We start from the raw sequence: 58,529 nt of genomic DNA on the forward strand, positions 1-58,529 counted from the left end.
ATCCTAAGCTACCCTGCTGCGTGCCACCATTCGCGGAACCCGCTAGTACAACTGGCGGACACCATTTAGCCACAGTGTCAACAACTAGGCCCATAAGGTCCATCCAATATGCATAGTCCACCGATGGCGGCCGATTTGACAGCACCGCCAGACAATCAATCTTACCTCTTTCCATGCCCGTTGACAGACGGGAACGGTCAAGATTAACGCGTACGTGTAAAGCACCAGCCACAACTGATGGACCATCCAGCTACTGAACGTATCGTAGTTGACGTCCTCGAGGCGACCCGCGACTAGCACTCGGAAACACTCGTACGCGAAGTAGGTGAGCTCCACCAGAACCATCAGATAGATGACGAGCAACGGGAACGAGAAACAACGGTTGATTTTGTCGACCTGGGCGGCGTAGAGCTCAAAGCGGGCACAAAAATATCGGACGTAGGAATCGAGGTCCTCCGGTTGCTGCTGCCGGGTGTAGAGATCGTGCAACTGTCTCATCCGCACCAGCACTCCATTGACGCACAGATTGTACACGTACACGTACCCCACCATGGTCAGGTATCGCAGCATAACGGACACCGTGAAGACGCTGACAGTGCGATCGGCCAACAGCCACACGTTAAACAGCGACATAAGGACAATCACCGCGCTCAGTAGCTTCACGTAGATGCAGCTACGAGTGCACCGGTTTTCTTCGCTGCCGCCGCCCACCGAACTCTGCAGCGCATCGTCACCGAACAGTTCATTCAGCAGACTTGCGGTGCGCTTCCGGTGGACGAAACCGTTCACCACTATGAACAGCGGGATGGTTGAGTAGGTCACCATTTCCAGCAGGACGATGGCCAGCGTAAACGGTGTCATGTCGGCCAGAAAGTGCTGCTGCCAGAAGAAGTCGTGGTAAAAGTAACCGCCCGATACGCACAGGCCGGCGGCGAGCGTTGCCAGATTGGAACGTCGGACAACGAAACGGTTCGTGGACGCGTCGTACCAGCACGGCAGGTAGTGAAACGTGGCCGCGAGTTGTAACCAAAGCTGATGACGTCTAATGTGGGTGCCCATCGTTGCAGCGGGCCAATGGAACTGAGGGACTAAAGGATCGAACGGGCACCATCGCGATTGAATCGAACCGTCGGCTCATCATCACCAAAAGTGATGGACAAAGACAAACATTGACACTGGACAACCAGGTGCCGCAGGAGCCAATCACTCTACTTACTGCTCCGTCGATGCGTCAATTGTGACACGTCACAAGGGCCCATTGTCCCGTGAAGCACTAATTGCTAATGAAGACTGACGAACAGTGGCAGATAGCAGATAGATTCCGGGTAAAGTGTTTTTGCGGGGAGTACTTTTTCATTACTTCAATATGAAGCAAACTGCAACCGAAAGTCATCATATTTTAATGGATGTTTATGGTGAACTTGCTCTTACTAATGTGATGTGGTGTCGGATGTGGTTTGCACGGTTAAAATTTGGTGTTTTTGGCTTACAAGACCAAGAGCGACCTGAACAGTCAAAAAAGGTTGATGATGAAGAATCGGTAGCAATGCTCGATCTAAATGCATGTCAGATGCAAAAAGAACTCACAGAAATGTTAGGAGTTTACCACATGACAGTTTTCCATACCCTGAGTGCCGTGGGAATGATTAAAAATTGAAAAAAATAGACATTGAAAGAAGAAAAAATATTTGCGAATTTCTCCTTGCGCGGCTGAAAAGAAAGGGATTCTTTTAGCGAATTCTCACTGGTGATGAAAAGGGGAGTTATTACGAGGATCCTAAACGAAAAAGGCCTGGGTACAGTGTTGTAAACCAGGTCCACCGCAATTAAAGCGAAATATTCAATGCACAAAGGTTAAGCCGTTCATATGCTGGGATACGAAAGATGTGGTGCACTATGAGCTTTCAGAACCTAATGAAATTAATGATGGACAATCCCATCGACAACAATTAATGCGTTTGAAGCAAGCTTTGGCCAATAAAAGGACCAGAATGGGATAAAAGACATGATAGGATGATTTTTCAAAATGACAACGCTCGACCGCACATCCCAAAACCGGTCAAAACCTATCCCGAAAATGTCGGATGGGAATTGTTAACCATCCCGCTGTATTCACCAGATGCTGCTCTTTCGGACTAGTATTTGTTTCGTTGCATCAGTAACGATTTGGCAGCACAGCGGTTCACTTCTTATGAATGTATTGAAAAATGGGAATCTCTGAGTGGATCGCTCCTAAAAATAATGAGTTCTATCGACACGGAATCGAGGAATTACCTGAAAGATGGGAGAAAGTAGTAGCTCACGACGGACAATACTTTCATTCAGGTAGTCATATGTTTTGTTGCAGTAGTTACAAATATCAAGAAAAAAACGGCAAGAATTCTTCAACTAAGTTTACGCCCAATACAATAGGAAAAAGGACTCTATCGATGGACGTAAAGATAATGGCACTACGTAGCATCGTAGGAACTTACCTTCCGTTGAAGAGTTTCGCTCACCAGCAGAACGACAACTAGCTTTTTAATGCCATTCAACATCCACGCTGTGCCCAGAACAAGAACCACCAATCCGGCGAGATCGGTTTGTTTTGGGCTTATTGACTCCTCGAGCTGAGGCAGCAGATCGACCAGTGTGATTGCGCAGTGCAAAATCACTGTCGGACAGAACAGTGCTACCGTGGGCCCAAAGTACATGCTCAACCGGTGCAGTATGTCCGGGGAAATGCGATCGTACACCTCGCAGCAACCGCCGAGGGCACTTTCGAGCGCATCTCCTGAATTGCGCGCAATGACGCCTATGTTTTCCTCAACACACCGCAACTGTTCGAGGCTGATCAGCATGATGAGGCCACACAAACTTAGTGTCCATTCGACGCATAAATGGACGTACACCATGATACACGTGCTCAGCTGGGAGAGTAGAAAATCGTCTCTTGCCCACGACGGAATCGTGTAGCCAACGGTGAACAGTAGCGTCAACACGATGCCTTTCCATAGCATAATCGTGGAGAAGCTTTCCGCCAAACGGTAGCACGGTTTGGCGGCTCTGCAGTTTAGAGTGGCCACGGCGCAGAGCGTCAAATCATTCTGCAGGAGAGCGTTCAACGTGCCCACCAGCTGCTGTCGGCGCCAGTAAATCGGTACAGGCGTCACAACACAAATGCAGCAAAACGCCAACAAACTACTGGTGTATATGGCGTAGTCGAACGCGTTCTGTTCGAATCTGTACACAGTTAATTCTGCAGGACAACGGTACATGATGTAGCACGCGCCTAGCAGTGCGAGACTGAACAGGACCGCAAACTGCAGCGCGCCACGTCGACCACACTCGAAGGCTTTCGTAGGGCCATCGTACCGAACCGAAATGAGACCGACTTTGCCCATCCACTGGAGGTGCCTCTGTAAGCACCTCATCACTACCGATCGACGCGACTTTGCGGTTGACACTATCGGACTTTTAATAGCCTTTTAGCCACAACCTCCATATGCTGTGATGCGTCCTTTGAACATGAATGATAACCGAAATGCATCACACGTGACAGGAAGCTTACCACCCTGACCACCATCACTGTGACTTGGCGCGCTTACATCTTTGATGAGCTGCGATGATGGTGCAGTGCGAAATGCAGTCGTGCAATAAGTTGTAAGTGCTTGCATGTGGGCTTTAGGCAAATTACCTGCTCGCTGGCGGTGTGGCAACTGATCGCAATCAGCAGTATCAGCGCAACGTACACAATTTCCAGTAGCTGTCTCACAGCAAAGTTAACCACCTCAGACAGACCCGGCCGACTTTGGGCTATGCTGTACAACTCGTACGACGCGTAGCTTAGCTCCGCCAAAATCAGCAGAAAAATGTTCACTATTGGCGCCGAAAAGCACTCGTTGATGAGCGCCAGCTGCCGGTGGTAGTGCTGGAAGCGATCGAAGAACACGCTCAACCTGCGCTCGATATCGCCGTCCTGTCCGCCATCGGGTACGGTCAGCAACGCTCGCAGCTGCACCATCCGCAGCTTGACCGTACCGACGCAAGCCCGGTACAGCTCGACCATCACGAACAGGCCACAGAATCGCATTAAAACCAGCGTGTTGACCAGGCGCCACAGCGCCGTGGGAAAGGCTACCAAGTAGTAGAAGAAGCTGACGCACGTGGTCACCGCAAGGATGTACAGATTGGCACCACCGCCGTACGGCCGTCCCTCACTCGTGGTGGTGGTCCATTCGAGAATCCATTCGTCCTGCGCAAACAGCACGTTCAGCAGGCGCACGAACCGATCGCGATGGTGGAAAGCATTCAGCGCGAAGCACATCACCGTCGCGGCGTAGGCCGACACAATCAGGCTCACGATGCCCAACAACACCGGCGATATGGCGTTAAACACTGAGCCCACCGAGGAGGTGTCGATCCACAGGCACAGAGCGAAAAATAGGAACGACTGCACGAACGCGGCCCAGTTCCAGTAGGTTATGTGGAACGCATTCTTCCGGTGGCTGTAGCTGCACGGGATCAGGTACAGCACCGAGTCAACCGTGAGAACCCAACGATAGCGATGTACCACCGGTGCCATCCGAATAGCGACTGGTGAATCCACCCAAGAAATGAACAATCAATTAATTGGCCCCGGCCACGCTGACAGCAAATGACAGGTGATTTGTTTAGTTCAAGGATTGAGTGTGGCAAGTGTCGAAGCTGCCGAAGAAGTAAATCGATAAAGGATCATTGGGAGGTGCTGAGAAGTTACCTGCTCGACAGTGGAATGAGCCACCACACTGATGACCGGCACCATCGCGGCGTACACAATTTGCAGCAACTGTCTCATGGCGAGCGTGAGAAGGCTTCCGTTCGCCGGACGGGTTACGTTTTCCGACATGTAGTACAACTCGTAGGCCGTGTAGCTAAGCTCCACCAGAATGAGCAGAAAGATGTTAACCATCGGAGCGGCAAAACACTGGTTCACCAGCGCAATCTGGCGGTGGTAGTGCTGAAAGCGTTCCAAGAAAATACTCAGCTTCCGCTCGAGCTGCTCGCCACCGCCGCCACCGTTGTTTCCCGCTAGCAAGCCCTTCAGCTGGACCATGCGTAACTTGATGGCCCGCAAACAGGCACAGTACAGTGCCACCTGCAGGAACAGGGCACAAAATCGGACACAAATCATGGTGTTAACCTTCCGGTACGCGACCAACGGAAAAGTAAAGACGCTGTAGAACAGGTACAGCATCACAATTGCCGCGAGGACATGGAGCGTGGTTCCATCGCCGAAGGTGGCGCTATCTGCCGACGAGGATGCAGCGCCCCAATCGAGCAGACAGTCCTCGTGCGCGAACAGCACGTTCAGTAGCTCCATGAAGCGGGCTCGATGGTAGAGACCGTTGAAGGCGAAGCAAAGCACCAACGTGGTGTAGGATGCGAGATTCAGACACGCAAGTCCCAGAAACACCGGCGATGAGAGGTCAAAAGTGCTGGCCAAAGCGAGGCCGTCGACCCACAGGCTCCCGAACACGAACAGACACACTTGCGTAAAGGCGGCCAGATTCCAGTGGGACGTTTGGAACTTTTCCGACCGCTTGCTGTAGCTACACGGAACAACGTAAAGGATGGCACCGAGCCGTAGAAGCCAACGATGGCGTTGCACTAGAGGTGACATACTCGTGACAACTGCGGGTTACTAACACGCCTTCCTTCCGCCTTCACCATATTGGCGCCTTCGTCTGGTGTTGTTTACCCTACAGTCATTAGCATAATTGTCGTGCTTTTGAAATATTCATCCAATAATGTTCCACCGTTGTTACCGACGGTTTTTCTTACCATCGCGTTCGATCGTCCGCTGAGCAGGAAAAGAATCGCCAACTTCTTCAGGTCACCCAGCGGCCACAGGACGCGAGTGACGTTGAGCAGAACGTTATCGACGTTATCGAACGAGAACTCCACGGCTTCGACCTCCAGAATGGAAATGGCACACTCGAAGCACACATAGGTGCAGAACGGGGGAATGATCGGTCCAAAGTAGGCACTCAGACCGGCGTTCACTTCGCCCACGATTCGATCGTGCAGCCGGAAGTGAAGTTGTTGCAGCTCCCGGAAACGGTTGCTCTCGGTTCGGCCACTCGTCCCCCGGGGGCGTGTCGTCTCCTCGATGAGCTCGCGAATCCTGCGAAGCTGATTCTGTACGATCAGCATCAGGCAATTGCACAATCCAAGCAAACATTCGGCCGCCAGATCGACGTACATGAAGCAACAGCTGACGGCGTGCTTTGCTAGAAAATCGTCGCGCAACGAAGCATGGTAGGCAAAGTGCAGATGATAAATCACTTGACAAACCAGTCCCTGAGCCAGCAGGGCCATCGCGACGATGGTCACGTTCCGGTAGGAAGTGCCGTAGCCAGAAAATTGTCGCAGTTCCGCTTCGTTCACCCGAAGGATGTTAAGCAGTGCTGCCAGTCGGTGACGCTGTCGGTACGTTTGCCAGGGAAAGATGCATAGCATGCTGGAGAGTGTAAAACTGTACGTGCCGTACACGAACGGCCAAACATTGGAAGTCCCAGCTTTGATGAACGTGTCGTAATTGAAAACGTCCTGGTAGATGCTGTAACCGGAGCCTGCCAGGGCCAACAAGAACAGCAACACGAACTTTTTCCCGGCACGATCGCTACCACGGTAACTCTGTACGCCGCGCACGCCCGTTGAACGCTGCACGGACAGTAACCCGAGCACCCGTAGGCTCCGGAGCAGTGGTTTTACATTATCGTAAATGTCTTCCATACCGGCGCCGAAAGCGTACTGAGCACAGTTTCACTTGCTAGGGTGGTTGGTGGGGCCGGTGTTTTTTTTTAAATTAAATATTTATGCAAATGGTCTGCGCATCCTCGTGTACCATTAGCTTAATTCCATGGAGCGCGATATGGTCCGGGAGATAGAATTTCGGCGCGCTTCAGTCTGATTCGTAAAAAAACCCGTTGAAGAAAAGTTGAAGTCTCGTACGATATTGGGTCCGTATATGTACAAACAGATTTTCAAATACTATTTTATCCCTTGTTCAAGGTCGCGATGGAAGAAATTCAATGTTTATGTGCATGGGTTTGTTATCAAAGAAACATTGAGGACTCTATTAGTAACAGCCATCACCATGCAGTATTTAGTTCGTTATGGTTATGGTTGCTTTGATGGACTTTGATTAATGATGCTGGCTTCGCACCGAAATTCTGCCCACCGGAGCTCTTATACGAGGAGTTAACCAGTGAAAGACCAGGCGTCTCCATCGGCAACGGTGTGAATCTTAAAATCAATTTAAAATATTAGTGAAGGAGCGGGATATGTTTTCGACGCATCGATCAAGTAATCCAAGAGTCAATAAATTCACGGGATTTATTAAAAAAACAACATTAAAAAACAAAAGCATGAACTACGGCGTCTCGTTTTACGTAAATAATGAACTAAGTAACAATCGTCTCACTTTAATTTTTACTTTTAGAATAGCGAATTAGACTTCTTGGAATGGTCTCCGATCAGCAATGATCTGTTTATGATCACCGATAATATGCCCACGGATACACTCTTCTCAACACTAGCCCAGTATCCGTTCCCTGACTCCAGAGAGATAGGTTCGTACCGGTTTGCTATTCGTATCTTGGCAATGTCGTTTAACTTTCCGCCACTCGATCGCGCAGCTAGGGGCGCCGGAAGAGCTGACTTTATTCAGCCCAGCTTGGGTCCGCTGCAGCCCAATCTGGACGATTTGATGGATCTGGATTTGGACTTTCTCACCTTCCCACGACTAGCCCCTGTGCCGGAGGAAGCATCCGACGATCTGCTGAAGGCGATCGATTACAACTACCCGCTCGGTAGGTTTGCACCTAGCGAGCATGGAATTGGCAGAACTCATTTGTCACGCACAGCGTCCCGTTCTCTCTACCTTACAGGCTCCAATCAACTGACCGGGAACACCGGTAGCAGTATACAGGAGGTGACGGACACGGCGGCCGCAACCCAACCGTTAGCGGGAAACGCTTCCGGTGGTGGCATCAGCCTCGGCCAACCACAGTTACCTGCGGCCCTCCAATATTCGGCCAAAATTTTCGCCCAGGCATTGCATTCATCAACCAGCGGCGGCAGCACAGCGTCCGCCACGACCGTGCCACCGGGCGGATTTCCGACCGCTCAGCAGTTGAGCAACGCGCTCGACACCTACCTTTCGTCCCTTGGCCCCACCGTGGTGCAGCAAGTCAGTCAGGCGGCCAGCCAAGCTGCTCAAGCTCAAGTGCAGCAGCAGCCTCAAGGATCAGTCGATCCTCGCGACGAGCTCGCCCGTGGCGGCAAGTCAAAGTTTTCTCGCGCATACACCAAGCACAACTACGACTCAAAGTATCCACCGACGCCGCATCAGACGATGGCTTACAATATGGTCTCACAGCCCCACATGGGGCAGCCGGCAAGCACCGGCAGTGCCATGCTCGGGGCAAACACGGGCTACGCTACCTCTACCGGTGGTTTCCCGAGCTCGGTCCCGACGTCCGGCGGAACCATACACCACCAGCTGGGCCCAACCAATAGCAACGCAGGCGTACAGCAGCAGCAGCAGCATCTTCATTACAACCATTCCGTGCTGCAGGGCGCGACCGCATCGAATCCCGTGAACCTTTCAAACAGTACGGGTGCCAACCTAGCTAACAGCGCCGGAGTCAGTGGAGGGAATGGTTGTAGCGGTGGTCTCAACAGCCCTCCTCAGCAGCAGCAGCAGCAGGCGGTAAATTCGGGGTTACTGATGAATCAAACCATGAGCTCGAAGCTACTGACGCACAGTCAATCGCTGCCGGTGCCACCAATGGCGCAAGCGAAGGCTATCGCACAGCCCCGGTCCACCTCGATGCCCACCGCACCGAACTATGGGCAGATGTTGACCACACAACACTCGCCCCCGGGTAGCTTACACGCTTCGCAATCGGGCAGCAGCTATAAGTCGTACCACGGTCACCAGCCGCAGCCGTACAAGATTCCGTCGCAAACGGTCGGTGCCGGTGGATCGTACGGCAGTGGCGTAAGAGCGATGCGCCATTCTTCCCCTCCCCACGGCACAATGCTCCAACCGACTGTCCTCTCATCCGGTGGCACTCCCGGGGGTTCTGGTGCTGCTGGTCCAGTGGTCGGTCTATCGCGCTCTCTGGAACAGTCGCAGCAACAGCTACAAGATTTGCAACTCCAGCAGCAACACACGATCATTTCCTCATCTTCATCCGCCATTCAACAGCAGCAACAGCAACAGCAACAGCAACAGCAACAGCAACAGCAACAGGCGCAGCAACAGAAACGTCATCCACCGCATCCGACCAAAGAAATGTTTCGCTCAAATAGTCTCCCGATCAATGCGACCTTTCCGCTGCCTCCGAAGGTGGAGGTGGACAACTTTGCCATGCCCCGGTACCAGTCGCAGAAGGTGCAAAACAACGCAAAGCTTCGAACCCGAAGCCATTCGATGATCATGAAGCAACAATCGGGCGGCGGTAGCAGTGGAGCTGCCGTTGCCGGTGGCAGTGGTCCCGGAGGCAACCTCGTCCTAGGAATGGGTGGCATCGGTGCCCCGATTGGCGGTAGTTCGCATCAACTGTCGGCACCGGCGCTTCACACAACCACCAGTGAACCGATGCTCAACGTTACCAGCAGTGCGCTGCTCGCACAACTACTAACAACCAACAGTAGCGACCGTTCCAATAGAAATTTCTCCAGTTCGCATGGGTGCTTCACTGACGCTTTTGTTTGCTTTCTCTTTTTTGCCGCAGACGCAAGTACCTTACTGAGTAAACAGTCCCACAGTACATCATCAAGTGCCATAAGTACCTTAACGCAGCAGACTCACTCGCAGCAGCAGCAGCAACAACAACAGTCAAACCCGTTTCAACCGGTTTCAATGGGCACCGTGTCGCCTTCAGCATCACACCACCAACTGCAGCAGCTGCATCAGCAACAGGCACACCAACAGCATCAACAGATGTCGACGGCCGGTGCGGCATCCGGTTCGATGCGCCTGCAAGCGCAAAGCTCATCGTCGGTCCTAAGCTTTGCCTCCTCGACCGGTATGTCGCTTTCTCAGCAAAGCCTTTCGCCCGAATCGGCGCACGATACCGACGGTCCACTGTCGCCGACCGGCGCTGGTAATGGGGGTGCTGGCAGTTCTTCCGGCGGAGCCGGTAGCAAGTTTGCCCGGAGCGATAATCAGCGGCGCACGGGGCACATTCACGCGGAACAGAAACGTCGCTACAACATCAAGAACGGGTTCGATACGCTTCACTCACTGATACCGCAGTTACAGCAAAACCCGAACGCAAAGGTACGCCATTTTAACAAGACACATCGCCCATCAATTCGATTCACCCAAAAATTTGTTCCTGCAGCTCAGCAAAGCGGCAATGCTACAGAAGGGGGCCGATTACATCAAGCAGCTGCGTACCGAGCGTACGTCGGCCAACGACCAGATGGACTCGCTGCGCAGAGAAATTGAACAACTAAACAACTCGCTGAGGTAACTAACGCTGCGGGGCTTTGGGTGGCTCACAGTAGAATGTTCTTATTCTCATTTGATTTTCTTGTTCGGCCACAAAAACAGCAATCTCCAGACGGCCCTGCCAGCCAGCGGTGCCCCCGTGTCCCGCCAGCGAACTGGTCGCGTGAAGGAACTATACCAACAGTACGTTCGCGAGCGTACGATGGACAATTGGAAGTTTTGGATTGTGCGTATCGCGCCCATTCATAAGCTGGCGGCTCCAGGAATGACCGTATTCATTTCGCTTCCAATTTTTCTCCCACAGTTTGGTCTTATTTTTGAGCCCCTGATGAACTCCTTCAACCAAACGGTCTCCGTCGCCAGTATGGACGAGGTGTGTCGTACCAGCCAGCTGTGGGTTGATCAACACTGCTCGCTGGTAGAACTTCGGCCAGGTATGTATCGGTTGTTGGTTGTCCGATTCGGGTTGAGAGCTTATCGCTTACTCTGTTTCCCGCTTTCCGTGGCTTCCAGCTGTTTCGAACAAATTGCGCCAGCTGTCCACCACCACGGACGTGCTCTCGGATCCTCCCAGTTCGTTGCAGGAGGAGGTACTTAAGGCGATCTCAACGAGCAGCCTCGTGCCGGGAGGCAGCACCGGCGGTGGCCATTGCAGCCGTGGCAGCAGCACCGACACCAGCCCACATCGGTCGTAGAGCGGTGCGGAGATCGGGAAAAATGGGTTTAGTTTTGCCATCGTCGCTCACGGAATGAATTTTATTCGTTTCTAGTTCATGTCACTTCACTTGCATGGTTGCGGTTTAAGCAAAACACTAGAAATGGCAATGCAACAGGGATTGTTTTGAGGTCTCCCGGAAAATGACACACTCGGCAGCTGGCTGCGAGACTACGTGGGACTTTTTTTGTTTATTGTTACGCGATCAGTTCGTAGTTGTTGTTAGGGCCTTTTTTGTTTTCTCTGTATCAACTGTTGTACGATGCATCATATCCGCGGTGTGTCGGAAGTGTGACGGAACGGAACAACGATCCGCTATGTGCCTTCGGAAAGGATCAGGGACGGAGCAGAGTGATGTTGCGCAAGGATGTTACCATAATCTCAAGCTAAACTGCAACATCGATTGTTGAAGAGACAGAGAGAGAGGGAGCGAGAGAGTGGGTTCACTCGCTTTAACCGGAGCGCCCAGAAGAGAAGTCTAATTAGTCTATTCGTTAGCATAATGTGCATAGCTCGGTAAGCACGCGGTACAGTTACCCTACCACACAAATAGCTCGTTTCGTTTTTTTAAAGCATAAGCAAAAAAATGTCGTTTTAACTTACGCGTCGCTATTTACATTTACCGCACTAGGTTTTGCTCCTTTTACGATATTTACGCTAAGCTGACCGGTGGCGCCACGCACGGACGAACCCGGACCCTATGTACAAACCGTTATTTTGTGTGTAGAATTCAGGGCGCGCAGTTTCGTTTCTTCACTTTGCGCCTAATGTTACGTGTTTTGTTGCAAAAAAAAGCCCAATTCGCCTTTAAGTAGAATATTGTGGGGAGGTAAGAGGCGCGTCAGTGACCGTCTCGCAGCAGAGAGTACTTGTTAAGTGTGTAGGTCTAATGTAATGTAATGTGAATTTTTATAATTGTGTCTTTGGAAGGGAGAAACGTAACAGATGGTTTCGCGAGCACATGTTATTAAGTTTCAACACAGTGAAGGAGTGTGGTTGTGTGTGTGTGGCCGGGTCGGGTCTAAAAATTGAGCGTCCTTGTGACATTGTGTTGGTGGAAGCAGCAGTAGCGGCCAATCCGGCCTCCTTAAAGTTTGCTATGTGGATCCGAATGTTGATGCGTGAATGTATGAACGGTTGTAAATGAATGGATTCACTCCTCGAAAGCAACAGTCCGGTTTCGTGTATGATGAGTTTTATTTGAGTCACCAATCCGAACTCCAGAAACGATGAAACACTGTCCTACCGCGCGATCGGATTGGGTACTGTTCTACTGGTTCTCGTTGTCGATTTCCAATTGCCGGAATTGCATCAGTATCACCAGGTACGTTACGATCGAGCTGATCACCTACGATCGGCAGGAAGTAATGTCATATCGCTTGCAAGTCTCTGCAGAGCAGCATTCATTCGCCTACCGTGTAATTTAAACTATTGTCTATCGCAAACATGCCGTAAGCAGTGAAGCGAGTGTCCTGAAATTGACTCTTCACCAGCAGCTTGTCGATCATCTTCTGCAAAGGGCGATTGTTGTCCTGCGCCATTCCGTAGGGGCAGGTATGGTGTATCATTTCGTTAGCCTGTGGCAAAATTTAACAGCCTCTTACATTAATCTCATTGTTTAATAAAAAAAATATTTGAAATATGTCGCGCCAAAAAAAGCGCCTCTCACTGTGTGCGACTTACCTGCTCCGAAATGTACCCTGCCACCATCAGAAGACTTCCCGCAGGGATACATTTCCACACGAACATGATCGAATGAGCCACAGCGTAGTGGGATTCGCTTTGTATTATAAACTTTCCATTCAGTATGAAGTCAAAGTATAAAATGGCGGTGATCGATACAAACCACGACGCACTGACTACCAGAAACAAAACCCCGTATACACGATTTATCAGCCCGATGCAGCGCAACAAATCGTCACGCAGGCGCAAAATTCTGCAGAGTTCCGTAACATTGCCGGCGGCAACGCAATCGCCGATAAGTGTTTTCAAACGCTTAGCACAATGGCCAGCTGTCCACAGCAGGAACACAAGATGGATCACATACCAATCGGTAAGCAGTACTTCCACTCGTAGATGAAACACCACCATCCAGGTTCCGTCGTAGTTGGTTTGAAAAACATAACTGTGAAACAGAATACAGATAGTAACGGCAAGGACCACGCATAGCCAACGGTAGCGTTGTGTGCGGAGATTGCACAGGCTCGTTTCGTGGCACACGGTTTCAACACGCTCCAGAAGGTGGACTAGCGCACGGATGCTTTTCAAATTGAGTGCGTTCGTGATCAAGATCGATAGAATCATGAACGTGTCGACCAGTGTGGCAACCAACCAAATCAGATACGAAAGAGACTGCAAAAAACGGCTCCCCGCAAACATGATCAGAAAGCGTACGTATGTTAACAGCACGATCAGTAGCAGGGCGACGGCTAAGCGCACGAAATACCATCGGTGCGCTGTTTTGAGGCAAGCATTCGACGTTGGCACCGGTACGGCGTAAGGATAGATCGCGCACCAACCAAGAATTGTTAGAAGATACTTTTGCTCTCGAAACACTTCCATCGCGAACGGCTGCTTTGATGCGAATGAATGTAACATCCGCACACTCGGTGAAATGGCAGTTTGAATTATTCAAATATTACCCCATCGCAGACCGCAAACGAACGGAACTGTCACGAGATAAAAAACGGTTGAGTTTTCACGATAACATCAACCCTTCCGTAACGCAGCGAGTTGTATGGTGCTTTCCAAGGAACGAATTTTAAACGAAACGGCATCGCTCTTACATCTTTTATTAGCTTGTTTTCGCTTTCATTTACATCTAATTTCGTTTATCTACCATCATAAAAAAGAAGTTTGAATCACGCACTTTAGTACATCAGTTTTTGACTATACAGCCGAGAGGAGAGGGTGGCTTACTGCACTTCCCGATGAGTAACCGGCAACGGTTAGTTGGCGGTATCACGACCTTCAGTCACCACCCTCAGAACGATGTTCTCTCGGCAGTATGGAAATAATTTAATATAATGCGATAAAGTGTTACACATAACGGACGTCACTTCGTCGGCAAACTAACTAGCTGGGGAGTCAGAAAAAAATTTAGGGTGAAGAAAAGTGGCGCATAATTGTTCCTAGCTCAGTACTAGCATTCGTATCGTGATATAAAAATATCGTATGAAACTAAATGCACGACCACCAAATGGTCCGGTGATCGGTGCTTGCGTCGGCCTGCGTTGCACAGGTGTTTGTCTTGTGGTCAAAGGGTGCTCACACGTCCTTTGTCGTCCTATGCCGCGTGTCACACGTCCAGATCGCTAACTTCCGCTTTAACACCCGCTGACGGGGAACCGAGATCAAACAGGTCGAGCACACCTTCGTCGGCGGTCAACGCCGTGTGGTAGGTACCGAAATTCGGTGGTTCGATGGCCATAAACGGAATCTGTTCGGTCGATTTATCTATCTTCTCCCCAACGCCACCTTTGAACCACCGGTTCGCCTGATATTTACTGTGCTCGTAAGGTTGCTGATCGATTAGCAATCGGGCCAACTGCTCCCGCTGCTGCCGAGTGGTACCGTCCTCATGGTTGGATGTGCCATCACTTTCGCCCCCCATCGTTTCGTCATCTTTCGGCTTCTCATGCTCCCTCTCGTCGGGTTGCTGTTTGATGGGATACAGTGAGTCTTGCGCGTCCGGCAGCTTCACGTACGATTCTGGACCACCACGAACGATGGCGATCCGTCTGCTGGGACGCGTGTAGCAAGCTCCGGCTTGTTCGCGCAGGACGAACATATCCAACGGAGACCTCTCAGCACAAGATTTCACCCAAAGCGATCGAGCAGTACGCCTGTCCGAAATCTTCCACGGATACTTCCCGCACAGTACCAGAACTTTTTGATGCTCAGCATCCATTGCGCCCGTCAGGTCCTCACTGCTCACGTACAAGTACGATCGTAGCGCTTTATCGTTCTGCAACAGCTCGATATTTTTCCGCATGATCTCGATGTGCGCATTGTACCACGCTTCGCGCAGTTCCAACTTCCGCCGTTCCTTCATCTGAATCCCGATCTTGCGGCCCGTACCGCGTGCCGAACCCGATTCGTTCGTTAGTTCCTGTCCTCTGCATTCCATTCCAGTTCCATCAGGACGCACACGGGCGGGGTTGGCATAAGAAAAAGAATAAGATACGCAGAACCATTCATCAATCGCTGGGCTGTGCATCCAAGGCGTGCTAAGGTTTACCGCGGTTGCGCGCGGCTGGTGCAGTTTGACAGCGGCCCGAACTGACAGCAGCTCGAAAAATGCAGTAGCAAAACATTTTACTTACATCCACTTGAAGTGATTTTTGGATTGCTTTTCGATCAACCCAATGCCCTCCAGAACATTCGTGACGTCGTAGATCCGTCGCTTCTGCCGGCAGCACATACTCCGCGACACCTGCAGCCGGGAGTGATTGTATGCGATCATTTACAGGCAAAAATGCTCCTGCAACCACTACCCCCTCCCAATGTACTTACGTCGCCAAGGTATAGGACACCATCCCCCGATTCGCTGATTACTCTCACGACGTCGTGCGTTACCATTGAGAGCGATTTATCATTGCGGGTACAGTGCCTTCCGTGGGTAACTTCATCGCAATTGGTGAACATGTTCTTTGGGCGGCCCAGTTTTACTATTTTCATCTGGGATGTCGCAACCATTTGCTGCACGACATCGATTTCTTCGCCTGTTTCCATTGTTTTCAGTTTTGAGCGCGAACGCGCTTACCTCACACACAGAACTTCTTTCTGTTTAGGATTAGGCGTTTTAATTGGCCATCACTTCGCATCAGTGCACCGTCGAGACAAAGAGCAGACCCCTGCACACCGGAACTGATGCGGGTACACCAATCTAATTCCGGGCGAGGTTCGTTACACCAGTCCGCAGACCATTGGGACCTTAATATCGGCGGGATGTGTGAAAGCGGGAAACAACAACAATCGGGCTCATTGGTGCGGCAGAGGAACGTGCGATTGTGGGTCCGAAGTGAGCATTACTGTATTGCACGTCGTATTTGTTTTTTATCACTACCTGCACCACCAACAGGGGCACAACGCGGACAAAACAATCACAAACTCCAACTCTCTTTCCACAACGGACACTGTTGATGGTTTGGCCAATGATTGACCGAAAATTCCGCCATCTGAGCGCGCGCAGTTTTCTGGGACGTGTTTTTTTGCTCTGCCAGCAAGCTGTCACTCGCGACTCGCGAATGTCAAATGAGTCAAACGAGATCGAAACAGAAAGCACAAAAATCACCGATTACGATAACGACCGAACGAAAAACAGATAGGCGAAAATATGCTCAAACAACTGCTGCGTATTGGTCCCAAGCTGCATGTTTAATTTGGCCGCGCAAAGAACAGGCGTAGTGAAAGACCGCGAGAAACGCTGTGGGATAAGCGGACATATTTGGTTTTAGGGAAGAATCGACGAACTTCTTATTGTGTTTTTGTGTTCTTTGCATGTGTTTTGATTAAATCCAACGTTTTCTTACACGCGCTCAAGTTATTATTGGTCCTCGAAATCATTATTTCATAAAAACTTTTGATACACACTGTATTTACAGCGGCACCCCGTGAGAACCGCTCACTCACCGCTTGACGTTTCGCATTGCTTGCCTGGTCACCGTGTTTACCTACGAAGCACGTTGTCGCGGCATTTTCGACGAGCACCGGTTAATTTCGTGATCATGTCCAGTTCAGAGAGCGAAATAGACGACACATCCGATGTGGAACGGGAACGGCTAGCGAAAGCGGCCACTGAAGCGGGTGATCCCGACGCGAACCACTCCGATGATGACGTAGATAGGCCAATCGAAAAAGAAGCGAGCGTTAGCTGGGAGGAACTGGTAAGCACAGCCAAAGGCATTGGCTTATTTCTTGCTGTAGCCATACTTTACCCGTTGTTTCTGCAGGGCATTATGGACACTTTGTGCCAGGCCTGTCGGGCACTGAAATGGAAGGTCCCCTCGAAGATTCAGCGTGAAGCGATTCCACTCGCTCTGCAAGGAAAGGACATTATCGGTCTGGCGGAAACCGGTTCCGGAAAGACGGCGGCCTTCGCGTTACCGATACTGCAGGCACTGCTCGACAATCCCCAGCGGTACTTTGCCGTCGTTCTGACGCCCACCCGCGAACTGGCGTACCAAATCTCGGAGCAGTTCGAGGCTCTGGGAACAACGATCGGCGTCAAGTGTTGTGTCGTGGTCGGAGGCATGGACTTAGTAGCGCAAGCCCTGCAACTTGCCCGCAAACCGCACATCATCATCGCTACGCCCGGCCGGCTCGTGGACCACCTGGAGAACACGAAGGGCTTCAGCTTGAAAGCCCTCAAGTACCTGGTAATGGACGAAGCGGACCGTATTCTGAACATGGACTTCGAGGTGGAGCTTAACAAGATCCTGAAGGTGATACCACGCGAGCGGCGCACTTTTCTCTTCAGCGCCACAATGACAAAGAAGGTGCGGAAGCTCGAACGCGCGTCCTTGCGCGACCCGGTCAAGGTGGAGGTATCGAGCAAGTATCAGACGGTCGATAAGCTGCTGCAATATTACCTCTTTATACCGGCCAAGTACAAGGACGTCTATCTGGTGCACGTCCTCAATGAGCTGGCTGGCAACAGTTTTATGATTTTCTGCAGCACCTGCAACAACACCGTCCGGACGGCGCTGATGCTGCGTGCGCTCGGATTGGCGGCCGTACCGCTCCACGGTCAGATGACGCAAAACAAACGGTTGGCTGCGCTGAACAAATTTAAATCGCAGACCCGCCAGATACTCATCTCGACCGATGTGGCCTCGCGTGGTCTCGATATCCCGCACGTGGACGTCGTGCTCAACCTGGACATTCCGATGCACAGCAAGGACTACATTCACCGCGTCGGTCGTACGGCTCGCGCGGGTCGTGCAGGGCAAGCCGTTACCTTCGTTACGCAGTACGACGTCGAGCTGTATCAGCGGATCGAGCATTTACTGGGAAAGAAGCTGCCGCAGTACAAGTGCGAAGAGGATGAGGTGATGGCCCTGCAGGAGCGTGTCGCCGAGGCGCAGCGGACGGCACGCATGGAACAGAAGGACATTGAGGAGCGAAAGGCGAGCAAAACTGTAAAAGGCAAACGAGGTGCCACCGCCGGATCCGATGACGACGACACGGAGCAGTTCAATGGCGTGCGCAAACGGTTGAAACCGAACGGCAAAGGTAAGCCGCAATCGAGACGCCGATAGAGTGGAAGAGAATCAACACCACCGTAATAAATCCCGTCTTGGAGCGCAATTTCATGTTTGTTTCCGGTTTTATTGTTTCATCTTCTCTCGCTTGTATCACATCTCCGGATTGAGCTGAAACGGTTTCGTTTAATTTTAATCTATCAATTCCATTTTAAAACGATTGCCGCTTCCAGTAGATACGGAATCGGACCGCTAGGGGCGCGCGCGCAAGGAACATCGGCAACAGCAATCGGTTACCACAAAGCGTCCCAACATTCCCGGCCCTGCTCGAAGTGTCCAGACGGCGTGCGCTTTGTCATTTTTATAAAATGAAATTCAGTTGTCACTCCCGGACTCCGAGGCCTGGTTTGGGGTGGTTTGGAACACGAGATTTAACAATCGTCCGCCTAGAAGCACCTACTATCGCTAATGATTGTGTCTTAAATCGTTAAATCGGGCGCGGTGTGGCTAATTTGGTTTCGCATTTATCCCAAAAAGGCAGCCAACATGTAGAAGCGCTCGTCTCGGAATCAAAAGCGGAACGCAACCACGTCTGACTATCAACGTTCGATTGATTGCTACTGCGTTGCGTTTGTGTGAACTGAGGAGACTGTACGCTTAACTAAATCTACAATAAATTATACGCCCGTTTCGTTCCTCCAAGCCACTGCTGCGCAATCCGCTCTTATAAAATGTAATTTCGTTGTCATTTTGTTCCAGGGTTTGTTCGTCTTGCATTCGGTTATGTTAAATTTACCGGGTGAAATAAATCGTTCCAACTGAACTTTGCCAGTTTTGCATGCGCACCGAACGTTACCACGGCAACTGTTGCGGTGCTTGAGGATTCATGTGCAAAGTAAGCGCCACATCCTTTGGCGTTTCCTCAACGCCAACTTCGAGTACGCTGCTCGTTTTTAATGTGAAGCTTAACAAATGCGCGCACTTTGCAGCCTTCGCTCCATGTCGCTGTCTCTACAATTCTACAATTATCATAACTAGAAGTATTAGAAATTCATTAAGTATCTGCAAATAGTGTGTAGCATCGGATCGGTTATGAACTGTAGTTTGCTGGAAGAAGTTCCGTGATTCTACTCACTCCGCTTGCTGCCGTGGAGTGTTTCTGTACTGAGTGTGAAGAAAAACTGTGATTGCTGCACGCCACAATCTTGCCCGCCCTCTGTCGGCGCAACAGCGCTCCTTCCGGTTCGGTTTTATAGTTTCAAATATTTTCAAGTTTTGCCTATATCGATATTGAGTGAAGACAGGATACATGCTGTGAGTTTAGTAGTAGTAGTGAGCAACAGCAAAAAAGGCACTCTAAGTGAACGAACAGCAGAACGCAGCCTTTTGCTGGAGCCGACTGTTGGTTTGTCCCGTAATACTATGCTTTTTTTAGTTTAATACACAATTCTACTGTAAGTTCTCTAGTGTTGTTTTTCTGTTCTCTGTTCAAATTGCCGAATGTTTGAATATGCTTTTGCTGCTCCTGGTCCGTCCGCAGAACCACAGTTCTCGGAACCGGTTTTTAGAATCGTCCTTACATTTTGCGATGCAAATACCGAAGTCCTTGACAATTTAGAGAAAAAAAAACAATAACAGAAAAAACCTAAACGAAACGTATCGACACAAGAGATAGACGATAATACGCCATAGACGACAACACTACACATATTGTTTCGTTTCCTCATCAGATCTGCGAATGTGACCACACAAACAACTAATAAGAACGCTCAGCTTATAAAACTATTTAGTCGAAGAACGAGTCAAAGTTATCAATCACGGCCAACACAAAGAAAGTATGCAACAAACTGCTCCGTTAGGGCCATCTTCTCACCATAGAACGCTTTCCAGCGCAACGAAAGCGCATCCTTGTGCGCCTGTGCTAATTCAATGATAATAAGTGCACATGATTCCGCCTCTCGGATCCGCGATTGCCAAATGCTTTTCCCAGTGTGTCGACACACAGCTAACCCTCGTCGTCAAAGCCTCCTAAAATCAGTGGGACAATTCCCGACGAAGCAGCATTCTCCAGTGCGCCATGTTTGGAGCAAAACACTCTCCTGCTCCACCAGTCCGTGGTCGGCTTACGGACGAACAGCACTGCGCCCAACACCGCCGTGTCATGCCTCACGAAACACTGTACGGTAGCAGGGGGTTGAAGTTATCGTTCAGTTCCCGCTCGCTGGTGGCATTCCGGTAGCCCCAGCTTTTCATCGCCGCCACACAACTGTCCTGAATAATTTTCACCTGCGGAAGAGAACGAAAAAAAAAAAACGATCGGTAACGGTCGGTGCTACAAGAACCACCGGTCCCAATGGAAGCGATACCCACCTCTTCGAAGGTGAGGTCCTTCGTCCAGTGAAACGGCGCCGATTTGGAGTCGCGGTACGTCGAGCTAACGCCGCCAACGTCCTGCTTGGTGTGCGTATCGAGAAATGCTCGTACCGCCGGATGGAATGGAAGCCCATAGAAGTGCAGAATCTCTTTGGTCATTTGGTACGGGTTCAACGAGAGGTCCTCGTACCGTATCACTCTGCCGAGAAAGGGAAAGCAAAACAGGAATGGTAACACTTGAGCCGAAAACATACAAATACATATTCTGTCTCGTCAAACTTTCTTCGTCAATCTTTACTTCAACGGTGGAACATCCCTTACTAGCACCGTTATTATCCGACGTGGAAAAAAGCTCATTATTTCCTGCATTCCTTTTGACGCGTACCAGCCAACTCACACTTTCTTGCGCAGAATGGCGCGTAAAATCGCGCAAAGAACACAAAACCACGCGCGCAGTAGTTACACGTGCCTGAGCAAGGAGCAAGGAGTCGGGGGATTGCTTCTACCGGGTCACCGGGCACCGGTCAGTGAACCGAATCGCTGAGAACCGACCCGTTGCCACCGGAAAAGGTGGTGGACAAAAATACTTTACAATCTTACAGCCGCACACAGAGAAGTGACGAAATTTAATCAAAATAATTAGACACGTAACGATGGCGCGCGATGGTGAATGAATGCGCGGGTTTCCATCGGGTTTCCTTTCACTTCTTTGGCGACCCGAGACACCGAGGGCAAAGAAACGGAAAGCGTTTTGAACGTCAGAAGACCCCCCGGGTTTTCCAATTCCCGGGCTCTGTCTGATGATCACTGCGCCGTTGGATGATAGAATTGGAAAGGCACTGCTGCAATATCGCGCTATGCTCAGGGTGTGCCCGCAGACCCATCCCATCGCCAGGTGATCTGAGTGGTCTCGATCGATCGACAGGTGTCAAGTCGGACAGGCGCGGCGGACGGAAGAACCGGGTAAACTATAATTTGCTCCTACGAAACGGCGTATCATTATGGGCCGGGCCCTTTGGATTCGCGCTCTAATGCCCAACTGGGGCCACCCGTGGGCCAGGATTTCAATCACGGGCTAATCACTATCATTTTCCTCATCAACCAACGAGACGACAGTCAGCCACCATTCGAGGGAAGATCGGGCGCGATTCCGATACTCTCGGGCGCTCCAACTACTAATGGCTGATGTGGCTTTCGCATGCAAATTCGTAGCCCCATTCGGTTCCGCAGCGGTGATGAAATGAATCACATTTAAATTCAAACGTCGTGTCACCCACGACCGACGGACCGACAGCCGAGCCGGCAGCATCGACTGTGCTGTCGCGTGTAGAAAGTGAATTAAACCACCGGGAGCCATCCCCCTCCGACCGGGCAGCGCTCGGAACGACGCTACGTAAAAGTGGACCACCAAACCATTAGCCGTTCGCCACCTTTCGTAGAAATTGTCCCCAAGACTTTCGATTTTTTCGCGATCGTGAGTTCTCGTGAAAGGAAAGCGCCCCTCGGCAAAGGGGGTCTCGTTAGGGGCATTAGTGCTGAAATTATAAATGCATGAATTAATGCCCCACAATCCCACCACGGTACGGGTTAATTGGAAAAGATATTAATCGCTGATCGCTGCCGCTCGGTTCAAAATTCCACGATAAGCCTTGCGCCATCAAACCACTCTACGAGATGCTCGATCACAACTCTACGTCTAATTACGATCTGAATCGGGGACTAAAAATAAGAAGTCGTTCAGCCAGTGAAGCTGAAACAACCGAATATCGGTTACGGGTTTTTAGACCATAATGTTCGTCTATCAACACCGCACCGGAGTTGCTGCACTGTCATCTCCAGCCTGACCCTGACCTAGTGCAATCGATGCAAAGGGGAACCGAAACATGAACCAGATCGAGACCGCATCACGGAGCATCCACTCCTCCCCCCGATGGTTTGTCGTGACGCATGCCGATACACCATCAATTGCATGCTACTTCCCGTTTTTTTGCGTTTTTCGGTGGAGGCCAAACGGTTGTTGTCCGCCGAAACGCTTGCTACGTACCGAAACCGCTTCGGAAAGCGTTCACTCAGCTCGATGGCCGCCTCATAGTCCAGCTGCATGTCGCTGCACACGGTGGTCGGATCGTCACAGTCGGGGCGTCCCGGGCACCAGACACGGTGCTTCCGTGACTGAAGTGATCCCCGCGGGTCACGTATCAGCAGCACCACGCGCACGTTCAAGCTGTGTGTGGAGAGGAAAGAAAAGGAAAGGAAAGACACGTTAATCACTCCGGAGAAGGCATGGTAATCAATTACGGCGGTGGCGGTGGACCGATGCCAGTGCCATCGGCATCCCGCCACCCAATCGCGGGGCCGCACAGCCACCACATCCGGCGTGCGGCGGTCATTAATTCTACACCCAACCCGAGCAAGCTGCTGCCGTGCTATGATTCCATAACGCCGTGCTCCGGTGGTGGTGGTGCTCCGCTATCAAGAATATTCTGATAGTGCGCCAACACGTATTGGTATGTCGCCCCCCCTAACGCCGGAGCCGGACGCTAGAAACAAATCTAATTAACCCGTCCTCTCTCGGGTTGAGGGGTGAGCGAGAGGACAAATCGCGAGCCATTACAATCTCACGCCGACCACCACCACAACAAAGCCAGAGGAAATGGTATGAGCAAATGATGGACATAAATGTCGACATCATTGACAACCTCCTGCCGGGCCGCCGATTGCAATCATCCGTCGAAACTCCGGACCGGACCAGACCCAACGCTGATGGCATACGCTGATTCACTTTGTTCGATTGGCACGCACCGCACACCCTCGTCGGATGCCACACGTTTGAAGCGGAAGGGGCGCTCCTTCCAGCCACCTCGGAACAGCCATATGTCCCACACAGCTGATACGTTTTTAATGCGGTTCTAGAACAAAAAGCACAACAAAGGCAACGGCGCCGACGACCAAACAATGGGGGGGTACACACTTATCGGAATATCATAGATTGTGGACAGATTTGTGGTGTGTCATAGTTGGGGAATGCAACGTTCCACGGTCGGTCGCTTGATGACCCTAATTAGAAGAGAATTTGGACTACACAAAAGTGCAAACAGTCAGCCCTCGCTCCGGTCGGTCGACATATAAAATGTGGAATGCAAACGGAGATTGCAGCAAGTGAGCCCTCGGCCGTAACGGAGGGGCTCTTTATGGTCTCCTATTACTTTTGCAACTGATAACGGAAACAGTGTCGGAAAAAAGGTCCCAGTTGTTGGTACAGCTATAACCCGTAGCTCGTCATTCTTTTCGCCTGAATAGTCCGTAACACACACACTCCAACGAACATCGACGAGGGATGAACAACTCCGGGGAGCCGCTTGTTGACCGGTCCGATGTGTATTGATTCGAATTGATTGACTTTAATTGATAGCCAACCAGCCTGAAACCAGCATGAAAATCGAAACGCGGACAACCGCAGTCCGACGGGGGGTGCCGTTAGCGGCAACGCGATTAACGGATGCGCGCAGCACGGCGCAATGGCGGCAGCAATCACTCCCTCCCCGGGGGTAATGCCAAGGCCGTCGTCACATCGCCGCCGCCGCCGCCGCCGTTGCAGTTCTTCTCTCCAACGTTCGAAGTGCGCCAATTTGGACGGGTCGGGTTTTTGACTATCAGGTCGAAGGTCGATACAAAGAGACTGGTTTGGAATATTCCGTCGTCGTCGGACAGGAGACGGGAGCTGAAGCCAGACCGGTGACGTGCCAAATCATTGCCAAAAAACACAGCAAATTGGGTTAGAGGCATAGAGAGTATGTTCTTGGCCTATCGAAGCGACCCCACCGAGGATTAATGGAGCACATTTTCAGCTCGGCTTACGTGGCCCAGACGAATGGAGCAAAGTGGACGCCCCAGTGCACCCCAGCAGTATGCACACAAGTTGGAGCCGAAGGAAAACTAGTGGCCAGCTAATACGAATGCCGGCCGAATCCCTTTCCCCGCGTGGCCTCACGTCGACCTCACGATGGGCTTCGGTAATGGATTTTGGGTTTTTTTTGTGTCTTCAGGGGAAAACTTGTATCGCTCTCCGGTTCGGTAATCGCTATTGATTTCCAAAGCCCAGCGCAGCAAAGCCGCCGCAGGGGCGGTCTAATTTTAGGAGAGAGGCCGTTCGGAAGCAAACCCCCCAAAAAGGGCCGAACTGGACTTGCGTGCGCTTTATCGTTTCCTTTATTTCCTGGCGCGAAAGAGAAAACTAGTTACTAGAGTCGCGATCGATTGAGCAAATTTTTCGTTCGGTTCTTAATAATAGTTTTTCGGAAATCCAATTTCTCCAATCATTTCAGCGCAGCACTATAAAAAGCGTGACCATACGGACTAAAGTGCGCCCTAGTAAGTGACCCGGCAGTTGTTTTAGATGCCATAAATCGATCAAGCACACAAGCGCACGGACTTTCCCGTCCCCGCGATGATAAAATGTTAATAAGCAAACGTTTGACCTTTGACTGTAAAAATAAACATTGCATCCCAAACGGTAAGCACTGTTTAATCAATAGCAGCCCTTCGCGAATGCTGCTCCCAAGGAAGGTTCAAGGACGGGTGCATTTGGAAATCCAAAAACGACACTTGGTTCCCCACTGGTAATGGTAGCCAAGATTCAGCAACCCGAACGAACCGTGTTTCTTGTGTCATTCGTGAGGTGGCGTACAAACAACAACACCAACTGATTGATTACGGTTCTTTCGGCCACCCCAACACAGCACAGCTTAACCCCCTCATCAGCTGCATTAACTAACATTAACCGTTACCGCAGCAGCAGCGAACAGCCGGTTCCTTCGGTCACTTATCGGCGCGCCACGCAAGAGATCGCGAATGCGCGCGCACCCGTATGTTTATGCTTCGCTGGCTGATTTTATGCTTGCCATTCCGTTTCATTATCTGCACGTTTCACAGAGCTCCCTGGCTCTCGAGTTGCATTTATTATTAGCATTGTGCTGCTGGCGATCACGGGTCGGGGTGTAGGGGTCGGTTTAGGCTGCACAATGGCCATCCTTGTGTCGCAATTATGTTCACTATCGTTCAGTGTCTGTGTTTGTTCGTTGCAAAAATGGTTTCTTTGTAGCTACGGAAAACAAAGTTTCCAGTTCCTCACTTTCGGTGCCGTACAATCGATTTGCCCAATCCGACTCGTGATACGGGGCGAGTCGACGTACGGTAGACCAATTTCCACACTGCAATCCTTTCCGGAGTGAAAGCCACCCGACCGCACGCGTAATTGCTTCCGAATTGATTAATAAACATCATGAAAACTATTTTGAACCAGTTAACGCGCCCCGCTAGCGGGAGTCGGTCCCCGTACCTTATGTCCATCCACTCTGCGTTACTTTTTTATTATCTAAAAACGGGAAAATCCTCCAACATACGAGGAGGATGTGAAATGTGATTATAACCGAAATACGGTACAGTGGCACGGTTCAGGCACTGCCAGCGATTGCCGATAGATCACTGCCCGCTGCCTGGTTATCATCTACGACCGTACAGCAGCTTCATCGAAATTGGAATGGAGGCACCAAAAAACCGTGCGCTACTAACATTTTTCATTAATTGTGACTAACGGAACCTGGGATTAAAGTTTACGCCTCAAATTCGCCAGCAACTCGCTGGCGGTGGTCGCTTTTTCATGAGTAGCACCAAGTACCCTTGCAAACGATTATCGTCGGCGATCTCGCCGGCAGAAACGAAACGGAACATCGCCACGATGCCCAACGCCCCACGATGCCCCATGATGCCCAGACCATGAAACGTGTAGGGGCGAAGCCAGCCAGCGGCGATCGTATCACCTTTCGCTGCCACCTTGCGAATGCTTGTCATAGAAGCGGTGCCCGTGGTTCGTTACTGAGCTCTCTCGATGATCTCGACGGGGAACGCCCAATTGCGCTGGCAAAAAATAGTTTTAGTTTCAAGAATTTCTAACTGCATCACCGCGCATCGGCCCACCGGCTTGCGGCGCTTTGCTTCATTCCTTTTCGGTTCACCAGCCGCGTCGACAAGCGCGTTTGGCAGGGTCGCAGATGCTATGAGTGCGACCCGCAACGGCGCGCCCCGGTAAGGCGCATGATACGTTGCGGATGATCTTATACGTGCCCCAGGCGCGCACACACAAGTAGGCCACTTTGGCAAGCACGTTGATGATCGCTCGTGAAGCTGCTAAATGTTTCTATAGTTTTTGCACTGCATGGCCACGCGATCGGATGGTTGGGTTCCCCCCGGTTGGCCGGATGACGGATGTGAGGAGTATGTGTACCACACGCGCTGGCGAATGAAGTGTCCCCGGATCAGCGAGAGCCCTTGTTTTTTCGTAGCTCAAAGACGCCCATCCATCAAGCAGCGGTTCCGAATCGCGGCGAGCGGCAAAACGAGTCTCAACGGGGCTCGCTCGTCTTGTGATGTCACAGACGCCATCGGCAACGGCAGTCAGTGTACAATCATTCCAACCGGTTCTCGAGCGAAGCCTACCCCACCCAGGCGGCTGGCATAATCTGAACGGTTCAGCATCGAAGTCAATGCCAGCAGCGCTGCTTCAGCCAGGAGAGACGAGAGCACCACTCGCTCCTCCAACGGGCATGATTTTCAACAAGTGGCAACTCGTGCTTGGCGGGCGCAACGCGACACAGATGTTGCAAAACATCTCTGAAGTGACTTCAACACGACCCCACCAGACCCCCCCCAGATGATGCTGGACTGGAGATGCAATGGAGCGTATTTGACCACCGGATCTTCGGCAGGAGTGTTGAAAACCCCACATTCCGACCTCAACACACATGGGTTCAAGCAGCAGATGCCCATCACTCAGTTCTCAAGCGTATTGCACGTCTAGCAGCCATCGAACAATACTTTCTCTGATTGGAAACCAATTGAACCAGGCGACCCCTTGGACTGGCTTATGGGCAGAAAAAGTGGTTATGGCCCCGCGCAAAGCCGTAAGGTTACAGCCACGAAATAAGTGGAAGGAAAGTTCAGTACGGGAAACGGGAACCCGTTCCTAGTTGGAAAATGATCAAAAAAGTCACTTTCAAATCCCCACATGAATCGACAAACTGGCCGGACACTGTTGGCCCGTGTAGGAAAAGGTTTGTGGATTGCTTGGCTATTTGTACTTAGTATTCAATGAGTATTGGCAACCGGCCCCAAAGTCTCCAACGAAACGAACGAGAGACAGCAAAAGTCGAGCCTGCCGTGCCGTCGTCTGTGACCTACATTTAGGCCGGAACACGCTTGATGCCACAGTTTGCCATCAAATGGACCGAGAAGAAGCAATAAAATTGAATATTGTTCCAATAAAGTACACTGATGCAAAAAAGGGGAAAGAATGGAGTCCTACGCAACAAAAAAGATGACGTTGAAAGGATACAAAACCAATAACACGGTCGTGTCCAAAAAATGGATCTCCCCGCCGGAGCTGGTTTCGGTCACACAGTGGGAGTTGCACGTGCTACGCGTGGCCAGCATGTTTCGCATCTGAACGTATGGGTTCCAAAACGATCCTGAGAGTCAATTTTAAGCTTCACCTAGACAGGTGCCCCGTTATTGGGACACCTTTGGTTTGACAAATTCTTTTGTAACACTGAAATCTCCGACGATGGACATGCTGTCCGTGCTGCGCTCAATGTGGACCATAGTGCCACGGTTCGTGATGTCGAAAAATGAAACCCCCCCGAGGAACCACTTGGGTTGACCTGGGTCAATAAAAATCGATCGTTGCCGGACGGCTGCCGCATGGCGGAGTCATTAGGACGATACAGCTTCGGGTGAACCTTCGGAACCTCCATCAGAATGGAAAGGATACACTTTATATGCCTGTCCGCCAGGGCTAGGTGTGCTTACCTTTCGTCCTCGAGTAGTGGCAACAGAAGGGAGGCCCGCAATCGGACCACCTTCATGCTCTGCAGTGGAAACAGCTGGCAGTAGGGCCCGAGAAAACGTGGCTCGTAGCAGAACTGGGGAAAGCGCACACACTGCTGCCAGAGGCGGGTGTTGTGGCTGAACAGATAGTTGTGCGTCCGGCCAAAGTCGAGATAGTTCTCCATCCCGCTGTAGTCGCAGCGCAGCAGATGCCGTAGGTTATGGATCGCTACACTGTCGTTCGGTGGTCCCCGGATCTGCACGATATCGAAGTCGAGCAGCGGCTCGTAGTGGTAGTAGTTGCCGGGCAGCGCGTTCAGGATGTCCCCGAGAAACGTCGAACCGGAGCGCCACGTTGTGATGATGACACTGCGGCGCGGGTTCCCGCCCGTTTCCGGCGTTAGTTCCGACAGCTTCTGCTCCTCGAAGTTGGCAGTATACTCGTAGGAAGCGGTTTCGGCGGCCAACAGGGTGCGCTGATAGCTCAGCACATCCTCGATGCCGATGGTCGCATTGTGGGCCGTCGGCATCGGCGGGAACGAGTCGTACGCTGGGACACTCCCGCCACCGCCACCGTACGGTGCCGAACGGAGCCTGTCGAATAGAGTGGAACCAAAAGAAACGTTTTACTCGCAACCTACAGCCTGGTACAGAAAGATGGAACCGGTACTGTGCAAATAAACGCTCCGAAAAGGCACAATGCGACGCTGCGACAGAAATTTCCCTTCGGGCCCATGGTAAACGCGAGAAAGCTGGTTGCCGCCTAAGATTGGCCGCGGGCACCGGCCAAGCCCAGCGAAACAAGGGCAAACGGAATGGTTAGTAAAGTGCAGCGCAAAAAAGAATTAGCATTATTATCCCACGCACTGTTTGCATCATTCGCCCGTCGTCGTCTGAGGGGCTCCCACGCCAAAATGGACCGGTGGGGCATAGAGGCCAACGGACTGTGTGGAATGAAATGTCGGCTGCTGCCACCCCGAAGGCAGTGCCCAACATTATCACCACTCAAGGCACAAACACCACCAACCAACAACATACTTTTTTGTCGCAGCGCGTTGCAGTGCGAAAACACGACTGCAAGATGAGCTACGAGGGCATAATGCATGCAATGCTGCAATCGAAAGATAAGGAAATTAAATGTAGCAAACAAAAAAACCAACTGCATTAAGGATTCGAGTACGATTGGTCACCAAAAGTTTTCAACACTTGCAGTATAAAGTGACGAACTATAGCAAAATAAACATCGCAGCAAGCCTTCGAGGACTCGAAAGAATCCGGTAGACAATCATGCATTAAACCCTTTTCAAGATATTGCCTTTTCCGGAAAGAGCAAACACACCGGGTTGGTATCGTACCACCAGATTGTGAGAAAAAAAGGGTAGTGGCATGTGAAGTAGAATTTAGAAATGCTTTACATCGCCCGCGGCATAGCATACCGCGATGTCGCGTGTGTCTGATGTTGTGTGCTTTCACTTTCCATATCCTTTGTTGAAGGGGCTGTTAAAACTGAAACCTCTGCCGCCACGTGACGGAAGAGCAATAGGAAGGCGAACGTTGGCTAAATATTTGGAAAAAAAAAGTATTTTCGACAGAAATATTTGCCCGCGGCACGGCTTTCGCTTCTTTATTGCACCGTTGGCTTTTCCTGGAAACTTTTTTATCGGCACATTCACCACAAAAAATCCTTTCCGGAGACTGAGACCCTTTCTCTCGGTCTCAGCTCGGACCACCACATCCAAGCAGGCGTAGTATTATTGGCATATTTTCGTCGAAGACACATTTTTAACGGCGTGCCGTATCTTTTCCCTGCCGACACTTACCCGTAGTATTTGTGGGAGTTCAGCATTCGCTGGTTGGCGGTTCGTTCCCGCGGTCGGAAGTAGTCGGTGCCGTAGCTGTTCGAGGTGTAACGCTGGCTTGCGTACAGCACCAGGATACAGCCAACGGTGACCGCACACAGACCGGCCAGATTTTTGCGCCGCGACATCCTTTCCCGGCGGCCCACTCTACCGTTGGTGGGGCCGAGAGACGTCTTGACCGGTACGAGGATGGCAGCTTTCTCCATGCAGCCGCGCCGGATCGGCGACAGGCACCACACCAGTTCTAGGCCCACCGCCGGAACCTTGTTGCCATTCGCTACAAAACGGCGGCGCGGCTGCAGTTAATAAGGGCGACTTCGCACACCCGCCGTAGTAGTTTCTGCAATCGTTCCCACCCTTGCCCGGGAATCGATCGTCGTGGTTAGCCGGCCCTCGGCTGCACAAAAACCTGATCGCACAGTTTGTTTTATTTCCTTAGCCAAGGCTACTATGATTTTATTTTCCTTCGCCTTTCGTTAACCACCTTTCTCTCGCTTTTCGAGCTTGCCACTCTCACTCGTCGTCGCTCCCTTTCGTTCCTTCCTACGCTGGCACCGGGGCGCCGCGCTTGGATGCAGCAAGGTGTGTTCTATTTTTTAACAGCTTTTCCACAACACACTTTCCGGGCAGCCCGCTTTCCACGCGGCGTGTGACCCCGTTTTGCAGGGGTTTCTTCTCTCGCTTTTTCCTGGCACGACGTTCGCCACCACTGAACGGCAAATACACTGTCGCTTTGCGGGATGAAGGTTTTCCGAGGGGCCTTCGACACCCTTCCTACGTGATCGCTTGTTAACAAAAGGCATGGAGACACTCCCGCGACCGATTACTTCACGTAACGGCGGACACTTCTTCTACTTCAAACGGGTAACAGTTCAAGCAACCCGCGAATACTTCGTTGGCCACACAGTACTCCACTTGTTAGCGGACCGCACCTCATTCCGAACCGGAGCATACCTCCGCGAAAGTTGTAAACAAAAGCATCCTGTCGGAGGGTCGCTTCTTACGCGATCACTCCCTACGGACTGAACACTATCACGAAATAGACAGCTTGGTCGGACACTTTCTGCGTAATTACACGATCCAAAAACGGGGCACTTCTACTCCCGACGAACCGTACAAATTAACGGGAATAGTAAACTAAGCTCCACGTTCGCGACGTCCGAATGCACGCGCGTCGAGTCCAAGAATGGGGCTTTATTCAATTATAGAGACTTTCGTCTGTTTTATATACTAACAACTATTATCTCTAATAAAAGTATATTCTATCTTAACTCTTGTTAATTTGTCCTAACCCGAAACACGAAAGAATAACTCAACTTTTGTTTTGTTTTGTTTTGTTCAAGAAACGTCAAAATTGTATGAATGTTGTTTTTATGAAACTGAACCTAACTAAGACACTGCGAACCTAACTTTGATGACGAACCTGACACCCGAGTCAACTTACGAAAATTCCGAACAAATCCGAGTCAACCTACGAAAATCCCGAACAAATAAAGGGGAAAAGGGGGAAAGATAGACAGTAGCGTCTACAATTGAGTGTTGAGGGCTCGAAGCACTGTGAACTGTTGTTATTATCTTTATTCTAGAGCTTGAAATTCACTGTGTTACCTTCTTTTACCTGTCGAATCGAAACTATTGACTAACTAACTAAATTGACCATAGGCACGCGCGACACGACCCGTGTTACCGTTTTCCGCGATACACGGTTCACTCCGAAGCCAACTTGAATTATGTTTCATTTTGCGCTGGACGTCACTTGCTGTCACCGGTGACGAAAAAGACTATAGGTGCGGAAAGTGGTGCTATAAAATTTTAAATCGTTTCCATTAGAAATCGTTGCCCACCAGCCGCAACTAATAAACAGCAAGAGAAACTAAACCAATTGGTGATTGATAAATTATTCTACTTTTCTGGTTTATACAAGTTTTCGATTTATTATATTTCTTTAGTTAAAAAAATTAATGAATATTAAATTTATTCCTCTCTGCTTGCTACGATTGCTCTTTCGATCGACTTTGTGATTTCTTTGCCATATTTTTTGTTTAGTGTGCCTCAACAGAGCTGCACAATCACTTTTCCTCGAACAAAACGCAATCTCAACGGTAATGTTTTCTGCTATGGGGTTGCAAAGTTTGCCTTCTTTCCACTCAATTGTGTACTTTCACACTGCCATAGGAAACTCCTCCGCGATTGGTGATCGAAGAATGAAACTGTGGAGTAAAACCTAGATTTTAGAAACTGTGAGAGTTAAGCAAACTGATCAACAAAATGGGGTTTATGTTCTGCACATAACGCTACACCTACACACCTTGTCGTTTGTTGTTTCAGGTTACTTTTTTTACCAAATTGTTCATTCAACTTGCTTTGCACGGAAACGGTAATGGAGTCGGTACGGTTTGCCGGTAGCGTTACATTTCGGTGCTAGCGCTTACAGGGAACTATATTGTCTATACATTAGGCACTTCACCCTATATAAATTTGACAAAAAATCAAGTTGTCTGTTTTCTTCTCCCTTAACAATGTTGACGATAATATGGTGTGCGTTACGTCCTGTTTGCTGTCCTGTATCAATTAACTCATCATTCTTTTATTTTTTGATCCAGATATTAAAAATTACAGGGCCTTGTGGCGGAATTACACATCATGTTTGGCCTTTCGCTTGGATGCTTGCATTCCGAATCACGGCAAAACTAGTCACGGTGAAGGTGAAGCCTGGTGTTCATGTGACTGCTCCTTGAAAACGATTGTTTTTCTATGGAAAGTCCCATTTCGTTGCCTAAGGTATCCCCTCTGAACCATTGGTGTACACTTCCGTTTCATTGCCAAACTTTCTGTTTTACTTGCTCCGATATATGATTTCTAGCCTTGGTCAACTACTCCGGGTATATGTGGGGCATATATAGCTGCTACAAAAGGGTACAACCCGAGATTGCAGTGGCATGATAACGCGTTAAGTACTTATGCTTGGTTGTATATAACGTCGATCGATTATATGCTGTGACCCTAATATATAATGCTAATGCTGCCTGATCTTCTTGCGTCCAGCTTTTCAGAGAGAGAGAGAGATGATACAAACAGTAATGCAAGACTCGATGCATCAAAGGAATAGTTTCTGGTTCACTATATCAACAGTCCGTTTCTTTCATTATACTTTCCCCACAGAACCAGCACAATGGCGGCTGTTGTTATGTTTTTTTATCAGCAAACCAAGTTTTATTTACGATTATCAACCATGCTTCCGATTATCTGTGTTGAGCATATTGTTTGCCCTTACTACATCCCTGCCACCAAGGTGTTGAGAGATGTCTTTGATTAATTTTGTCTCTAATTCCTCCCGGATGTTTATGCAATTTCGACTTTCCATCGTTTAACAAATCTATCTACAAGGTGCCTATGGATGTAGTTTTTTTTTACTTTTATTTTCCCACAAATCGATAACCAACCGTTCCGATCCTTCGTGCTTCGTGCCAATGATTTTTCGCTAGGTTAACTCACCTTCGTTTGCTAGCATTCGCTGCATTTGTCTGCCTTTCAATAACGATGAACTCTTTCTGATGCACCAACATTATACTGCGTGGAACGTTTACTTTATTTTTCCTACTGAAAACCTATTCCTGCGTGGCCTGTGCCTTCGTTTTGTAAAGTTTTTGGTAATACTTTGAATCACATTTTGAAACGAAATCGTTCTCTCGTTACCCTGTAAAACTATGGACTACCTTTCGTCGCAAACGATCGCGGACAGGCCCGGTATGAAGTCGAAGGAAATGAATTATCAAAAAACAACCTAGTTTCAATCACATTATCAGCGTGTAATCATGAAATGGGGTTTTCAATGGATTATTCCGTCTATCACTACACGACACCAGCTGCATCTTCTCTAGCGTGCCCAGAGGATTCTTAACCCGCACCAATATGTTGCTGCTCCTCAAGGACATGCAAAACAAAAGTGGAACACACAACTATTCAAGATGTTGTCAAACATCTACTTTTAGTTTTGCTCCCCAAGCAAAACCTCTGCTATTTCGTACTAGTGGAATTGGTGATGGTTTCCAAAACTAAAACCTCTACATTGCTCGCTGGTATTAATACTGCCGTGAGAGTGCGTGATGGGCAAGTCGAGCTATTCGGCGCGTTTCAGCAGCTCTGATTTTATCACTGCTTTTGGTAAATAATCTGTTTCGTTTGGAGTTGTATGATGTTTGCAAAATATGACCCTATGTTGTTTGTTTGCTTCTAAACCATTTTTATGTTCCCCGAACCCATCGGATGGCCTGTTAGCTGTGCGCAGGTGAGCTCTAGGTTTCTTTTTTATAATTTCTACATTTCTACTACGACTGCAGGACAACTTGTAAGGAAAATTCTTTGGCAGTATTTCAATAGTTTTACACGGCGTGTAACCCTTTCCTTTTTTTACTTATTAGTTCTATGTTCTGCTTCAGAAATTTGTCTTAATTCGGTTCGATACGGATCTACAATGTCTGTATGATATTCCAAAACTATCTAAAACTGAACTATTTACAGGTACACAGCTGCGCGTGGCAGACCGGACGAAAGGGAAATGAATGAAATAATATCGTACACGTGAGATAATTTCTAATGTTCATCGTGTTGTGGAATCAATATGTCCGATGCTTCTTTCTCCACCAGCACTAAACAAGGGCCTTTCTTAGGTCCGTTTGTTGTTTTTTCGTACAATTGTGGTGACCGGAAATAAGGTGTTAAAAAGCTCAACCTTGGCCCAATGCGCCTCTAATACACTAGAAGATTTTCGTCTCGTAAATGCATTCGTTTACTGTTATCGGTCAAATTGTTATCGCATGCTTGCTTGCTAAGGTATCGCACTGATGCTGAGTTGTGGCGCACCTTCCGGTGAACGATCCATGAGACGATAATCGCGCTAAGCTCGAAAGCAGAAAGGAATGATCCTAATCGGGGAGAATTTAAAAGATCAATTTTCCAGTATCACGGTAGACTCGGACGTGGAAATGGCCGTATGAGATTCTATGTGGTTCGTTCAGCAAACGATCTTGGGCTTGGACTTTTTGACATAAGTGCTAGTAGCCGCAAGAAACCGGAACCAACAGGAAACCGGGATCAATACTCGGATGAGCCATCGAATGGTTTATTTATTCAAACGTTTCGGTTTTCCGAGCAACCGTCAGGATTGGTTCTTGGAAGGAAAATGCTCCATACATCTGTTGGATGATGAATAAAGTATGACCGGACCTGAGTGGTGCCGAAAACGTGCCTCACCGAACAGGATTTGCCTCGTCTTACTCGTTTGTTTTGTGCGTTTATTTTGCAAATTTTTAGTTTCTTTATTTTGCCCATGCCCATTCCAAATGGAAGAAACAAAAAATATGGAAAAGCATAGAATCTTCTCGGTCACGGTTAATTAAGCAAAGAGACTGGCATTTCCGGTGTACCACGGCATAGTGGCTGGGTGACATTATCAACACAATACGTAACATTTGCTTAGGCGCTATGCATTCTATGTGAAGGTATTATGCGGTGGCCGAAAACTATGCTCGATTCCAATAAACATTTGGCAAAGCCACAGCTTACCTATGCCGGTCATCTTCCTGTGATCGCTTTTTGCTGCTAATCTTAACCATACTTAAGTATCATGATTGCACGGTGGGGCCAATCTACTGACACCTAAGAATTCGAGGAACATCTGGCTGATCGCTTCTGTTCCGTGCGCGGTATGTGGCATGTGGCGTGAACGTTTCATCTGTGCTTGCTGATTATTGTCGATCATGTATGTATGTGCGTGTGTGTGTGTGTGTGTGTGTGTGTGTTTGTGTGTGTGCTTCCTAATGGATCCTCGTTCCTCTCCAACAAATGCAAATTAACGAAAATAAAAATCCTACGGTCAGAAAATTACAGCTCAGCAGTGTGCTTAGCGTAAAGGTTTTTGCAATGCGCCAGATTTGGTGCCTCTCTAGTCCCTTGCGTGCATGTGCCTGAAGCCATAGCTTGTTCCTATTATTGTCCTAGGGATCGTTGTGCGTCGTCGTATCCTTTCACGAAATTAGAAACTAACTCCACCGCGGTCTCGTCAACGCCAAGCCAAGTGTGGTAAGTAAAACCAATGGCAAACGGCCACTAGCTGCTGAAGCGATACATCTTCTTGACCTGTTATCCTCGATCAATTCTTCAATATTGCATTTCATACATCTGTTCTATATATTGGACGGCAGATTATGGAGATAAACCTAGGCAAGAGGAAAATAAGATGGTAGTACTTTAATCGTTTCCATGCCGTCAACATTATCCCTTACGTATTGCCTCCGCTAGAGGCAATGCTGAGGGCAAATCAGTAAACCGATACAAAATAAACACTACGGCTTTATACCATTGTTTTCTGTCTACATTTCTACGCCCCAAAACCGTTCCACCTCTCATTTCCACTACGCGCGGAGTGTGACAATCAAACTCAGATGTGCAGAGAAGATACATTTACAAAAATATATCGTTTCTTCCTGACGAGTTACCACTACTTGACTCTGGGAAAAATAGGACGGACACTAGTGTAAGGTTTTTGGCGTACTGGTTTCAATAACAATTTAGTACTAAATTCAGCGTAGCTTATCAGTGTTGTCGATGTCGATTTACAGTTGACTAGTCTAAGTAGTTAAAAGTAAGTGCAAACAAGTGGAACCATTGACTGTTTCTACGCAGCAAGAGACGCTTCCGCCTGGAGTAAAATTGATCTTAAGGACAGCTAGAAGTGTGGCCTAACGAGAAAAGCGATCGGTAATGTTCTATTCACTGTCCTGTATCGCTTGGCAGTGTTGGTGACGCTCAAATGTCGTTCAAAACCTGTTACAGAATACCTATAGCGGCACACAAGCAAGAACGTCCAGGACAACGCAGAGAGAAAATAAAATGTGTTAATATTTCTTTTTGTTGAGTTCTACTTTTCGTCTCGTGTAACAGGTGCCGATGGGAAAACCGGTTGAAAGTGACCATTTTTAGTTGATACCGACGCATGATATTCTGCTCTCCAATGCTCAACGATTTTCCTACACATGCCCGCCATTTTCCAGATGTAGCAGTTTTGTTTCTTTATCGAAACGATACCTTGTGAAGTATCTTCAGAACTTTTGCTGAGTTCCTCTCGTTTGCCATTTGAATCCTTCCATTCAAGGAGCTACGAAAAACAACGCCAAGTCTAACCTCCACCATCTTGGGATTTTTGTTTCACATATTCTACCCTAACATTGCCCGTTCGCTACCGAACACCTTTCACCTGTGTTCTTCGCCTTGGTTCGATCAACCTAGCCAAGAAGGCAGTGAGATTATTAAAAAAAAAACTACAAACAAAATCAATAACTCCGCAGTTGCCTCAAAAGTGTCGTCACTTTTATTCTACCATTCTGTCCCTAATACTGGTTGCCCCAGCAAATACTCACAACTGGACGAACGTCGTAAGAAACGGATAACGACGGTTCCGTATATGACCGGCCCGGAACACCATCATCATAGTAAAAGAGTACTTGTGGAGACTTTTCCGAGCGACCGGCTGGAAAGAAACAGTTGGCGGCGCCCGGCCCTCGGTAAGACACCGCAGGCATCACGCACTAGAGTAGTCGAGGGAACGGGACGACGGACCCGGCAAAGCATCCTCATCCAGCACGAAGGTTGGACTCTGCCGTGAAGTTGAGGCTATTGGTTGATAGTGATAACCCTGACGGTTGCGGTGATTCGATTTCTGCATATTGCCTAGAGTGGGTCGCTGATTATACGATTGGTCGGGACGTTTAACTGGAGAAAGACAAGGGACAATCAGGGCAAATGTGTAACACACTAACGATGCGCACCATACCTGGTATATAAGGTTTTTGATTACAGGTCGGTGTAATGCTATCACCCGTTTCGATTTTATTATAGCTGCGATGATTCGATACGTCGTTCGAAGCCGAATTGTGGTTATGATTTGTTACATCGTTGCTACATATAGGGCTGAGTTCGCGCTCCTCCAAGCATATGTCGCTGTATTCATCGATCACGTGCCGGTACTGCGACGGACACTTCGTTAGTGCTGCCAATACGAACGCTTCGATCGAGCAAATGTATCCAAGTATCTGTGGGGCAAGAGGTTTAAGTTTAAATTTTAATTTTAATGCCATCAAACCCTGGACTGTGGATGGTGACCATCCCTACGTACCGCTGATATGAACAATGTATCCTTCGTGTGCTTTGGCACCCACATGAACTCCTCAGCGAAAAACACCATATGTATTAGCAATGATGAACCAACAATAAATAGTAAACCAATTGTCAGGTACATCCATGCATTCTGGAAACATAAAACAAGTTGTAAGAGAATATGTTAACGTTGCCACCATGACGGGCGCATTTGGAATTGAGTAAAGCCGACTCACCAATCGTCCCCAATTGAATGGAAACATTAATGCTATGTGTGAAATATCCAAAAACAGCATCAAACAGGTTACTAACAAAGAGAAGAGTGCACAGAATACCTGCAATAAACAGAGAAAGTATTTAACTTACTACAGTTCTATGGCGAAACTGAATGCCTGGGCATAGCACTCGTCCTAGGACATGTCAATTGAAATTGACAATTTTTCAGTACCCTTCCAAACTATCCACTATTTTAAGGTTATTGCTGATATTGCCAATTTTATATAACATTTGTTTGCCGTGCCGGTAGCGTGTGCCGAACGTCGAACGTGCAGTTGATTCTACACAACCCCTACCGAACTCTATTAATCGCTCGCCAGCAAACCGTTACCATCATCAATTCCTACCGTATCAGGCATCTATGCCGAAGCGTGTCAACGAGGTACTTATCAGAAGACACTTTTGGCACACCGCACTACGTGAGGGCATACGGTTGACGTTACCACTTAGTCCCCGGCCCCGAGTCCCCTGCACTTACCATCAACCGCAGTCGCCCGATCAGTGGCAGTAGAAACAGGCCGACCTGCACGGTGCCGGCGGAACACTCACAGGCGAGACATGCCGCGGATGAGACCTATAAATCGTCGTTGGTGGGGGTTAAAAATACAAAACACAAGCGCGCGTGCACACATACACACACAAGGGTTATAATTGGGTCATTTTGGGAACGATGGAGGGACGACGATGGGCGCGAACAGGGCAAATGGGGAGGTACGTACCACCAGCAGGATCCGCACGATGCCGGTCGGGCTGGTCAGGTGTGAGGCGTCGCAGTGCAGCGCAACGCCCCACGGTAACGGTGTGTTCCCTATCCTTTGACGGTAGTGTGCATGCGAGTCCCAGGATGTGCAGGTGCCGAGCGGTGACTCGAGCGATATTGAGAGCTCCCCTGCTCTGCTGCCAGCTATTTCAAAGTCCTGCGGTGCCGGGAAGTCCGCGGAGACCCGTTCGATGAACGTCGCCCGAACCGGAAACCGGAGGCGAAAGCATAAAAGTGGAAATAATTAAGCGTTACTCGAGTGCACAGTCGAGTGCATTTCGAGAGATTATTCTCTCGTCCTCGGCCCGGTAATGGGTCCTCCAAAGGGGTCCCGAGAAGCGGGGTGGGAGACAGTGGGGCGCGTGGAAGAACTACCTGGATGTCTTCCAGCTGACAGCAGGCTGGCTCGAGATCCCGTATTTCGTCCAGGAGGAACTCGATTTCGTCGGTACCGTATAAATCAGAAACTGACGGTATGTAGCGTTGGGGTGGTTGCATCTCCCGTCCGGGGGCCCTCCCCCATCACCGTGCACGAAACTGGTTCGGTGGTGCCAAAGCTGCAGAGACGGAAGCAAACCGACGATCACGGTCATTATTGGACCTGTACTGCGCGTGCCGGAGGTGTTGATGGTCAAACGATCTACGGGGACACTAGGGACGACCACTAGGGAAACTACAACACCCAATGGGACGGGCCGCAATGGAAGGGAATGTTTTTGCTGCCACCTGCTCTCCTCATGCTTGTTTGTTGCGACATGCGGCCGATTGGAGCACGGACGGACGATCGTCACATTCCACGCTCCAGCCATTAACGGATGACAAATGGCGGAAGCACGCCTACCGGGCTCGTGGACAGCGGCAGTCAGATTGCCGAACCCACCAGCAAAAAAGTGAGGTTATAGTAGAGAGGGTCATGTCACTCGGCTGAAGGATGGGCGCGATTTTACATAACAAAAGCACGGCCAAGTACACACGGCCCTTTACGGCAGTGTGTGTGTGTGTGTGTGTGTGAACGCGATAGGATGCAAGGACTCTAGCGAAACACTAGCGAGTAAGTGTGTTGTGTTGTTGTGTGTAGTTCGTTCGCACAGAAAGGGACGGAAGTAAAAGTGAGAGTTTTGGAATTCCGAACCCTTATCTGCTCTCCGAGCTCTGCGGGAAATTGGAACACTTTTTGGGGACGTGGATCGGCCAAAGAGGGATGAAAAGGCGCCACTTTTCGAGAAACCGGTGCCCGGTTCGTGTGCGTGAGCGAAACAAAACCGTGGTAGAACAGGACAAAAGAGAAGAGATAGAAAGAGAGGCATTACTGCAAGGTACGGCTCCCGTTCTTTCTCGTCTCGGATCGCATGGTAGCCGGAACAAAAAACAATACCAAATTAAGAAAAGATTCAAGATTTTCCGAAGCAATCCTGAAAACGCCAGTACGACTTCGAAGCCGACAACAATGAAACAAAACAAATGCATCATGACTGTCTTTCTGGGTCCTGACGTTTTCTAAGTAGACGTCCACGAAACCGACCCGGAAGTGTGCCACATGTAACGCGCGCCATACTAATTACGTACAAATAATCGATAATGGTCTAGTGAAAACGAAACAAGCCGAGAGCACGGTGAAGGATAAAGAATAAGCGAGAAAGAGACAGGGAGAGACAGAGAGAAAAAGGAGAGAAGGAAAGTATCACCGACATAAGTGGGAAAAATAGTGTAGAAAAGAAACAGAAGATCTTCTACAGCGATGCGTACACACACACACACACACACACGCACGAGGGAGCGTGATTGCACTAAACGCACACTAATGTGGCGAGTCTGACATACGAGAGTATCCTCGCGTGTAGTACGCATATCCTGGACGTGGCTGAGCTGATGATTAGGTAGTGCTCACGGCCAGGAAAGCCCACACACCAGCACCAGCATGGTCGGAGCAGGCGGCGGCGTTTGCAGATGAGAAGTCCTTGTGCAATACATTGCTCCGGGTGGGGAAGGATCCGACAGGCAAATGCCGTAACGATGGGCCGAAGAGGGAACAGCGAAAGGAATTCACATGAATGAAGTACATGCAGTGTGCGCAATGTGAGTGACCTATAATTTGGTTTCTTCCTGTTTCGACGACGCACGATGTTTTCATCAATTTCCCAGCCGGACCATCGGAGCGCCTCTGCCGTCTGCCGTTGCTGCGCCCGTGTTTCGGGTTAGTCTCGTATCTCGGTTAGCCTTTTTCTCTGTCACCGCAACGGGAAGGGGGTTCCGTGCTGCGACCACCTGGTTAGGCCCGGCTGTGACAGGCCCGTCGAACGATGTGATGGCGCGCGAAAATCCAATAACTCTCGATTGCTCATCCACACGACACCACGCGGTTACGCGGCATATGCGTTGAATTGCAAATTAAACATGAACACAAATACGCAACCCCTCACATACACACACATACGCGCACCCAGGCACTGGTAAACACGTGTAGGCTTTATCTCATTCACTGCCCATCTGAAATCGTGTCACTCGAAAGATCCTTTTCCAGGTGCACACACACACGCACGCAGCACATTCACTGGTGCTCCAACGGCGCCAATGCACGCTCCATCACACCACTGGCAGCGTAGTAGTACCACACGGACACCGAAGGACAATGCCAATCAAAGGCCCCCGAAGCTTACGCCAGCTCGGTGACAGCCCATAAACTCCCCTGCCCATCACAGGCGATGAAAATTGAACTTTTTCCACTTTGCCACTTTTCTCCTTAGCTTCGGGCAGCGTCTCGACCGTGAGTCTGGTGCAAGAGGAAGGTCTGGTAAGCCCCCCCTCCGTGCTCCTCGTCACACACCTGGTTGGAACCGAAAATTGCTTATCAATCGACTGGTGGCTGCTGCTGCTACCGCTGTGTGTCCTTGCTGCGGTTGCCGCGGTGGTTGCGGGCAAGTTGCTTTCTTTCAAACGGTGACCAGGCGAAAGTGGCTAAACTTCACTTCCATCTCTCCCGATGGAAAAATCGAACTAAGGAAAAAAGAAAAGTTGCCCGAGCACAGAATCTCACTGTTAGACAGGGGTCCTTATTATCGGTCAAACCCTCTGCAGCTTTCCGCTCGGGCCAGACGGTTCCCTCCACCCGATGGCAGTGTGCGCCACACTACCACCACTAGCAGCGGCAGCAACGGTATGTGCTCAGCCGTACCGTGCGTGCCGACCCGATGTAGATGAATGAGCAACGAGGACGACTCCGGTGAGGGCAGCTCTGACGGCGACAACGGCTAGGACCACGACGTCCTGCGCTCGTTGCATTCGCGAACCAAACTGCGGATGGTGCCACCGGGTACCAAGCTGTTGGGAGGCTCCAACCACACACACAGGCACACACGTACACCTGGAACCCGAAGCTGGACCACGAAAACGATACGGGTTGGTGTCCTTTCTTCTTTCCGTCCGAAAGACGACAACGCAGAACGGGCGAAAAAAGTTCACAAGCGGCACATGCGTACACCGCCAAGTAACGCAAACCCGGCGGCGGCCTGTCGTAACGGTCTCTTGCCCTGCAGGATTTCGCTTGCTTTCCAGTTTCCGCATAAATATACTACCAAATGATATCGTACTAGCAAGCGATGCCGTATTAACAAATGATATCAGCTAATTTATGTGTAAATTTGCTTTTATATTTGTAATAATTAAAAAGTCAACAAAATCTAATGCACATCCCGGCCAGCTTACAGATTAGTGCCGTAAAGGTTCACGGTACGATGTTTGTAACGTCCCGAAATGTCCAGCTCGATCTGCTGCTGGAGTGTACGGGTCTGGTCGATGATTTTCAGCTGCGTTGGCTTTAGGCCCACGCTTTGCGCTCTAAAATTGATCGACTTCTCCTGGAGGCGTTTAACCGTGTCTTTCATTTTCTCGATCGATGACAATTTCTGATGGATGTTGGCAGTTAAAATATCAACGTACCTGTGCGCGGTATCAATGTACGGAAAGGATTAGGATTATGAGGGTCGTTCTCGTCCTGACCAAGCAATACTTACTCTGGCGAGTGTTTAATTTGCTGCAAATGCTGCAGCAACTCCGCAGTGAGCGCCCCGTAAGCGACCTCCACGACGGCAAGCATGGCAGTAAGTGACTTAACATCGTGATCCGGAAAGCTGTCCATCATCGTGAAGGTAAGGAGTTGGGTCTTGTCGGCACATTCCAGTTGATACAGTCGCATCCGCAAGAAAGCTTCCAGCTCCAGTAGATCGTTCATGAAGCGATCACGATACGTGGGCGAATCCAGCACTGTGTACGCTTCTGGACCCTTGGCGACACCGCCTGCATTACCATCTTCCTCCACCACGATGCCACTCTCTGCGAGTGAAATGTTCGCGTCTACCTCGTTGACCAACTCCTCTTCCCCCGGGGCTCCCCAATCGATTTCCCCTGCTTCCTGGTCTGCGCCAAGGGCGTCACCGAAATCGATATTTTCGTCAGTCCCAAAATCTATAATACCACCATCGTTCCCAAAATCGATCGCATCTACAGCACCACCACCAGATTCTTCCGCTGAATCTGTCAAGTCGAACGTTACGGTGGGTTCCTCCACCGACAATGGTGGCTCGCCATACACGTACTCGTACACCGTCGTGTTACCTTTGCTGATAACGTGCTTCAGCAGCGGCAAACACTCGGTATCGTTCACAAACGCAGCGTATAACTCAATCGCCTTTCTCAGAGGACCCACGGAAGTGGCAACGCTTTCCAGCAATCCGGGCAACTCACTAAACACCTTCTCTACCAGCTCCTTCCTTAGGTTCGTCCCGGACACGGAAAGCTGCTTGCAAATGTGCTGATACTCTCCGTATACTGTTTTCTCCGATCGGCCAAGATCTTCGACCTTCTTCTCAGCCTCTTCGCTCAGCTGCTCGAGATGTTTGATCTGCTTCCGAATGCCCGGAATTTCGTAGCTAATGTTTCGTACGAGAATTTGGGCGGCTTCGGCCAGGTAGAGGTTTTGCTTCTCGTACATTTTGATGATTTCCTGCCAGTCTTTCATCCGCTGGCTGCCGTACCGTCCGAAAACGTTCCTCGAGTCGGCTTCGGTGGTTTTTAAAATCTCCACAATTTGTCGGCAATGAAAGTAGTTTATATCTGCGAAAAATCCAAGACCCAAGAGGGTATTAATACCTTCCGGCAGACAGACTGTAAACGCGTTACACACGTGCGCCGGACAGCAGTTTCAAGAGTTCATCATGCGCTGGCATGTCCGTGATCGCTTCGCTTATTTTGTTCCGGATGTTGCGTATGTGAAGATGCCAGTTTTTGTCGACGATCCGACGGGACACGAGCCAATCCAGCAGCTTGCCTGCGTGGATATCGATTGGAATGTCCGCTTCCTGTGTGCCGAGAGAAACCATTACCCTTTAGATAAGACTCACACGGGTTATTTTATTTCAAGCTTACGTTCATCGTCGCTTCGTGGTTCCGATTCTGTGTTGTGGAACAAAATAAACTTTCCACGTATTATCAAACTGGACATCAAAATCAACAGCGACACGTCTGTCAAACTGAAAGTGGTCTAAATGTTTGCCATGGTGCGAAGGCGAAACTGAGCGAAGTAAACATACACACTTTTCCCAGCGAGGCATAGTTTGCCTACCCCGGCACATCGGATTAATCGCGGCACCAGAGCACCATCTTCCCAGACGATGCCAGAAGTGCATTGCTGAAACGCATCGAGATCAACAGTTCACTATACTTCGGACCGGGGCGCTCAGATAAGCTACAAAAATGCATTCGAAAATGGTGCAGTGTCCATTTAACAAATCCCACATGGTTGCCGACACCCGGCTTGCGATTCACATTGTAAAGTGCCGCCAACAGCATCCGCACTTGGATTTTGTGCCGTGCTGTTTTAATGCGACTCACTGGGTGCCAAGAAGCAAGCTGAAGGAACACGTAGACGATTGCCGGGATAGCTTCATGCTACAAATAAAAGTGCCACAAAACACAACAAACTAACCTGAACGATTGTTGCAGAAAGATCATCATGTACATTTTTCACGATTTTTTGGATAAAGGAAATATAAAACTTATTTACAGATTGCAATCTGTTCAGCAATACTTTACTGTTGTTTTATTTACGTACAGACGGGCTTACGGAACTTAGGCACATGCTTCGGGTGGAGCACTTGCTTTTCATGTGAAATGGTGAGCATGAAATTGCCGCATTAACCCATGAATGCATGTTCTTGCTGGTGGAAATAGAAGAAATCAGAACAGCTAAATCAATTTCGACCAATCCTTTAGCAGTATTTGGGATAATAATCGATATAAAATAATATTGCCCTAGCACAAAACTCTGCAATCGCCATTCGTTTTAGACAGTTAAGTTTGTTTGTTTACCTCTTCGGCCGCTTTGACAATTCACTCGAATGGGATTCTGAAACGAAGCCAACGAAAGTACGGACGCGATTTTGTAGTTGGAAACGCCGGTTGAGAATAATCGTATTGTGGCCGCCACAGCTCGATGGCGAACGAGAAACGCACCGTTTACGTAGGAGGTCTTTCCGAAGAAGTGACCGACAAGCTCATCACCGATGCGTTCATCCCGTTCGGTGATCTGGTAGACATACAAATGCCGATTGATTACGAGTCACAGAAGCACCGCGGATTTGCTTTCATCGAGTTTGAAAATGCAGAAGATGCAGCCGCCGCCGTCGATAATATGAACGATTCCGAGCTGTGCGGTCGGACGATCCGCGTTAACACGGCCAAACCGCAGCGCATCAAGGAGGGCAGTAATCGGGCGGTGTGGGCAGACGACAACTGGCTGCAGCAGCACGCCGGCGCCACGCTTGGGAGCAAGGACGGAGCACCAAAAGATACGGACAGCGCCAGTGAAGTGCAACCCGCGGAGCCGACTGTAGCGGACGAGAAAAAACGTAACCCACAGGTGTACTTCGACATTCGGATAGGGAACAGCGACGTGGGACGAATCATCATGTGCTTGCGGTCCGATGTGGTTCCGAAAACGGCGGAGAACTTTCGTGCGCTCTGCACCGGCGAACAAGGTTTCGGCTTTAAGGGGTCCATATTTCACCGTATCATACCGGAGTTTGTAAGTTCCAGAGGCAGAGCAGAGTGTTTTGTAGCTATCGCTGAGCTTCACTGAGACGGCTTTTACCGGTTTCGTTGCAGATGTGCCAAGGGGGAGACTTTACGGCTCACAACGGAACGGGTGGAAAATCAATCTACGGCAAAAAGTTTGCCGATGAAAACTTCACCCTCAAACACACCGCCTTCGGAGTGCTGTCGATGGCAAACTCGGGCCCAAACACGAACGGTTCACAGTTTTTCATCTGCACCGAAAAGTGAGACCGTTGTTGAAAAGCGATGAAAACTATCCATGTAATGCTTCTTTTTTCTGTCCTCGTTTACGTTTTAGAACTGACTGGCTGGACGGGAAACACGTAGTGTTTGGCAACGTGATAAGCGGAGCGGACGTGGTCCGGAAGATGGAACGATGCGGCTCGAAAGGCGGCCGAGTGCAGCAGAAAGTAACGATCGTAGCATGCGGTGAGATTAAAGGATGAAGGACAAAATATATTCTAAAGCAACGCATGAACGCAATTTATTCGCTCCAACGGCGTCCTACGCTCTCGGCACGAGCGACATGAGAAATACCCAAACCGAGTACACATTGCAAGGATAGTCCTTGATGTAGACACCGAGCGCGAACTCGACGCCGTTTTCTGAGTTGAGATGAATGCCTGTTCCTTTCACCTGCGCCACAATGCTCGGCAGGTTCGTGTAAGGCATATTAATTGGAAATCCGTTTATTTTGTATGAAACGAACATTTGGCCAAAGTTTTCGACCATATGCCGGTCACTACCCGTCTCCTGGCAAGTGTCCAGGCTTACGAGCGTGCTCCGTAGTTGCTCGTTTACGTACCTACAAATTTAAAAACATTTGTAAAATCGGCTTCATTTGCCTTCTTCGGAAAGTTGGTTGATCTTTACCGATTCCATATGGTCTTCCGGTGCGATCGCCAGGAGGCAATTTTCTTCATCAGTTTTCGCTCAATCGCGCGCTGAAGGTCGCGAGCCGGTAGCGCTTCCGTGAACTGGAACGTGGCCTCCTGCACACACCCCGACGGTGCTTCGTTGAACCGATTAAACAACGCCCGCCAGTAGCCGGACTTGCGCACGTCCAGCTGCGACAAAAATACACGATTCTCCTTCTGAATGTTACCCCAAACGTTTCCCGAGCCCACCACCAGGTAGATACGACCGAGCGGACAGTACGTATCGGTGCTGCTGTACTTTTTGCCACTGTACGGGTCAACAATGAAGAACTCGCCGGCTTCGAGCAACAGCACAAACGTGGTATCACCTATTAGCACACTGTTGCCAAGGACCAAAAAAACGTCGTAGCCCAGCCCAAGGTAGAAACAGGCCAGCAGTACGCCCAAGTCCTTCGGAGAGGCGCACATCATCGTTAAGATTTCCTGTCCGGAAAAAGGGATGCTCGTTTTAGTGGGTCATACTATACTACTACACATTCTTGGGTGGTTCTCCGTTACCTTGTTCGTGAGCCAGATTCCACCCAACTGCGAACACGGGTCGACACTGTGATGCACAGGAATAAGCGACACGTAGCGTCGGATCATCGTTTCCGCCCGTTCATCGATAGCAAACGGTATCGGTAACGGTCCCAGCAGTCGCGTGGCACAAATACGCTTGCCACCGAGCAGCGTTACCATCGGCGGTACGATCGCACGGGCCGGAAACTCGTGTCGGTACTCTGCGTACCAGAGTGAAATTCTGGTCCTGGTTTGATCGAGCTCGACACACTCCAACCCGCCCGTATCGAGCATTGTTCGTTCGATTGGTGGTTCCAGGCTGATGAACAACGAAACGTGCGTTAGCTCGCGCATATCTGGTAGGCTGGTAGACGCACCGGAACCGATCAAGCCAAGCGCTGTGCCATAGTTTTCCTGAATGTCCGGCGCACCTTGGTATCCTGGGGATGGTTGCTGCTGTCGGTCGTAACCAAACAAGATGGGAGGCGTTTTGATTTCAAACGTTCCCTCCAACTGTTGATGGAATTCGGAAAAGATTAGTGTCGACGATCACCCTCAGCTCAGACCCACTATGGCCTACCCGTTGGTTGAGATAGATGGTGCTGATAGGAATTCGTAGCTGTCCCAGCCACCTACTCGAAATGCGTTGATACATTTCGGTCGGTCGCGCCCGATCGTCCTCCAGCAGGTTCTCCATGAACTCATCGTACAGATCGATGTGTAGATGTTTTCGGATTTGATCGGTACTAACGTCGAGGGGAAGTTCCAGCTGTTCGTTCCACGTGGGAGCCGTCCCGTCTGCCGTCGATGTACGCAGGACTCGATCCTTGATCGACACCGCAATGTACGGCCGCACGTTCGAGGACCGAAAAGCTGTAAAAAATGAGGGGCCCGTTAGGAGGTTAAGATCCTCCGTAAAACGGATCGTAGGAATGTAAGGACAAACTTACACAATCGCCCATTAGAGGACATGTTGCTGTGGCGGCGGCCCTCTCCGAGCCCCGACGGACTGTCCTCGGTACGCATCGGTATACCGAACGCGCGGACAATCGTGACGACGATCTGAAAGTAGTGCGTCACATCGGTCACGCGCACAGAGGTGCGGCTTGCGGGAGATCTGCGTGATGGTTTCAGTGGACGACGGGGTCCAAATATTTCCAAGAACGCCAAACTAAGCGTTCCGAACGTCGGTACCTGATCAGCACCGAGCAGTAGATTGTTGTTCACCTTGTCCTGATTCAGCACCCGGCAGTGGTTGGTGATGATTTCGTATACCTGGTGGAGGTAACGTTTGCCACGGTGGCGCTGCAGATCGATCGGATCGGTACCGAGAGTTTCGTCAATAATTTTGCGCTGCGCTTCCTCCTCGTCGTTCACAACCGCCAGTTCCCGTTCGCTTTGGGGAATGAATTTGGCATCGCGGTACTTGAGCGTGCGATTGAACCGTTTGGTTAGCAGCAGCAACCGTTCGTTCCGTTCGATCGTGTCCTCAGAGCAGAACGCCAGCAAATCTTCGTTCAACCGAAACAGGCCCGGTTTTTCAGATGGCATCATTTCTGGAGGGTCGCGATCTACCGCGGGTTCACTGCGTGTCCCTGTTTCTTGCAATTCGAGCGCCTTCATCAGCACATCTAGTTCGCCTCGGCCGAGTGCTTGTTCATCGACCCACCGCTGCACCTGCTCACTGGAGAGGACCACGTGACGCGGCACAACGCGTCGTCGACTCGGACTTGGAAAGGCCGACCCGGCCGGCTCCAGCCAACCCACCTTCAGCTCCATACTTCCGTTGGCGTAGGTCTGCGGTTTGTAGGGTTTGCCGCACGAAAACTGATAGTCCACAAACGCACTGTCGTCAAACAGCTCGCTACGGCTCGGAAGTGGCACAAAGATTTCCGCCCGTTTGCTTTTCACCTTCAAGCGGTTCTTTTCAAACAGATGAACGGCCACCATTTCCGGTATCTTGGTCGTGAGCTTGATGGCAAACGAGGTGTTAAAGTCCACCAATGCGTCACCCTGAAAATGGCGTGCTTTCGTCGACGCCACGTGGTTACCGTCGATGAACAGTTTCGCTTTAAATTGTAGCTCCTTGGCCGATCGTTGCCGCGCACGGTCAATCACTTCTGGATCCCGCTGAAGCACGATGCTGAAGGGTACTGCTTCCGGTGAGCGAAACGTTTCATCAAACAGTCTTTGGAACTCGTGCCTCAGGCGGGCCGGGTCGGGTTTCTTCGGTTTCACGATTGGTTCTCGCTGAGCCTCATCGGCCGCCTCATCCAGTTCGAGATCCCGTAGGTACGCCTTGTATTCTTGCTTGTCTCGTACGTACAGTTCGTGCTCTTCTTCGAGCGTTTCCTGGAGCTCCATTGTGAAACGTTCCTGCAACTCACTGCTATCACGGTCCTCTTTCGTTTCCGGGCTTGTAACAGTCAACTTAAGGCCACAATCCTTCTGTAGATCCTTCAGTTCGTCCCAAACTTCGAGCATCTGCTTGGCAACCGTGCGTTCCGAGCGTACCTCCTGGTAAAAAAGCGTTCGTAGCTCTCGGCGGGCCATTTTCAGTTGAAACCCATCCACATCCGCTCCGTCACCGTTTTGTTCTTGCGTGCGTAGCTCCTGCAGCTTACCCTCGAGCAGCTGGGTACGGTTTAACCGTCGGATGCGGTAGTACTGGCGGTAGAGTTGTTCCAACTTCAATCGCAACCGCACAACGTCCCCGAACGTAGGATAAGCATCGAAGTGCAGCTTTCCGATCAAAATCTTCACCGTGCGCTCCATTGGCAGTTGTTCTACCGTATTAGCGAGCGGAATCGGTTCGATGTAGAACGGGGCGAAGCTCTTGCTGCAGAAACCTCGTACCCTTTCCGTACCCACATACTGCCGGAAGTCGACCAGTTCACCGCGCGCATCGAACCATTCTTCGCGCTCTTCCTCCAGCAGCCGGTTCATGAGGCGGTTCTTATTGGCCACACTCACATTCGGTGGAACGAACGTTGTGGAGCGGCCACCTCTTTCCTCATCCACGGGCTCACCTGCTCCAACGATGCTGACGGTTGAATCAACTCGCACTTCCTTTAGCATCGTTCTCGACGCGGAGAAAGCGCGTCCTGGTTGGTAGTACAGCAAGTTCTCGTCGAGAGGGTCAAGCTTTTGCGTTTTCCACGGAACGACAACAACCGCGGAATCATCCGTTTGAAAATAGGACGACGCTAGGTGGGTGGGAGTGTCTTCCGGTTCTCCGTTGGACGAAGGCGACTTCAGGGGGGGAGATCTCTTTGGGTTTCCCGAAGCTGTGGTGAGCGGATCGTCCGAAGGATGATGGTCTTGCGCATCGTAGAAAACTTCATCCGGTAGTGTGTCGGTGAAGAAGAGGATTTCTCGATCCACCTCGTGCAACTCTGGCTTTCCTCCAGGTCCTAGAGGCCCATCACGGAACCTTTCCAGGGAAGCCCTCACTTCGCGCTCTTCCTGCACGAAAGATGGATTGAGCTTCGATCGGCGCACTTTTCGCTCCTCGTGCCCTGCCGGAAGCGGAAGGCCAGGTGGCGGTGGTGGCGCTACGGATATCGCCTTCGTGTGGCGCCGATAACGATGGCGTGTGCGGCGTTTGCGTGGAGAGTTTGGCCTATCACTCATGTTCACGATCAAATATACAATTTTAAAAACAATTGTCGCATCATACGACTGTTTTCTCTTTGTCGTAGCAACCGGTTGCCGTAGCAACAATTGAATTCAATTTACCAACGGACCGCCGAACGGGTGCCGCTGTAAGAACGGAAAAGAAGAAGGAGGGGTTCTTTTGGCCATGTAGTAATTATTGTTTTGTTTGCGATATCTTCGGATTAGAATCACTTTTGACTTTACATCCTTCAACAACTTTTCGATTAAATAAATGTAGCGCTTTGATCTTCCCACCGGTCGTCGGAGCTACCTACCATGCAAAAGTTCAAAGACGGAGGACTGCACAAGCCGAATAGTTGAACATTTGCAGCAAGCCAGCAAAAAGCATTTAAAAAGAAAACACACAGAAAAAATACGAAAATCAACATTTTAAATATAATCGTTTATTTTATTTCAACATTAGAAGAAATTAAGCGTCTCATGTGCTGTGCGCGTTTACGCCAAATTTCAAGTGACAGCGGTGCCTGAAAAAAAGACAAATTGTGTCTCCTATTACATTGCATATACGCCGCCACGCAGCGCGCGCCGAAACAGCACATCTTATCGCCAAAGCCAGCCCGAAATAATGGATAAGCCGTTTTTACACTCTATTGAAGGGGGAATTTATTGACATTTTACCAACGCTTAGTTCTGGCGCCAAATTCGGTACTGTCAAACGTCAGGTCCGAAGAGGTTACCGCTTAATAACAAAAAATAAAATTGTAAATAATGGATACACACATCTTAAAAGAACTAGAATCGCGCGGGAAAATTTACTCGGGGCCACCCTTCTTGCCGATCAGGGATTTGTGAATGTGTGGAATAACGCCGCCGCCAGCGATGGTCGCTTTAATCAAGCCGTCGAGCTCCTCGTCTCCGCGAATGGCAAGCTGTAGATGACGCGGTGTGATGCGCTTCACTTTCAGATCCTTCGACGCGTTCCCAGCCAGCTCGAGTACCTCGGCGGTCAGATATTCCAGAATGGCCGCCGAATAGACAGCAGCCGTCGCTCCGACGCGTCCGTGGTTGGTGGTGCGATGCTTCAGATGGCGATGCATTCTGCCGACGGGAAACTGCAATCCGGCACGCGCCGAACGCGACACTGCTTTGGCCTTGGCTTTGCCCGAATCCTTTCCCGCTTTTCCTGCCGCCATTTTACGATCGTTGAACGCTTCGCTTCGGTTCTTCTGCAGATCAATGCGGCTAAGTAAGGGACGCTTGCGTTCGGTGCGCGTTCGTGAAGATGGAAATTGTGTTCAAAATCTGCAAGCACACGCATTCACAATTTCAAGGATCGGTTGCGTTTCGTTGAACAACGCACAACAAAAACACACTTTTCCGCCTTTTCCTACCTGAAGCCAACTGGATATGGCAGAACTATTCGAGACTGCACTCTGAACACGTCCGCTTCGCTTTACTTCTCGCTGAAACTGTTCGGGGGTTCGGGGTACTGCGACGCGAAAACTGGAAATTGGCTTGGCTGTCAAGCCAAATCGACGTCAAATGTCCGTGAGGCCTTTTCGCCTTTTCGACCATTTCCACGCAATGCGCGCTGTGAAAAAACTATTTTGTTTGTCGTAAATAGTTTGTATTTCGTTGAAATCGATTATTGATTTTCATGTACAACCGAACTGCTTATATTTAGAAAAGCCTAGATCCATATTGATTTCAACAGCATATGCTGGCGAAAAGTCCTTATTCGGGGTTTTCATAGTTTTGTGAATGATATGACAGGCTTTGCAAGTATTAATGGCATAAAACGTACTTAAAAGTTTATTGTTTTCCAAGTTTCGCTTGGGATTATTATATTTTCATGTTACCGCGTCTTCTTCGTTTGGGTTCCCATCCACTGAACGCGAATTGACGGTCACAGGCCTTTTCAACCGAAATTATACCAGCTGGCATCTCTACCAAATTAGACCACTGAGAGCTCGAAATGGAGCCAAACGCGCCCTGCGTTAGCTTGGGATGATGAAATATTATGAGAAATTGCAAGGCAACGGTACGAAGAATCATTATGGGAATTCAATCATCGCGAATCTTATTACACTCCAACTTGTTCCTAAATGCGAAAGAAATGTTGTTCGCGAAATGGACTTGTTGTCAAATATAGCATCGGATGTCAAATGTTTGTTTACATTTACTTCAGTTAAGAAAAAGCCAAAATTTTGCCATACCCGACAAAGGTTTTCCAAGAAGTAAAATTCCTCTTTTCCCAACGCCTAACGGAAATCAAACGTTTCGATTACGATGACGGTGGCGGAATTTTTCGGCTGTAGCTTCCTCGCATTCGGTCCACCGGTGGCCATGTTTGCGCTGACGATAGCCCACGATCCGATCCGGATCATCATCCTGATAGCAGCTTCCTTTTTCTGGCTCGTCTCACTGCTACTATCTTCGACCGTGTGGCTTGCAGTTTATCCGATTTCACCACAGCTAACGTTCGGTCTGATTTGCTCAGTTTTTATTCAGGTAAGAAGAAAACAATAAAAGATCCGCCGCAGAAGTTAACGCTTGACTCACTTTCCAATATTCGCTTGCAGGAAGCATTCCGGTTTCTGATGTACAAGGTTCTGCGCAAGACGGAAAATGGCCTGCAAGAGGTGACGGACATTGTGCGGATCTCTGACTACCGGCACATCCTTTCCTACTCGACCGGGCTCGGATTCGGTATCATCAGTGGAGCGTTTTCGCTCGTTAACATTTTGGCAGATTCCGTCGGGCCGGCGACGGTTGGACTGAAGGCGGGTTCGAACGTTTTCATGCTCACCAGTGCCGCTCAGTCGCTGGCCATGATTCTGCTGCACACCTTCTGGGGCGTCATCTTCTTCCATGCACTTGATGTGAAGAATTATTACCACGTCAGTTACGTCGTGGCCAGCCATCTGTTCGTTTCGTGCATTACGCTGCTCAACACTCAGCAACTGTTTGGCGTAACGCTTAGCGTTTCCTATTTGGTACTGGCCATCACGGGAGTGATTGCATTTCAGGTGGTCGGTGGCACGGCCGCCTCCTTTCGTAAATTTGTCACCTGCAAGTAGGAAGTGCGCTCTTGTGCCGTCCGTATTATAAAACTAAACATGTAACCGACACATCTCATCGATGGTAATCACCTCTTATTTGATAAGAAAATTAAGGTTCCACAAGTAAATTACTTATCTACTTAATTATTTCCGATAATCAAATAAAAACAATTTATATTTTATTTTAACACACTTTATTCTTCGGTTATTAGAGCGTGTATCGGTTTTGCTGGAAGTCGGTGGAGATTCCATCAGGCGGTAAAGCTGGTAGATGACAGTTCCTTCGTCCGTGAAAGTACTGTGAAAAAATACAGTAAGAGGCATTTAGCATTTCGAAACGATAGTTTGGTGGTCAAGAGATCTACTATGAGAGTGTGGAACGTTTTTCAGATAGGGGTGAAAGACCAATTTCAATACATAATAGATTAGTTATCACAGTTGATCAACTGAACTATGCGTCATCATATAGAAACGTTCCGAGCGGGAGCTTCTCAACAGTTCACATATTCTGGGATGTAAAAAGTACTATATCTCACCTTGGTCATTTCCATTGCGGTGCACCCATCACCGGCGAAGAACTTGATGTGTAATGTGCGCTGCCGTTTCCTTTGTAAAATAATGAAAAGAAAATGTTTGACTTTAGAGTAACGGAGTATAAATAAGCTCAACATATCATTTGCTATGGAAGCAAAGTTTTCAGAATCCTTTTGGTATATTGAAATGTTGATATCTTTCATTCTGTCTCAGATCCATTTTATCATCATAATGGAGTGGGCAAGGATTACAATTAGCTTAAAGGCATATTCAGGCTTACCTTAATGTAAAGATGAGCATTTTCACAGCAAAGAATATCTCTCGGCCAAAGTCGCAAGTCGTTGTAGCAAGAGCTGTAATCAAAATGATACAAAATTAGTTACTTGTTATTGGAAATTGCAAAGAAAGAAGGTTTTGTTCTAATAAGTGTGTTCAGTTGGCCGTTCTTATATTATAATCAGAAAATTTGTCTCATAATAAAAATGGTAAGAACAATCATCAAATAAGTGGGGAATACAAAACTGTCAAAGCAAAGAGGACAGATGAAACAAAATACAAAAATAACATACCTTCCGATATCCGGAGCCAATACACGGAAAGTTCGGCTTAGAGGCTCCACAACAGGACTTTCATTGTGGTGGCTTTTGGAACTTTCCCTGGACGAAAATTCGCGGCACATTGATGTTTTCCTTTGCGTTTATCGTACGCCTGTGGATGTAGCTGTTTAGCAGCACCACAAAGCCGGCTTGTTGAAACAGTGTCGCCACTTCATCCTCAGCGAAATAGTAGCTCCGAGTTCCGTCCTGGCGCACGTAGAAATTCTCCCCGATTTTGTGGCCCGCTTTGAACCGTAACTGTGCCATATCGTACCGCCCGTAATCGCGGAAAAGTACCATACCGCCCGGTTTCATCAGCCGAAATATGTTGGCCACCGTAGCGGGTAACTTTTCCGGATGGATCGCCGAAAGGACAAAGACGAGTGTAACTATGTCGAGCGAGTGTTCAACGAGCGTGCCGAACACTTCCGGCGTCGTGATGTCGCAGGCAAAGGCCCGCATGTAACGCTCGTCGTAGAGGTTATGTTTCCGTACCAGTTCCACTGCACGTGGTGACAGATCACACGCAAAGATGAAGTAATCCCGGTGGCCATCCTCGATCAGCGGAAAGATCAGATTACCCACACCGCAGCCCACTTCCAAGAGTGTTTTCGGTTCGTTTTTGGCATCATTTCTACGCTGGCCATCGGCTAATGTGCCGGGAACGTCGGTGCTGCTCTCCGACAGCAGCTCGCTAAATTCCCGCGTGGTCCAGTGGCGGTCTTTGAAGAAGCGGGTTTCGTTGCGTTTGTAGAACAAATCCCAATGTTTGCGGGCCTCGTGTTCGAGTTTTTGTGCCTGGAACGGCGTTACCATGCGCTTGTTCTGGTCCTCAAGCTGAGCCCGTTCGGCATCGGTCAAAACTTTGGTGCAGTCAGTCACTACGTCTCCTAAATTGAACGCCTTGGACGGCTTTGGAAAACGCGCTGTGACGTCGCCGCTATTCTCGACGGTAGACGTGGTGGAATCCGTGGCCATTGCTTACAGACTTTGCGTGTTTCAGCTTTTCTTTCTTTTCTGGCCAATGTAGCGCTTCACCGCGTTCTCCAGTGCCATCGAAGCGTATTTCAGACCGAGAGACTTACCACCACGAGGAGGTCGGCGTTTTATTCCTCTTCTTATGAAGAGACTTTGAGCTGAATAGCCTAGCAATCGTCTCTTTTATATACTAAGTACTATCTCTAATAAAAGTATATTCTATCTTAACTTTTGTTAATTTGTCCGAACCCGAAACACGAAAGAAAAGGCCTAAATAATTTATGAATGTTGTTTTTATGAAATTGAACCTAACTTGGACACTACGAAACTGACCAAGTGCCGAAACATTAATTATTTACAGCGGTATTCAGGAAATGTGTTCCGCTGTAAGAAAACAGTTGTCAACGATTTTCTTGCAGCGGAATACAGACATTTGTTTGACAACCAATTTTGAAACATTTTCGAATTAGCTGTTGCTAGCTACTGTGTGTTTAGCTTTGCTTTTCGGCGTTGATTTTCTTACAATTACAGGTAAGTTTACAATATTCTAAGGTTTTTGACATCTTACACGCTCAAAAACAGTATGATGTCTAGTGATTTCTTAACCGTACATTTCTCAGCCTTAATTTTGCATTGTGACGTGAAACATGTAAAAAATCAAGTTATTCTTACTCATAAATAACTAAATCCACTCCAGTTGCGCGAAAACCTGAAAACTTCAAGCCTTCAACTTCATCTAAGCCTGTTTTCGCGTTGTTCAAATTCACCTATGGCCACCATGGCCGGTCTATTCGATTGCATCAAAATGTCCCTTGGTCGTCATAGTTTTGCTCTTCTTTGCCGAAATGGAAACTTACATTCAATGTTTGGACAGCTTTGAAAAATAGCTGGTATTGGTAAAATAGTATTATCGACTTCTATAATGAACGACAAAATTTCCATTTAAAAGGACACCGGAAAAGGCTATCAAAAACACTATAGATTTGAAAACTTAACCATGTCTTGTAAAGAAATAAATGTTAAATTAGTGCAATTGCTCCACCATTTTAAGTGCAGCCGAATTTGTGCGTGAGTCATTCTGATCGAAGTAAAATTTCGTGTAACTTCGCACTCAAAGCGTTCGTGCGGTGCGGGTCGGAAAGCTCGTAAAAGTTCTTTCCCCCCACCGATATCCGTGCCGACCGCTACAGCTGATTGACTGACCATTTGGGCTCGCGGCTCATGTCGGGAAGGCTCACCGTCGGGAGCAACTGCAGCCTGCAGTCAGTAGCTATTTATACCTGAGCAAGTGCACTTCAACTTTCAACAGCGGAGAAGGACGAACCCATTAGATCCTGCTCGATATCCTGATTGAGATCCGGATCAATTTGCTCAACGCCTTTCTTCGTGCCGCGGTACCTTTGCTCCTTTTATGGGTAACACTTTGCGTGAAACTTTTTACACCACACGCTTCGACCCTTTGCAGTTCCGGTTGTGTTTTCAAATT

At 49.3% G+C, this 58,529-nt stretch overlaps 12 protein-coding genes and 1 non-coding gene across 13 annotated transcripts in view; 4 read left to right on the top strand and 9 right to left on the bottom strand.

The window, feature by feature from the left end:
* The window catches only part of LOC128275743 (hormone receptor 4), a 24,339-nt gene extending 13,120 nt beyond the window's left edge, over positions 1-11,219 (top strand). Inside the window, exons 5-12 of the mRNA XM_053014353.1 lie at positions 7,466-7,595; positions 7,662-7,835; positions 7,914-9,683; positions 9,768-10,315; positions 10,380-10,507; positions 10,592-10,715; positions 10,794-10,923; positions 11,003-11,219. Coding sequence (XP_052870313.1) covers positions 7,466-7,595; positions 7,662-7,835; positions 7,914-9,683; positions 9,768-10,315; positions 10,380-10,507; positions 10,592-10,715; positions 10,794-10,923; positions 11,003-11,184 — 3,186 coding nt within the window. The 3' untranslated portion in view covers positions 11,185-11,219. The remainder of the gene's footprint in view (positions 1-7,465; positions 7,596-7,661; positions 7,836-7,913; positions 9,684-9,767; positions 10,316-10,379; positions 10,508-10,591; positions 10,716-10,793; positions 10,924-11,002) is intronic.
* Positions 11,220-12,474: 1,255 nt separating this feature from the next.
* On the bottom strand, positions 12,475-13,802 carry LOC128270814 (gustatory and pheromone receptor 39a-like). The gene is made up of 3 exons (XM_053008235.1): positions 12,888-13,802; positions 12,620-12,781; positions 12,475-12,552 (listed from the first exon to the last, which is right to left on the bottom strand). The coding sequence occupies exons 1-3, from the start codon at positions 13,800-13,802 to the stop codon at positions 12,475-12,477; spliced, it is 1,155 nt and encodes a 384-aa protein (XP_052864195.1).
* A 489-nt stretch (positions 13,803-14,291) lies between these two features.
* On the bottom strand, positions 14,292-15,893 carry LOC128273660 (transcription factor E2F6). Its single transcript, XM_053011681.1, has 3 exons — positions 15,720-15,893; positions 15,530-15,639; positions 14,292-15,322 (listed from the first exon to the last, which is right to left on the bottom strand). Exons 1-3 carry the CDS (start codon positions 15,882-15,884, stop codon positions 14,503-14,505), a joined length of 1,095 nt encoding a protein of 364 aa, XP_052867641.1. The 5' UTR covers positions 15,885-15,893; the 3' UTR covers positions 14,292-14,502.
* Positions 15,894-16,925: 1,032 nt separating this feature from the next.
* Positions 16,926-18,478, top strand: LOC128272461 (probable ATP-dependent RNA helicase DDX47). Its single transcript, XM_053010276.1, has 2 exons — positions 16,926-17,092; positions 17,159-18,478. The coding sequence occupies exons 1-2, from the start codon at positions 16,934-16,936 to the stop codon at positions 18,464-18,466; spliced, it is 1,467 nt and encodes a 488-aa protein (XP_052866236.1). The 5' UTR covers positions 16,926-16,933; the 3' UTR covers positions 18,467-18,478.
* Positions 18,479-20,175: 1,697 nt separating this feature from the next.
* Positions 20,176-31,001, bottom strand: LOC128272761 (carbohydrate sulfotransferase 5). The gene is made up of 5 exons (XM_053010630.1): positions 30,484-31,001; positions 28,646-29,257; positions 22,827-23,006; positions 20,780-20,981; positions 20,176-20,695 (listed from the first exon to the last, which is right to left on the bottom strand). The coding sequence occupies exons 1-5, from the start codon at positions 30,726-30,728 to the stop codon at positions 20,576-20,578; spliced, it is 1,359 nt and encodes a 452-aa protein (XP_052866590.1). The 5' UTR covers positions 30,729-31,001; the 3' UTR covers positions 20,176-20,575.
* A 7,100-nt stretch (positions 31,002-38,101) lies between these two features.
* Positions 38,102-40,210, bottom strand: LOC128273853 (uncharacterized). The gene is made up of 7 exons (XM_053011909.1): positions 40,088-40,210; positions 39,672-39,869; positions 39,431-39,526; positions 38,913-39,011; positions 38,696-38,827; positions 38,354-38,612; positions 38,102-38,292 (listed from the first exon to the last, which is right to left on the bottom strand). Exons 1-7 carry the CDS (start codon positions 40,208-40,210, stop codon positions 38,102-38,104), a joined length of 1,098 nt encoding a protein of 365 aa, XP_052867869.1.
* A 3,143-nt stretch (positions 40,211-43,353) lies between these two features.
* Positions 43,354-45,250, bottom strand: LOC128272752 (CDK5RAP3-like protein). Its single transcript, XM_053010620.1, has 4 exons — positions 45,134-45,250; positions 44,892-45,066; positions 43,723-44,821; positions 43,354-43,648 (listed from the first exon to the last, which is right to left on the bottom strand). Exons 1-4 carry the CDS (start codon positions 45,137-45,139, stop codon positions 43,411-43,413), a joined length of 1,518 nt encoding a protein of 505 aa, XP_052866580.1. The 5' UTR covers positions 45,140-45,250; the 3' UTR covers positions 43,354-43,410.
* Positions 45,251-46,199: 949 nt separating this feature from the next.
* LOC128272759 (peptidyl-prolyl cis-trans isomerase E) lies at positions 46,200-47,265 on the top strand. Its single transcript, XM_053010628.1, has 3 exons — positions 46,200-46,790; positions 46,871-47,043; positions 47,118-47,265. Exons 1-3 carry the CDS (start codon positions 46,200-46,202, stop codon positions 47,263-47,265), a joined length of 912 nt encoding a protein of 303 aa, XP_052866588.1.
* A 58-nt stretch (positions 47,266-47,323) lies between these two features.
* On the bottom strand, positions 47,324-51,888 carry LOC128270815 (coiled-coil and C2 domain-containing protein 2A). Its single transcript, XM_053008236.1, has 5 exons — positions 49,206-51,888; positions 48,836-49,128; positions 48,256-48,768; positions 47,693-48,180; positions 47,324-47,624 (listed from the first exon to the last, which is right to left on the bottom strand). Exons 1-5 carry the CDS (start codon positions 51,886-51,888, stop codon positions 47,324-47,326), a joined length of 4,278 nt encoding a protein of 1,425 aa, XP_052864196.1.
* A 437-nt stretch (positions 51,889-52,325) lies between these two features.
* Positions 52,326-53,337, bottom strand: LOC128275276 (histone H2A.V). The gene is made up of 2 exons (XM_053013726.1): positions 53,265-53,337; positions 52,326-53,175 (listed from the first exon to the last, which is right to left on the bottom strand). The coding sequence occupies exon 2, from the start codon at positions 53,064-53,066 to the stop codon at positions 52,686-52,688; it is 381 nt and encodes a 126-aa protein (XP_052869686.1). The 5' UTR covers positions 53,067-53,175; positions 53,265-53,337; the 3' UTR covers positions 52,326-52,685.
* A 729-nt stretch (positions 53,338-54,066) lies between these two features.
* Positions 54,067-55,083, top strand: LOC128272993 (gamma-secretase subunit Aph-1). The gene is made up of 2 exons (XM_053010896.1): positions 54,067-54,384; positions 54,456-55,083. Exons 1-2 carry the CDS (start codon positions 54,163-54,165, stop codon positions 54,951-54,953), a joined length of 720 nt encoding a protein of 239 aa, XP_052866856.1. The 5' UTR covers positions 54,067-54,162; the 3' UTR covers positions 54,954-55,083.
* A 230-nt stretch (positions 55,084-55,313) lies between these two features.
* LOC128275802 (small nucleolar RNA snR60/Z15/Z230/Z193/J17) lies at positions 55,314-55,411 on the bottom strand. Its single transcript, XR_008269340.1, has one exon. It is a non-coding gene; the product is annotated as a small nucleolar RNA snR60/Z15/Z230/Z193/J17 (small nucleolar RNA).
* Positions 55,412-56,093: 682 nt separating this feature from the next.
* On the bottom strand, positions 56,094-57,043 carry LOC128270818 (tRNA N(3)-methylcytidine methyltransferase METTL6). The gene has a single exon (XM_053008238.1). It carries the CDS (start codon positions 57,041-57,043, stop codon positions 56,099-56,101), a length of 945 nt encoding a protein of 314 aa, XP_052864198.1. The 3' UTR covers positions 56,094-56,098.
* Between the last annotated feature and the right edge of the window lie 1,486 nt (positions 57,044-58,529).

This window comes from Anopheles cruzii, chromosome 3 (assembly GCF_943734635.1).
Source record: "Anopheles cruzii chromosome 3, idAnoCruzAS_RS32_06, whole genome shotgun sequence".
In the NCBI taxonomy this organism is placed as follows: domain Eukaryota; kingdom Metazoa; phylum Arthropoda; class Insecta; order Diptera; family Culicidae; genus Anopheles; species Anopheles cruzii.

Bases quoted from the DNA above. Each gene is read 5' to 3' on its own strand.
- LOC128270818 (XM_053008238.1), bottom strand. From the start codon at position 57,043: ATGGCCACGGATTCCACCACGTCTACCGTCGAGAATAGCGGCGACGTC.
- LOC128273660 (XM_053011681.1), bottom strand. From the start codon at position 15,884: ATGAAAATAGTAAAACTGGGCCGCCCAAAGAACATGTTCACCAATTGC. The intron at 15,640-15,719 runs GTAAGTACATTG...TCCCGGCTGCAG, and splicing joins GTGTCCTATACCTTGGCGAC to GTGTCGCGGAGTATGTGCTG. The intron at 15,323-15,529 runs GTAAGTAAAATG...AATGGAATGCAG, and splicing joins AAAAATCACTTCAAGTGGAT to AGGACAGGAACTAACGAACG.
- LOC128272461 (XM_053010276.1), top strand. From the start codon at position 16,934: ATGTCCAGTTCAGAGAGCGAAATAGACGACACATCCGATGTGGAACGG. The intron at 17,093-17,158 runs GTAAGCACAGCC...TTGTTTCTGCAG, and splicing joins GCGTTAGCTGGGAGGAACTG to GGCATTATGGACACTTTGTG.
- LOC128275276 (XM_053013726.1), bottom strand. From the start codon at position 53,066: ATGGCGGCAGGAAAAGCGGGAAAGGATTCGGGCAAAGCCAAGGCCAAA.
- LOC128272761 (XM_053010630.1), bottom strand. From the start codon at position 30,728: ATGGAGAAAGCTGCCATCCTCGTACCGGTCAAGACGTCTCTCGGCCCC. The intron at 23,007-28,645 runs GTAAGCACACCT...CTCCACACACAG, and splicing joins CCACTACTCGAGGACGAAAG to CTTGAACGTGCGCGTGGTGC. The intron at 20,982-22,826 runs GTACGTAGCAAG...CTTTCTCGGCAG, and splicing joins CGCTTTCCGAAGCGGTTTCG to AGTGATACGGTACGAGGACC.
- LOC128272759 (XM_053010628.1), top strand. From the start codon at position 46,200: ATGGCGAACGAGAAACGCACCGTTTACGTAGGAGGTCTTTCCGAAGAA. The intron at 46,791-46,870 runs GTAAGTTCCAGA...GTTTCGTTGCAG, and splicing joins ACCGTATCATACCGGAGTTT to ATGTGCCAAGGGGGAGACTT. The intron at 47,044-47,117 runs GTGAGACCGTTG...TTTACGTTTTAG, and splicing joins TTTTTCATCTGCACCGAAAA to AACTGACTGGCTGGACGGGA.
- LOC128272752 (XM_053010620.1), bottom strand. The intron at 44,822-44,891 runs GTGTGTAACGCG...GATTTTTCGCAG, and splicing joins GAAACTGCTGTCCGGCGCAC to ATATAAACTACTTTCATTGC. The intron at 43,649-43,722 runs GTAAGTATTGCT...TACCGCGCACAG, and splicing joins CAAATTAAACACTCGCCAGA to GTACGTTGATATTTTAACTG.
- LOC128270814 (XM_053008235.1), bottom strand. From the start codon at position 13,802: ATGTTACATTCATTCGCATCAAAGCAGCCGTTCGCGATGGAAGTGTTT. The intron at 12,782-12,887 runs GTAAGTCGCACA...ATTTTGCCACAG, and splicing joins CAGGGTACATTTCGGAGCAG to GCTAACGAAATGATACACCA. The intron at 12,553-12,619 runs GTAGGCGAATGA...TGCCGATCGTAG, and splicing joins ACAATAGTTTAAATTACACG to GTGATCAGCTCGATCGTAAC.
- LOC128273853 (XM_053011909.1), bottom strand. From the start codon at position 40,210: ATGCAACCACCCCAACGCTACATACCGTCAGTTTCTGATTTATACGGT. The intron at 38,828-38,912 runs GTGAGTCGGCTT...TTATGTTTCCAG, and splicing joins CATTCAATTGGGGACGATTG to AATGCATGGATGTACCTGAC. The intron at 38,613-38,695 runs GTACGTAGGGAT...CTTGCCCCACAG, and splicing joins ATACATTGTTCATATCAGCG to ATACTTGGATACATTTGCTC.
- LOC128272993 (XM_053010896.1), top strand. From the start codon at position 54,163: ATGACGGTGGCGGAATTTTTCGGCTGTAGCTTCCTCGCATTCGGTCCA. The intron at 54,385-54,455 runs GTAAGAAGAAAA...ATTCGCTTGCAG, and splicing joins TTTGCTCAGTTTTTATTCAG to GAAGCATTCCGGTTTCTGAT.
- LOC128270815 (XM_053008236.1), bottom strand. From the start codon at position 51,888: ATGAGTGATAGGCCAAACTCTCCACGCAAACGCCGCACACGCCATCGT. The intron at 49,129-49,205 runs GTAAGTTTGTCC...CATTTTTTACAG, and splicing joins GTCCTCTAATGGGCGATTGT to CTTTTCGGTCCTCGAACGTG. The intron at 48,181-48,255 runs GTAACGGAGAAC...TTTTCCGGACAG, and splicing joins GAATCTGGCTCACGAACAAG to GAAATCTTAACGATGATGTG.